General features: G+C 42.2%; 2 protein-coding genes across 2 annotated transcripts; both read right to left on the bottom strand.

The window, feature by feature from the left end:
• Positions 1 to 6,185: 6,185 nt before the first annotated feature.
• Positions 6,186 to 14,121, bottom strand: POU2AF3 (POU class 2 homeobox associating factor 3; the record flags this gene model as incomplete). The annotated part of the gene is made up of 4 exons (XM_022561606.3): positions 6,186 to 6,997; positions 8,389 to 8,618; positions 10,022 to 10,076; positions 14,014 to 14,121. Coding segments are annotated over 4 exons (768 nt in total), but the record flags the coding sequence as incomplete, so codon positions are not given.
• Positions 14,122 to 25,151: 11,030 nt separating this feature from the next.
• POU2AF2 (POU class 2 homeobox associating factor 2) lies at positions 25,152 to 27,056 on the bottom strand. Its single transcript, XM_022561605.3, has 2 exons — positions 26,758 to 27,056; positions 25,152 to 25,565 (listed from the first exon to the last, which is right to left on the bottom strand). Exons 1-2 carry the CDS (start codon positions 27,043 to 27,045, stop codon positions 25,164 to 25,166), a joined length of 690 nt encoding a protein of 229 aa, XP_022417313.3. The 5' UTR covers positions 27,046 to 27,056; the 3' UTR covers positions 25,152 to 25,163.
• Positions 27,057 to 63,741: the final 36,685 nt, after the last annotated feature.

Here is a 63,741-nt window from a genome sequence, read left to right as displayed (position 1 = left end):
CCTTCCTGCAAAACATTGGGAACACAGAGAAAACTTCAGCCTTTTCATTTTCTTATTCACAAAGCTCGTTGAGTGAGTGCTTAAAACTCTTGAAGAAGAACTTGAAAGAAGCCGCAGGGAGACTGTCCTGCAATCTGAGTCTACCTCTGCTTGCTGAGCCTGTGGCAGAGAACAAGTTGCTTGGACAAGCCTGGCCCCTCAGACCCAGCTCAAACTGGCTTCAGCTGGCGTGTGCCAAACAGGAGGGCGGAGAGCCGGGGACAGGAGCCCCAGGGTTCTCATCTGCCACACCCATCTCTGCAAGCCCTCAACCCACTGTGCTGCCCTGGGGGCCAGACTCCAGTTAAAGTTTAGATGGATGTCTTGGCTGTGTTTTTCTGTCTCAGGTAAAGGGTGGCCCGTAGAGAGATTTACTCAGGCAGGGGAGGTGCTCAGGCTGGACCCATCTCACCCGCATGGGGCCACCTTCCGTGCCCTCCCCCGGCTGTGTCATGTTTGGTGGACAGAGCAGTTCCATCAAACTGTGGAACATCTCTGTGTAGGAGCAGGCTACTACAGAAGGAGGAAACATTCCTGTGGCTTCCTCAGGCCAAAATGCACATACAATGGAGACACAGAGCCCCAGAGAGAGTAGGTGATCGCCTCCACCACCTGGCTCAATGCCTCAGTGAAGATGGGAAGACGGATCCCCAGAGAGAGCATGGCAGGAGGTCATCTGAACAAGGCTATATGTCCCAGCCACTGAAAGTCCCTTTGCAACATGAAGCAAGCAAAAGGAGCCACACAGAGAAAAGGTCGAAGGATATGAGAATGTCCACATGATGCCAGACCTTAGATCCCTCCAGGCCAGAACTCTCTGATAATAATAATCAAGGTGGGGGAGGTTTTCTGTTGGCCAGGGCCTATGCTTTTTTTTTTTTTTTTGCGGTACACGGGCCTCTCACTGTTGTGGCCTCTCCCGTTGCGGAGCACAGGCTCCGGACGCGCAGGCTCAGCGGCCACGGCTCACGGGCCCAGCCGCTCCGCGGCATGTGGGATCTTCCCGGACTGGGGCACGAACCCGTGCCCCTTGCATCGGCAGGCGGGGTCTCAACCACTGTGCCACCAGGGAAGCCCAGGGCCTATGCTTTTTATGAAACTTTAAAGAACGTCTTTCAATAACCTTATGAGGTTTGAAGGGCTACCAGAGGTTGGATTTTCTGTTTGTCCCTTAAGGGGACCTAAGCAATTAGTCACGTGTCCCTTCTACCTCTTGCTCCCCCTCTCTGTCAGCTCTTTCTCAGTAGCTCATCGTTGACCTGTAACAGCTTTAGGTGCAGTAAAGAACTTCCCTCCTGAAAGACAGTCGTGTGCTTGGACAAGTCACCTTGTCCCTCTGGACTCAGTTTCCTCACTTGTGGAATGAGGGTTGGTTGGACAAAACCACTGGTTCTCAACCCTGACTCTGCATTAGGATCTTCTGGGGAAGTTCTTAAAACATACGAATGCTTATTTCATAGACACACACACACACACATCTATGACACATAAATGCATGCATGTGAAAAGGGTGAAAACTGCATAAGATCTGCAGTCTAGTTAACAGCATTGTACCAATGTCACCTTCCTGATTTTGCTATTGTACTGTAGTTATTTAAGATGTCAGGCACCAGTGAGGGCAGCTCTGTGAAGGGTACATAGGACTTTAAGTACTAATTTTGCAACTTCCTGTAATTTTAAAATATGGAGTTAAAAAAATCCTAATCCCCAAATTCTACCCCAGAGATTGTGATTCATTAGTCTGGGGCTTGGATGGCAATGTTTTTTTAAAACCTCCTTGGTGATTGTAATTCGCAGCCAGGGTTGAGGACTCCTGAAGTAGATGATGTCTGGGTCCCTTTCCAGCCCTGAAATATTATCAGCCAAATTAATCTCAACCCCTTCCTGAAACTCTTTAAATGTTCAACTTGTAGGGGTAATTTTTTAAAGTTTATTACCCACTGTGTAAAGGCGTTCTTTTATTTGTCCTAAAGTTACCCCTTGTCTGTTAGCCTCTTTCATTTCCAAGCACTGTCATCCTCTAGCTGGATCTTGGAATTGCTGCTACTAATTGATGCCCTTTCCCTGTGATACTCTTGCCACCACTCACTGGCTGCAGGTCATTTCTTATTCACCCTGGGCCACAAGCCCCTGCATTAGATGCTGCCAACTCCGCACGGGTCTCAGCAGATAGGGGTGAATCGGGCAGGCTTCCCTTTAAAGTCTCTTCACTTTATTCTCTGGACTTCCACCCAAAGCCCTATGGGGAACCAGACTTTCCTGAGCCAGTGGGGGGTAACCAGTAAGAATTATAATGTGGGAAGGGGAGGATTCAGACATAATGCTGAATGGCACTGTGCTCACCGTCTGAAAGAAAACCACGTCAAATTTAAACCTCTCACGGGGAGCCCAATTAAGGATGTGCCCCTGTTCTTATGCTAGATCCTCTGCCCTCTGACAAACTGTCTTTTCAGAGAACACTCCCTTCTTTTCACAACCACAGTGAAATTGTTACCCTACCCACCTTTAGGAAAGTGTCACCTACCCACAAATTGATCTCTTCTGGTCATCAGAGCAATCCTAGGACTTGAGTAGCCCCCAGCAGAGCTCTTCTCAAAATCTGGCTTATCCAACAATGAATTACACGGAGGGAGGGAAGTGGGCCTCGATAGGACAGCCCCGTGTGAGCTTTGACAGATTTAGTCCTGACAGGTTAAAAGTGAATATCTCTTCTTTCCTGCTGATCACCCAGGTGGCAATGAATGAATGTCTCTCTCTCTGTCTGTCTGTCTGTCTGTCTCTCTCTCTCACGCACACACACACACACACACACACACACACATTTTCCAAGACCCAACTGCATGTTATTTATCTATATTAAGCAAGAGAAACTGTTTTCTAAATGGATGCAGATTCCTGCCCTCAATGAGTTTGAAGCTTCATTACCGTGCAGAGCTGTGTCCACTCAGATTTGTTCATCTTCCAGCTCCTACATCTTGCCCAGAGGCCTGTTGGGGCAGAAGAAATGGGCCTACTTTCCCTGCCTTTTAAAGCACGGAGCCACCTAGTCCTGAATCCCCCCTCCGTTGCCACACTAAAATCTAGTCACTCGGGGCTTTGTGATACCCCCCACCCGGGACCAAATCTTGTTTCTTAGGCAGGGCATCCCCATCCCCTTAGCTGTGAGAGGAAGGGAGGCAGTGTGAGGGTTAATTTTCCTGAGCAGCCCTGCCACCATTGTGCAGGCATCACAGAGGGTTTGAGGATTTAGAAACGATTGTAAGTCTGTGTTTATTTTAGTCTATTATAGTCAGAGTTTTCATTGGCTTTGATTTGAACTCATTGTAGCCTTCATCTTTCTGGAATGAATAATGATTTTAAAAAACAATTTCTATCAAAAAGTAGCACTGCCCCACCTCCCTCCCCGTTCCTGCCCTGGCCCCATCATTCCAGTTATCCTTATCTGTGCCTTGCTTTCTGATGTCCACCTGCAGTCTTAGGCAAGCTGCCAAATGTCACCGCTCTGGCCCATTGCTTGAGGTAATAGTTTCCAAATGTTTACTGCTTTCAACTTTGTCTCTTCTTATCTCTCTCAGGCTTCAAGGCTTGACCCCTAATGTAAATTTCCCAAGAATTTGAAAATCAGTCCACGCCCATCCTCCCCGTTTAAGATTTTTAAAATCACACCCTCTTTTAAACATTTGACTGGATTTTGAAGGCATGTAATCCGTCTTGCACACAGTAAGCACTTGATATTTTGTTCTATTGATCTCTCTAATGGTTCTGAATAACAAAATGATTCATTCATTTAAATTTCCATTTGTAATCTTATTAAATGCCTCTGAGGTATATGAGGAACTGGCTACAGATATACATGTACAGATACATATATGACTTTTAAGGCAAAAGATCAAGTTCCAAATAGATTATGCTTCCAGGTCTAATGCATGGAAAGTATATTGAGACTATTGGAAGTTCTGACTGTGGCATCAGGTAACCTGAATTGGAGAACTGTGATCCCGATTTATAGGTTGTGTGACCTCGGGCAAGTCATTTCATCTCTCGAAGCAGCAGTTTTATCATTGAGAAAAATGAGAACCATAATAGTATCTATCGGGTGTGCTTGTTTGAAGATTAAATGAGATAATGCTCACGTCACTGGCCCATAGAAAGAGCTTAGTCCATGTAAGCTATTATTATTGTGCCTCTAGGTTCTACAAGGGAACAATCCAGACATTGAATACATCAGTGTTTTTCAAGTGTTTTTCAGAATCAACTTAGGTACATTTAAAAATGCAGATGCCTGGGCCCCACCACCGGCTTACTGATCATGCTTTCTCACGCTGAGGTGTAGGCACCTGTATTTTACCCAGCTTCCCAGGCATCTGTTGATGAGAAGCCTTCTAGGTTGTCCCACTGCTGCTGCGGGGCTCCCAAGCTGTTGTGTGAGCTGCAGTGGGTAAGAGACTGGGTGGGCTGTGATAGACTTTGTAATGTGCCAGGTGATCTGTTGCCCCAAATTTCTGCAAAGGTCTTAAAGACCATTTTAAGGTTGGAGATATTCATCGTAATGCACAGTAGCGATATTAGCTCTTGTCTCACATTTTTAAATGAATCTTTTTCCATGCCAGATTTAGGGAAAACCTCAGGGGCATGTGAAGAAAGAACAAGAAACAGGGAGGTAGGAAGTGCTCTCTGTTTGTTAGAGCTGCAAGATCACCTATTCAGAAGGCAGAGGATAGAAGTGGGGAAAAAAAAAAAAAGAATGGCACCCAGGAAAGAGAGATTTTGGTGCCAACCACTGGACATCTATGGGTTCTCTGCTCTCTGTCCTTTGGGACAGCTGCTGGGGGTGGGGTGCAGGGCATGCAAGGGCTTTGGGCTGTGTGAACAGACGTTTGTTGACAATAGGCCAGCTTCAGTTTAGTTCGAAACTATTAAAAATTTAGTTTTAAAGGCAGTAATTGTTCTGTTCCCCTGGCATATCTATTCCATGAGGCAGGTTGTAACTCGTCTTGTTTGCCCAAGCTTTAGCAGAGTCCCCAGTGAGGGGACAATTTGACGGTGTCAATTTGAAAGCAAATCTGTCTCCTGATCAAAAGAAACCCACTGAGGTAGCAGTTTGTCACCTTCTTCCCCTCAGTCGCCAGAGTGGGGGACTCTAGCAGCTCTTGTGCTCGGCATCTTTGTATCCTGTGGACAGCTCGACCCGTCTGGGGAGCTCTGACTATTGGTAGTCAGCTGGGAACACAGCTTTGTGTGTACAGGGGTTTAATGGAGGATGATTCCACAGGTTCCTGAACAGTCTTTCACAAATGGCGACAAACTTTTCACCAGTGGAGAGTAGGAAGCACCACTTGGTGTTTTTCAGACCCAAGTTCAGGCACTTATTGGCTGGGTGACATTGGGCAGGTGACAACTTCTCTGAGCCTCAGATTCCTCATTTTGCTATCAATGTTGTTGCAAAGGTTAAATGAGAGAATTAAATGTGTGAGAAAACTCTTAGACAATTCTGGCACACAGGAAGGGCTCAGAAAATGGTAGCTGTGGCCAGTACCAATAGTACCAGTATTGCTGCCATTGTGCTGAACCTCAAGACGAGGAAAATGTCCCCCAGACCTCACAGCAGGGATGAAGTCCTGTGCCTTAACGCCCTCTGCAAACAGGATTTAACAGTATAGTCTAGCACAGCTGGCTTAAGTAACTCCTCTTCAGCTTGAAAGACAGTTGGCCTTGTTCAAATAGATCAATCAGAGGAAGTTCAGTTGTAAACAACATGGTCAATCCTACAAATCAATCTGTAAACACGAGTGATGCATATTTAAAGACCTAAAGCAAAAATTCAGAAATAGAAGGTAACAAAGAATTCTAACCTTTTTGGTACATCAACTGCATGGTAGCTCTCAAGAGAAAGATCAAGTATTTGCCCCGAAAGTTTACAAACAAGGATTTTGGAAATGAAATATCTACAGGTTAACAGTGCTGTAGGTAAGATGTGCTTTTTGGTCATATTAACCTTCCACTGACTACTGATAGATATGAGAAACTAATGATTCATAAATGTCTTTCTCTGATGTTGCCCCAAGATGTACACTCTCATCTAGTGGTGAGGCTGACTGTCCCTCTTCAACCGTCATAGCTGTGTCTACCCTCCGTCTCCATGGGAGCCAAGGCACCTCACAATATTAAAATAATTTTCAATCCATGAACAAGTGAAATTAAATACTGAAGAGTAATTAGTGATTTCCAGAATTAGTTGATATTACTCAAATCAACTGGGGAATGAGTATTGGAAAATAAAAAAAATAAGCCAACTTTTAATAATACAAAATTATTTATTAGTTAAAAAATTATAATTTGTTCGTTACACAGAAAGTAAAATGAATATTCCCTACAACAATTTTAACTGTAAGCGTACAAAGTAGGAGTGGCACTATGGGTCTGAATTTCATATTAATGCCTAAATTAGTGTCAGAAAATCGAAAATGGTGACATGTAAACTGCGCCTGTGATATTTTGTTAGCAGGTTGCATATTTTGAGTTGTCATCTAGAGGTGGTAAAAAAATAGACGCATGCATGCCATGTTCCAAACTAATGTAATTTCTATTGACTATAGCAGATGTCCCAGTTTGTTTCCCTCCTACAGAAATCACTGCTTGCTGCTGCTGAGGGAGTGAAGTCCACATAGTCTGTGCTGGGGTAAGCAAAACACTCTGAAGCTCTGAAGGTGTCCAAGTGTTCTGCCTCGCAGGATGCACAGCAGCAGACAGAGGCGGTGGCAGAGGAAAAGCAGTTGTACTGGGTGTGTGAGGGCAGGTGAGGGTAGGAGTAGTCTTCCGAGGGGTAGCCACAGTTTCTGGTGTCCAGAGAAGGGGGAGAGTTGTAATTCTCCAGAGTATATGAAGGTAGCTGAGCAGGAGAGTAACTGCAGTCTAAGGAACCAGAGAGAGTGGAGGAATCCGAAGGCCATCCTGGGGTCTGGAGAGATGAAAACCAAGGAACAAAAAGCTTGATAAATTAGACAGAATTAAAAGAACTCAATAGAGTAGATTTAGTAACTCAGAGTAAGAACATTAGGGGGAAAAAAAAAAGAAAAGCACAACAAAACACCCAATCCAACCCAAGTCTGCAGAAGTAATTTTATTTGCTGGCTGGCGTGATTTCATGACACCGCATTCTATACTTACCTATTTCTTTCCCAACAATAAATTGCCTTGCTTCACTGGCTTTCTTTGTTATAAGCATACTTTAGAGCGTGCTTTGTTCTTAAACCACAAAATCCCATTGTGCTTCATCACCTGCGCATCAAATCCTGCTGTGTGCCACGATATAAGCTGCAGGTGGCACCCTGGATGTTCTCCACACCCTTGACTGTGGAGAACAAGGTGAACATACACAGGTAGAACCGAGATCCTCAATGAGCCAGTGTCTGGGAGACTCCAAGACTCGAAACTACTGTTACAGGCGCTAAAGTCTTGACCCCTGCAGAGAAAGGTACTTTCTTCTTCCTCTTAAGCAGGTCCACAATTGTTACTGAGAAAGCCTAACTTGGAAGCTGGAAGAGAAGTGAATGACTGGGGCCCTGTGTGCATATCCTGTGGAGTTAATTTCTTATCCCCTTAAAATTTAGTCAGATACCTACACGGACTTTTGACAAACCAAAAGAAAAAAGTATTTACATTAAAAAACTACTTTCTAAGGTTTAAAAAAAACTATACGAGTATCTAAAAGACATCTTCAACAACTGGTATCTACCAATGGACACCTTATTTCCATTTTAAGTGGTAACACATTTTCAGACATTTGAGGTCCATGAAGAACAGACAATCCAAACGTTTTCAACTATTAGGACTTCATTTTTTTACCAACCGTCTCAGACCCAAATGAGTTCTTGTGCCTGTACCAGACCAAAACAACCAGTTAGTAGAGCCAATTCAATGCCAGAATAAAACAAAAAATCCCTTATCAGATGACCGTTTGTACTGTGTTGAAACAGCCTTAATTCTAATTTCTAGAACTCAAAAATCCAAGGGCCATTGTTTAAATCAGTAATTTCCAATGAGTAGATTTCTGAACTTTACAGTTTAAAAACATTAAATGAGTATTGCCGGGAAACCTCTTTTTATGGCTACACACCAAAAGTACTTGGGCGTAGCCGACTTGGGAAATCATAATTACGTGTGTATCCAAAGGATTTTGCCCTTCAGTGTGTGGCTATTTCTACCTCCATTGAGTTTTAAATGGTTCTTTGCTTGTTTCCTGGATGATTTTCTTGTTGATAGTGTCTTTATGATTTCTTACGAGATGATACAAACTCTCTGCCCCATAGTAAACAATAATAGGTTTTGTAAAGAACAGAGATAAATTACCAGGCTCTGGTTAAAGCAGAAAGGGGCAGGCTGGAAGCTGTCTGGGAAATAGTGTGGAGTACTTTGCATGGAACTGGGCGAAGGGTCCGGGTGTGTCTCTGTCTGAAGGTAGGAATCAAATATCTGGTCGAGGAAGCCTGGATTTTCTTCACAAGAAACACAACTGGAAAATTCTCGGGGTTGGAAATAATTGGGTGTGGAAGGAATTGGTTCAGGCTCAAAATACTGTCCTAGAAGAAAAAGGAAAAGGAGAGATTTTTGTTTAAAAATTGCACTTACAGATTTGCATCGAGTTCTGTTCTTTATTCTGAGTATTTACTACCTCTAGGGGGAAAGGGGGCTTAAGAAGTTCGAGAAAAGTAAGCAGGCAGGCAATCTGGATTTTTTAGTTGCCTTAGAGAATTCAAGTCCACTGAAATGAATCTGGTTAATAATGTGGAAACTGGCTGTAAATGTGGCCTGGGCAAAAGAAAACAATGGTGATCCCATTTCTGTCCAACTGTCACAGTCAAGCTCAAACTTCCCCTGTCCACTCTCTTAGACTATAAAGCACCAACACCCTACCCCTATCTGCAGTCCAAGTGACCCTCATCTCTCAGAAGTAACTTGTAGTGTTGTTTGAGACTTTAAGAAAACTTCTGATGCCATGGGAAATAATTCTCTTGATCTAGGGTTAATTGCTTTCCAAAAGTTTTCACACTTACTCAGTAACTTAAATTTTGAGGAGTATTACAAATGGCAATGCATATTATAAATAGAGAAACCAGGAATGTCTACAGATTAGTATTGCTCATTTTATATTACAAAAAGCAAAATGTTTCCTTAGTGAACATGTTACACATGATCATGGAATTAATGTTAAATACCAAACAAGAATAGTTCTGAAACCCCTCCCTTTTCCATTTCAGTATTAATAGGCCCCATTTCTGATTATTACCCTTAAATGCTCATAGAAGATAGGTTTAGAGTGTGTCCATCAGAGGAACGACAGAACACTGGAGTTTTTGAAGTCTCGAGGCTCCTTTAAGGTTAAGTGGCACATTCAGTGGGGAGCTCCCATAGCACTGGTTTCCTTATATATGACCTCCTTAAACTCTGAGCTGTTGAGTGGCATAGGTAGGAGTGTTTATGTAATAGAGTTATTCGTAATGGGCTGAGAAAACTTACACTTGTTTGAACTGCTTTCTGGGAAGAGAGAAAAGAAGGGGAGGGAAGCCCCTGTTGGCTAGAAACTAAGCGAAACAAGAGCAAAGGCATTATTCTAGGACCTCGGGATGTTCTGTATTCCATCTAATAGTACACTAAAAAAGATAACAGGTTTCTGAAAACAGTTCTGATCTTTTAATCAGGTTTAGTCACTTGGAGACGAGGACCTGGAACTAATGTGAAGAACAAGCTCTTGGAGCAGAGTAGGTAGCAGGGAATAGACAGTTCAGAAATGAGGACAAAATGTTGCACTTGTTTCCTTGCTGGGCTTGTATTTGGAGTCACCATGCCTTTTTTCACCTTCTGATTGGTTGGATTCCAATTAAATGGTGGTGCCTATCCTAACCCCTGAATCAAGTACTGAAAGCCTTTCGAGATGGACTTTTGGAAGAGTTTTTGAGGGAATTGTAAGGCTGGCTTTACTGACCTGCAGAAGATGGTGGGACTGGGTCTGAAAGGTGGACACTGTTGCCTCCGGACAGCTGCCAAAGCAAGAAGATGACCACAAAGCAAAGTGAAATAAAAGTTCTTTAAAGGGAAATCTAAGACATTTTGACGTGAGCTGTGTTGCCTTCTGCTTAAGGTAAGCCAGATTCTTTCTTCTGAAAAAAACTCACTGTTGTGAAATACAACCAATGTTATATCTTCTTCGGATTCAACTTTCATTTTTGCTTGGGGATTTTTTTCTAATGTCTCCCACTTAAATTATACAGGTTGTTAATTTTGATAAAAATTAATTTAAATGATTTTTATATGACATAAATGAACAGTGGAAGAAAACACAGTAAATAGCCTTTCTATTAAACTATTTAATTTAAATTAAATAAGGGTTAACATTTATTTAATCCCAACTGTCCGTAACTTAGTCAATCGTTTTCCTCAAAAACTTCATATACTATCTGGCAGCTTAATCCTGGATAGCTAAAAATAGTCACATGTTCTTCCTAGCTATGAGATATTAAAATAGAGAATATTTTCTTAAAGTTGTAGTCAGTGAACTGGAGCCTATCTACATTCTAGTTAATGGCTGGGAAATATTTCACCTCTCGGTATGTTTTTTACTATTTTCTATAAAAGTTGCTTTTTTTCACTATGATAGCTAAATGCCTGAAGTTTATGAGACTGTTCCTTTTAACTATTCAAAGTAAAGCAGCCTGTGTCTTCCAGTTAAATTGATAATTGTATTAACTGAGTTATTTAGGACTTCTTTTTTTTTTTTAGATTTCAGGTGGTGGCTTTAAAGTTTAAAGGGACCAGCCTTGCTCTGAGAATCTGTGCTGGGAAGCAGAGCTCAGCATGCCTCTCTCCTGGTTTACAGGGTATACTCACTCCTGTACACTGAGCCGCTGGGAGCCTGCACAGTCGGCCGCTGCTGAAACAGGAGGTGGTGTTAATTTTGAAAACGATCCATGCTGTAATATCATGAACCAGGAAGTTGGAATCCCTCACCAGTTCTTTATGCAAATATTTGGCTGCAGCTTAAGCTCAAGCACTTGCAAGGAGTGGGTTTTAAAAACTCGGCTTCAATGTAGAGCTCTGGTTAACCCCATTCCTCCCCTGGAATGGTCCGTTTGTAGGTCTCCCCAGGTTATCTCCCTCAGGTATGTTTACAATACCCTACTTGATATTATCTTTCTAGTCATGGGTTCACTTTCTACTTTGCTGCAAGAATACAAAGTCTCCACTCTCTTAGATTTCAAACAGCACAAAAATCCACAATCTACAATTTATAAAAATACATCAAGGTTGTTTAAAAAAATTAATGGTAAAAAAAGGGTAAATTTTGTCTTTTGGTAAGTACTAACTCCAGTTTCTCTGTATCCTAAAGGTAAAAGAGTTGTGTGTGCATGCGTGTATGTGTGTAGGGCTGTTTGTAAATCGATCTGGCCGAAGTAAGTTTTTTAATCAAACTGACAAATCTGGCATACACATGTTTCTCCTGGCATTGAGACCCTAATGTTTGTCTCAATCTATAACTTCCATTCAGGATTGCCTTCTTAAAATTTCAAATTGTGGATTCTACTCTGACTTTATAGCAAATTACGATAAATTTCTTCCTGCTTTATATATTTGATAAAGTTAACTCTTTCCTTGGCTTAACGCTTCCCAGAGGTATCCTTAAACCACTAAACAAATTGGAGATGATCTCTGTTAAACCAGAAGCAGGCATACACCATGCCCTGTTACCTGCCATCCCTGCCTACTGAGTATACCTCACAGCTTTTCTAGAATCCTAGATCCTTCTGATGGTGCCCAGTGAGAGATTTTACATTTGGCTATCATAACTAAACCAACTCTGTGTTACTCCTCCATGTCTGTGAGGATCTGGGTGGATAAAATCTTCCAGAAAGCAAAGTAGGGCTGGCTTTGCTCTGCATGTTCCTGAAAGGCACTGGCTCAGAAGTACTGCTTGATTATTTCTCAGGGAGGAATTCAGAAAATTCAGATAAGTCAGACTGCTCCAGGGAACAGATACTGGTCAGATACACAAGTGCAATGTTTTAGCCTTGCCTTCCTTCCAGCAGCTAGCTTACAGGGGAACAGTGACCAAACCAACCTGTAAGAGGCCAAGAGTAATAAAATTGCCATGTGCAAGTGGGCAATTGCAGTGCAGGTTGCAGCTGGAGCAGAATTCTACCAGGTACCAAAGCTCCTTAACAAAAGATTACATTTTGTTAGGAACGTCTTGATGATTTTTTTTTGGCACCAGCAGTATTTCGCAGTTCCCTTGTTCCTGGTTTTATTAATTTTATAATAATCTCTGAACTGAAGGGGTTGATGGTTGAGGCTATCAGACTCCTTCCTGCTCAGCACAGCTGGATCTGCAGAAAGATGAATTTTAAGAGCCAGTGGGTGGGAAGTTTCTTTAAATATTAAGAACAAGAAGATCTTAGTCCCACTTTTTGCTCTACCATTAGTGACTGTAAGGCTTTGACCTTTAGACGTAATAGAGGCATACAGATCCCCGATCTACTTACCTCCCCAGGTTGTCATAAGAATTAAAAGAAATAGTGAGTGTGCAAAAGTGCTTTAAAAGAACCACTGGAAAACCCTGTACAAATGGAAGGAAGTTTTATGGTGTTAGCTGAAATTCTACACATGGAGGTACTGACTTTACATCCAGAAAATGTAAAATTTGTGCTGTACATGCCATATCACAGCAAGCTCACACCAGAACTCTAAAACTCTGAGCAAAGGGTGTGAATTAACATTACTGAATAGCTGGCTTTCAATCCCTGGTTGTACATTTATTTTAGCTGCTTTTTGGAAATAATAATAATGATAGTTAACATGTATTGAGCACTTTCTAAGTGGAAACCACTCTTCTAAGTGCTTATGTGCAATAACTCATTTAATCCTCACAAAATCCCATTATCTCCAGTTTAAAGATGAGGAAACTGAGACTGAGTAACTTGCTCGAGGCTTCATGCCATGGAGGAGCTGAGGTCTGAACCCAGTCCATTGGTTCTAAAACCTGTGTTGATCACCCCTATGGCATCTGCCTCTTCCCGAAAAGGCCCAGTTTCATGAAGTCGGGCATTGCACACAAACAGCACTGGACACAAAAACTGTTGTGCGACAGATGCCAATAAGCTGGAGACAGGACCAGTCTTACCACTGGCAATATGGGCTCTGTCCTTCATATCCGACATTCACACCCAAACCAACCCAAAGGCAACTGTGTGATCAAGGGCTCTCAGCAATGAATTGCCCTCTCTTGGAGGATAACCCCACCTAGTTTATTTGGTTCTGCTGCTGCCCTGAGCACTCTTGGTAGTACTTTCTGCTTTAGGATGTACATAAAATGGCAGGGTACCCTTATGACTGCCCAGATCAATCGCATGATAACTTGGAACTGCTCAAGGCTTCATTACATCTTAAGGAGGTTCTATATTTCAAGCTGTCTCCTCTGAGGCTACACGGCCCCTTTCGGCTGGGAAATTTCAGTGCCTGGTGATTTACAGATCAATGACCTCAGAGGCTGGGTTCCAGAAGAATGAGGTGGCGGGGAATGCTCCACGGAGATTCTCTCCTTGAAGGGCTCCCTAAAAGGAAGTTTCTGGGAGAGATTTTCTTTGCGTATGTGAGGGCACATACACTGTCTTCCTACAAAATAACAACCTACTTACCTACTGGCTGCTTCTCCCCTGTATTGGACCAACATGCTCTTATACTCAACTATGATCAGTGAGGGATGGGCTTCCCCAAATCTTGAGCTCCACAACATGCCCCAGCTGTTCTCTGTTGTTTTCTGTGGTGAACTGGGATGAAGGTGGGCACAGACGTTATAAGAACAGCTATGGAAGGCCAGGCCTGGGGATGGTGACTGGGGCCTAGGGTGGCCTCCTACACCTTCCCAGACACAGGGCTGAATGAAGCTGAACACGAGTTGGGAAGAAGTGAAGGGTTTATGCTTACGGTTCCCCCCGAGGCTGCCTGGTGTGCCCTTCTCTGCTGCAGCAGCTCCTTCACTGTGATCTTCACCCGGACACCTTGATACACCTTAGGTTTTTCTGGGGAAAGGCAACCGAGTCAGTGGTCAAGTGTGAGGTTTGCGTGTCAGGCTGGGGTGTGGGGGGGATTCTTTATAAACTATGGCACCTGAGGCCAGATCTCTAGGTCTGGAGAATGCAAAGAGAACGCTAAAAGACAGATGGGAAAGAAACTCAAATTTCTCAAACTCGAAAGGATGAAGAGATACCGTGGGCAGGTTTCAGGGCCCCAGTGGAAACAGAACCTATGGAAATCTGTGGGGCTACCTGCCCCAGGCTGAGCCCTATCCCTAGGCCAATAGCACAGGTTTTTCTGCTCAGGAATGTGGAGACCAGTCTAGGGGAGCTCACCCCTTGGCTAAGTTAGGGGAACCTAGGGTTCTGGTCTGGGAGAGGATGGAGACCTCTCCCAGACCAGAACCTGAGGAGGGGCTGGGCGTCGCCGCAGCTGACATAGCCCACCCCACTCCCACGCCAGTGGAAGTTCTGAGTCCCTTCCTTCTCCGCCAGGGCAGACGTGGCTTCTGGGGAGCCTCTGACCTCTACGTGCCCTTGGCCTGGAAGCCAGCCCTGGGGCAAGCAGCCGGCAGGTGGGTTTGGCCAGCCTTGTCCTTGGGTCGGTGAGGGACTCGCCAGACTGACCCCAATAAAGGGACCAGGCCCGAGAACTCCCTCCCTCTCGTCTTTTTCTTCTGCCTTCTCTCCCTCACCCCCTTTCTCGCCTTTCCTGCTCTCCATCTTTTCCTCCTCCCTCCTTAGTCTCCGCTCCCGCTCGCTCCTCTTCCCGTCTCTCCCCACCCCCTCCCTGTCTGGGGCAGGCATTTCTTCTCGGCGCCCGAAGACTCCGAGTCGAGTCCGCGAAGCGCGAGCTGGGGAAGGCGTGCGGTGCGGCTGAGGACCGCGCACTCGGCCGGGAGGCCGCCCTCCGGAAGGGGCCGCCCCTGGGGCTGGCGGGGCCGGGCCTGGGTGCCCGGCTCGCGGGAGAGGCCGAGCGCGCCCTAGGGGTCGTTGGGGAGGGCGTCCTGCGCGCCGGGAGCGGGGGCAGCTGCGGCCCCGGGCGGGCCCCGCGGAGCCGCGGTGAGTAGGTCGGGCCAGGCGGGCATTTGCGGGCGGGGGTGGCCGCGGGATCCCAGGAGCGACTCCGGCCCTGACGTCGACCCTGGAGTGAGCGCGGGAGAGCCGCGCGGGGAGGGGCGGGCCGCGCGATCAGCCGGGGCGCCCGGCGACAGGGCCGGGCCGCCAGCGCCTCGCCTGGTCACTGCGGAGACCGCAGCAGGACAGCTGGGAGCCCCCCGGGCCGGGTCCTGGGAGCTAGGGTTCTCCCCAGGAAAGGAGGTCGCGGTGTTCGTCGCCCAGACCCAAGGAATCCCGCGTCTGGCCCGCAGGGCCTGGGCGCCGCGCCCTGTCCGCGGTCCAGTGTCTCCCTGCGACTTCCTCGCCGCGTCCGCGTCCCCGCGGACAGCGGGTGCTGCCCGGGGTCCGCACAGGGACCGCCACGGCTCAGCTCTGCGCGGGCCGGCTCAACCGGCTTGAGTCCCAGGCTCACCGTGAGCCTCTAGCTCCCGCCGCCGCTGCTGGGCGCACAAAGTCCGCGCCGGGAAGTCCAAGGGTCACAACTATGACCAAGTGAAAGGACCGGTGGTGGACCGGGGTACGCGGACGCCACAGCGGACAACTGGACCTGTGGGCCTCTGCCCTCGGGACCAGGCGTGGAGTGGGAGCGGCCACAGCGTGGCCCGTGCCCTCTCCGGATCCCGGGCTCCTACTTGGATGCCCTGACTTTGTGCCTCTCTGTTCCATGCAGGAAAAGCCGTGGAAATACACCCGGATCAAAACGCCCCTTACCCTCGTGACCCTACCCCAGGACAAGAAGCCGAGTTACCCGACATCGTGGTCAGCAGAAGCTGGGTTGGTGGCTGGATGCTGCAGCTGCAGGGACTCAGCGCCTAGGAGGGCTCCTGTGCAGGGGGAGAGGCAGAGATGCAACATTTTTAAAGTTTCACAAAGCATCCAGCTGCACCCAGGTTCCTGGAGCAGGAGACAAACAGAATTAATGTTTTATACCTTCGGGTATAGGTTTGAGTTTTTTCCCCCTCATGCCAAGTATTTAAAACCTCTAGAAACCCATGATTTGACAATCAATGATTGCGCGATACTTTCAATTTGAATATTCAAAGGCTTAACAAAATGGACTATCTTCTGCAGAAATCCTGCACGCAGGCACCCCACAGAGAGTCCACAGAAACAGGGGCTGAGACCCCTTTGGGGCCTGGCCCTTGCTTTTATTGTATTTTGAGCATTTTGCCCACCTTCCCACAGACAGAGCAGGAGTCCTCAAAGATGCTCTGTATTTCTGCCTCAAAGGCAGCTCTGGGAGTCTTGAGTGACTTAGGGTGCCCTTCATGACCACCTGAGCCAGGCTGGCCGGGCTGACTGATTTCCATCTCTTCAGTCTCTGTTTTAAGAGAAAATCTCAGGTTTTGGGGAGTGAACATGGCAGCCAGTAGGTCTGGCCTGGCAAGGAGTCACTCTGGGCCCAGATTGCAGGCTGGAGGCCTGCAGAGGCCTCAGCTCTGCGCCTCATCTCCTTCTGGCCCCGCCTGGCCACGTGCTGGCTTCCCTCCCCTTTCTTCCGCTCTTTGTCTGTGCCCCAGACACTGGGGTTTCAGTACAGAATGCCTGCCTGTTAAGACCCTTTGCTCCTCCCCACAGAGCTGGGGATGCCTGTGGGGCTTCACCTTCTGGAGAGTTTCTGAGGCTGGTGTTTTTTTCACTATGAAGTTCCCTTTTTTCTCCTCTTTATCCCTCTAGAGCCATTCCTGCCTTTTTGCTGCAGGAGCGTGTGTTGAGAGAAATGATAAGCTTGGCTTCTGCTCATTCTAGCTGAAAGGATATGGATTTGTGTCAGGCCTTCACACTTTGGGTGAGAGGTGGGAGGGATATGAAGTCAACTGCTTCATTGGTCCAGGCCTAAGCCCCTCACAAATGACCAGGGATTGTGCTGGGTTAAGTTCTCCAACCACTTGCTGTACCTCTTCTGTGTGATTTGGAAGCTGAGAAGACAGGAGTGGTCCAGAGAGGGAGTGGGTGCCAGGCCAAATCCTCTCCTGGCCCCCAAGAGAGGGCAGGGTGGGGCTACCTTTCCAGATAAGCCAAGACATTTCCATGTTGCCAGGACAGGCAATGGTTATAGGCCTCTGTTCTTTGTTCTCTGAATTCTCTGAAATGCAAGAGGTGGAGTTGAGCCCCTCGGGCCACCAGAAAAATACCCGAATGCCCTGGAATGTGTTGGATGCAGGAAGGAGCACACAGAAATGGAAGAAAGGGGCTCTAAGAGTGACAAGACACCAGGGTCTGTGATGGATCAGAGTTGCTTGGCAACTGAAGTTGTGTCTCTGGGGGAGGGAATTAGGGCTGGGAACACTTGAGATGGCACCTGGCAGTAGGTGTGGTGTGTGTTTGTCCCCAGCCCAGCTGGAATCTGTCAGCTTCTGGAGCCTCTTTCTCCAAAGGCACTGAGCCTGTGTCCTGAGTTTCCCTGATGTACTCAGGACCAGACTCATGAGGAGGCGAAGGACACTGGGAGTTCAGAGAGCCCCTATTTCTTTCTCCCTGTCCTGCTATGTGTGGGCACGGCCCCCTTCTGAAGGAACAGTGAGCAAAGCAGCGTAGAATTAGGGACAGTCTCTTGTCCTCATAGCTTCTTCCATAACTTCTTTTCTCTTTTGTCCTCCTTTTTGTTTTATACTTATTTTTTGGTTTGCTTTAAAAAAATCTTCCTCTATGGCCTTTGTGTTTATTTTTTTCTGTTTCTTTCTTTTTGTCTCTCTTCTTGTCATTGCTTTCTATTTCTTACCTACATTGCTGTTTTTCTCCCTGGCACTCTGTGTGTGTCTGTTTTCCCATGTTCTGGGGTGCTGTCTCATTTTTTCAGGCTTAGTCTCCTTCCTAACCTCTCCTTTCATGTGGAAGTGGACAGGGATGACAGGAGGCCATTGAGCGCCCTTGGCAACATCATCGAAATTGGTGCTGATGATTGGCTGACCTTTGGAGAAGGCAGGCAGGGCTGAGTGAGAGGTGAGTTCCTTGGAAGTCACGGGCTCTGTAGAGACAGCAAAGACCTCTTTGTCCCTTCCTCCAGAAGCCTCTGCCCAAAGAAGGACAGCAGTTCTGGGGGATTCTGCGTTGGCCCCTGCTGCTGAGATGGATGTTCCAGTGCTGTTGCTAGCCAGCAACTTCAGAAAACTGGGTTTCCTTAGGCCTGAGCCCTGATTTGAGAAAGAAGCCCCCCAGTTTTTAGCTCAACAATAAGGAGTTTCGTTGCCACTGTTTCTATGGTTGCAGAACCCCAGCACAGGTGTTTAAGAGCCACACGCCACACCTGCGGGGGTGAGGGAGGGTTCTTCTTAAATTGGGTCCTGTGAACCCTCCTTGTGGGGCTGTGTGTGTCACAAGGCCTGGAACAACCGGCTCAGCACTGAGGCCCCATGGAGTTGGATGTTCCTCATAGACTTTTTAGAGTTTGTCCTTTATTGAGTGTTTATTGCATGTCAGGTACTGTATGGTATAGCCTCCCCATGTCACAGATGAGGAAACAGGCTCAGAGGGATGAGCGGCATGACCAAGATTACTGAGCACACACATCGCAGGATTGGGAGTCAAACTTTGATAAATCAGATGCTAAACCCTTACTCTTAATTAACATTGTTGTCTTCCTGATCTTTTATAGCAGAGGCTTTCAAACTTTTCGGACTTCAAACCACACTAGGAAATTCATTTTACATGTTCACATACTATATCTATAACAATATTTATATATTTACAAAACAAACTTTTCATGGCACAATGTACACCTATGCATAAGAGATATCCTGAAAATTTCTATTCCATCTTTTCCATCTCATTCTATTCATGAAAACATCTATGTTGATTCGGAGTCGCTAATATAATTTAATGACCCACCAGTGCGTTGTGACTGACATTGGAAAATATTGCCTGTGAGACATGCAAACCCACTTGTCAGAGCTGTGCTCGTGGACAGCGTGTCCTGTCTGCTCTACTGTCGGGGTGTGTGGGGAGGCTGGGGCAGTGCAGATACTGACTGGAGAGTGGTCTGTAAACACTGGGGTCACCGGAACCCCGAGAAGAGGCTGACTGGAGGGGAGGGGAATCTGCTAATTAGGCTTATGACAGTTTGTGCGTCTCAGACCGGAAACTCTTCTTTCTTGCTGGGGTCATGGTCACCTTCAAGGTGTCTGCCCTGAGGTCCTGATCATCTCTTTCGGGTTTTTAATAAAAGACTGAAAAAAATGTTGTGGGTTTTAACAGGCTCACTTGCTTCAAAATATAACATAGGATCCAGATGTTTGGATGTTGGAAGGGATCTTTGAAGGACTGAGACAGACCTGGAGTGTTTTTCCAACATCCCTGCCGGTCGTTGTCCGGCCCAGGCTCCCTCCGCCACTTGGCTGAGCTGCCAGCCCATAGAGGAAGTGGGAGCTCACCGTGTGTCAGACCGCCTGTTCCACTATTGGACTGCTTTAAATATAATTGGCTGAGACAAAATCCAATGCGGTGTATTAGCTGAGCACCATCTATGTACCAGGCCTGGTGCCAAGCACCAGAAATACAGACTGATAGTCATGCTTTCTGTCATCAACTGCTTGGTGAGTAACATGGAATACCTGTTTTCCCATGTCCACACCACTGCTCCTTCATTACAGGTCTGTTTGGCTCATTCATTTGTTCATTCATTCATTCAACAAGCATATACTGATGATCTGCTCTGACCAGGCCGAGGACTAAGCCTGAAGAAGGTATCATGTCCCCTTCCACCCCCACTGCAAACCTTCTCTTTTTAAGGTTCACCATCTGTAATTTCTCTAGTTCTTCATATGTTATAGTATTTCAAATCTCTGAGCCACGGATCTCAGAAACGCTTTAGTTGGTCCTTGGCCTTCTTAAAGTCCTGTAGCACCAGAATAATGGGAATAGAATACATTTTTTAAAAAGTTTTAAACCGAATATTTTAACTGAAATTTTTTGGCAGGCTTTTGTATGCAAATGACAGTGCAGAACATTATATTTAGGAGACATTATTAAATTAGACACACATGACACATGAATATGAAAGACTTTCAGTAGAAGAAAAAGAGGGAGTTTATTCCCTCCGAATTTGACTGTGGCTCTAAATTCTCTTCATGAATGCAAAGTTCTTTTGTCATTCTGACTGTTGGGACACTGTTACCAAACCTTGTGGGAAATATCAAGTTCCAAAAACATGGAGGAAACAAATACTTACTGGGTCCAATGTGAATGTTTGGTCCATATGAAAATGACCAGGAAGACTATTAGATGAAGGTTATTTAATGATTTGTGGTAAGTCAGTCTCTTCCCATAAGATATATCCAAAGTTTTTACATTAAGAGACTTCCATGGGGAATGAGCATTTGATAGTTTATCATTTAAATTAGGAAGATACCATCAGATTCTGCTTGAAAAGTTCATCTTTTACTTAAGACATTTTTTTTAACATCTTTATTGGAGTATAATTGCTTTACAATGGTGTGTTAGTTTCTGCTTTATAACAAAGTGAATCAGTTATACATATACATATGTCCCCGTGTCTCTTCCCTCTTGCATCTCCCTCCCTCCCACCCTCCCAAGACATTTTCATTATGCAACATTTGAGACATACAAAAACATAAAGATTACTGTGATAAAAGCCTGTGAATATATTATCAACATTAAGAAATAAGTGATATTTCATTTATGATTGAATTAATTTATTAAGCCTTAAACTTTTAGATTATCCACTCAAGATATTTGGTTAAGAGAGAAGGTTAGCAGGGATGGCTATCAATTTTCCCAATTTGAAAAGCTAATTCTTAGGTACTACTTGTTTTGTCCACATTTTCTTCCTTTTGGAACTTGTAAATTTTCTTTTTCACTCTCTTTTCCTTTTGGCTTGTAATATACTGACAATGACATTACATATTGCAAACCCACACGTTTATCAGAGATTATGATTAGAGGACACTTTTATAGCAAAGATCAAATATAACATGGTGTCATCATTTACAAATAATTATAGAAGATTTTCTTATTATTTATTTAACCTGATCTTTAGGGATTCTAATTCCTGATCTATTTATCATATGTGTTTTTATCACACCAGAGATAATACCAAACACTGAATAACTTTTATTTATAAGAATTATTAGCAATATTTATAGTCTACATAGATACTAAATGAATATATAAACATTTTTTTATGCTACTTCAAAGGTTCAGTAATTTTCCTTCTTAAAGACATTTAAAAATATGAAATCAGTCGTCTTAAATATATTACCACTACAACTCAATAGCCAGTACTGTCATGATTTGCAAAGAGTATGACTAAGTTAAATCCTAAGCATGGTGAGGACTTTCTTATACATCAGAATTGTCACCCATAGTGTTGAGGTCTAAGTTGTTACTCATCTTTGTGGTATAATTTTCCCTCAACTTAACAGAGATTTACTGAGCACCTACAACCTGCTGGACACTAAGCCAGGTGCTGAGGACACAGAACTGTCCTTCCCTTGATGAGTTTAGTTAGAGAATCCTCTTTAGCCAGAGTGTACGATTTTGCACTTAACCTCTCGAGAGTCAGTAGTTATCAAATATGGTGTGTAAGATGAACAGTGTAATATTGTTTTGAACAGTGAGGATACCTTAGACAGAACCTAATGATCGAACATAAAGAAAGAGTATAATTTTGATGTGTGGTTGGTAGAATGACTGTAACGTAATGTGACTTAAACCTTGGACATCAATTGTTGTTTCAGTTCTTTAAATATACCTGATGTTTTGTTTCTTGTGAATGTATTATTTAGATTTACATATTAAAAATGGATCACAGAGGTACTAGTAATTCCTTTATATACGTTTACATTTACATGTATATAGATATATGTGTATGTGTGCAAATATATATTTTACTATTGGGGTTAGTAATTCTTTTCCCTTTGTGGAATTTTCTGTACAGTACTCTAGTGCTGAAGTCTTCCCCTTGCCATCATATTGTATTATTAACTGAGCTGTAGCAAGTCATAACGCTGATTTAAAAGCAGTTATTAAGTAAATGAGGTAAAGCTGTGGTTTTCTTCTCTCTTTCTTTGGGGTTTGTATAACATTGTAAGAGAAGTACAAACAGTTTCAACTACATACTATAGTATCTGTTTTTAGCGATGTATGGGGGGATTGCCTATATTTTAGCTTTTACAGGGGAAAATTTTGCTCTCCACTTTTTTTGGACATTATCCTCTAGGGAGATTTCTTAGCTTGAATTTGACATCACCATCTCTGCTTACTTTAAATCTTAAGGGACCTAAAAGAAATGGTGTTTTGAACCTGAACACTTAAATTTTCTCTGGCTTCCCCAGGAAAGCTGTGAGTCTGGGAAGAGCAGGTTTGAGAAGGAGAGGGAGAGGAGAACATGTATAATCTTTATGTTGGCATTCTGCATTATTACATAAAGGTGCAGTTAGTCCCTGGCATGTGGTAGGAAATAGAGAGTACTTGAATGGGAAATGAGACAGGGAAATATAATTCATTTTCCTAGCATAAGTTTATATCTTGGTTTCACTTTTTACAAAGTATTGTAAATTCCCAGAACAATAAAAGAGAACCAAATTAAAATATATGCAATATAGCAACACTGTCAAGCTAAATAGAATTCTTAAAAGTCATTTACCATTTGGAAATTATTAGCACCATTCCCCACTCCACTTGATCCTTTAGACTAGAGAACTGAAACGGATACTAGACAGAGTATGGGCCTGTGTGTGTCTCCTTTTTTATAAATTAAATTTGCCAAACACTATGAAAGGGCTTGGATGCTCTAAGAAGAATGTAGACACCACTGGCCACTGAGCTCTACTTATCCGAGAGCCAGTGAATCCTCAGGTTGTGAGAAGATGAACATAATAGGTGAATAGACAACAGCAAACTAAGAGAAATAAGCATGCCTAACATTTAGTGTTATAATTAAACCAAAATTATAGGAACACATATTTATGACTTACACATAAACTTATGATTATTGTGTTATGTGCTACTTAGTAACAAATGGTAAGCAGTAGATGACTGTAATTATTATAAAATTTATACAACCAATCTAGAAAAGTGACTTTGAGATCCTTCCTTGTGAAGACCCTGCGTCTACAGGGAGGGCCAGATCTCTTCCTTCTGATGTGGGGCCTGCCGTCCAGGTATGAGTGAGGCTGGATGACAGATGGCTCTACCGAAGATGCTGGCAACCAGGACTAAGGTCTCCAGTCTCAGCAGACTTGAGAAGGGCAGCTCTCTCCCATGGTAGAAGCTGTCCCCTTCCATTGAAGAGCAAATATTGAACAAAGTAAAGATCTGGTTGTGAAAAGGAGTGGTGGGAGGGAAGGAGTAGGCAGGGGACCTGGGACAGTGCAGCCCAACAGCTAAGGACCCCAAATGCTCCTTTGTTTGTTTCTCCAGGGATGCTGTCCCAGGAGGGGGATGAAGGTTGTGAGGTAAAAGAAGGCTCCTATTCAAGTATTTCTTTGAGAACTCCACAAATTATGTGTGTGTTTGCTCAACCAGAATATATACCTTGAAGGCCTAGACAAGGAGGAATATCAATTATTCACTTCTAAATGTGAATTAATATCCGTATTTGACTTTCTAGACTCCAACCTAGAGCATGGAACCCTGTCACAGAGGATGCGAGGGAGACTGTATTGAGGGGCTTTGGACCCCCAGGAGATGGAGGGAAAAAGCACTGCATCAGGAGAGACCCGATGGGTCAGAAAAATGTGGTGAAGGGAATAAAGAAAGGAAGGTGGTAGGAAGACAAGAGGAAGATTGTGGGTGTGACCTGTGAGCCTTGACTCACACTTTGCAAAGTTAAAGTGTGTGCAAGGTGTTTATGATGGGCTTGGCCTGCAGACAGGCACACTGCTTGGTGGGGATTACTATGGGAATTTAATTGCCAAAGAGTCCATACCAGTCAGACTTACATGAGACAGATTGATGCTTCAAATGTCAGTTTCTTCATTTATACATAGTAAGAGCTATATATTTCTGACCAGTGAGCCATCAACAAGGTCTTTCTTCAAAGGTCATGTTGTCAAAGGACCTGACAACATGTCCTTCTCCAAAGACCCTTTGCTTCTTGGTGTTCTGTAGTCTTGTTTCTTGCCGACAGCCCAGGACTGCTCTCTGTGTTTTCCTTACAATGCATGCATTCTTATTTGATCATAGAATGTCCATTTTGCTAATGCATTCTGATAACTGTCGGTTTATTCCATCAGAGAGACAATGTCTAGCTTAATTAAGGCTACCATTGATCAAAGAAAGTCTTTGGTCTTTGTTGTTTTTTGGATTAGCCTGATTTTTGGACATCCTGGGCTTTAGTGCAGAGTCAAAACCATGTTATTTATGAAGCCATAGTGTCCTGACCTCATTTTAATGACAATAAAGCATTTATATGTGGTGTCACATTTGTTACTTGCAAGTTATTGTTATTTGCAAGTCACCGTAAGGGGATAAATGCGTATAATGCTTCACACTTTATAAAGTCACATGATATAAAATGAGTTTTGTTTTATGCACCCTAATCTATATTATATCCTATGCATTCTCTTTTATTGAAGAACACACATAGTTCATAATTAAGAAAAACTGGACAGGGAAATCAGTATGTTTTATGATCTGCATGAAGTTTTTAATGTAATTTAAGAAAAAAAACTATCAGTGCTAAAAATGATACTTCAAAGATAACAAAAGATTCAGAACATAATGGGTTACTAAATTCCCCCAGAGACCCCACTGTCAGGCTGTCTAACTAGAATCTGGTCCCTGACACACTGAATTCACATTGTGGTGTGTTTCAGTGGGGTTATAGTGGGAGGATCACAAATAAATGCCATCATCATCCATTAACAAAGGGTGGCACGATGGCTTATCCTGAAAATCCAGTTCTGAAAGAGCCGCCACACCACAACAGTCTGTGAATACAGACACTGACTTAAAGAAAAGCACAGAAGTCCTCTGGCATCCTCAGTAAATTCGGCGGCACTCATATGCCCCCCATGCCAGGCTCCCATCTTCTTTGGTCCACGGAGAAGGGTCCTGGAGGACAGAGGTGTCTGCCCCCTCGTCCGGGGAGAAGGGCCCCACCTTGGGTGGTGGGTCATTGGACATTGTCATGAAAGAGGTGAAGGGGTAGGGGGATGGGGTTGGGTACCCCTGCATGTGGTACAGATCCTCCAGTGTGTGCAGAGAGTAGGACTGAACCCCCGCTAGGGGGGCCGCCCAACCGGAGCTCCTGTGCTGGGCAGTGCTCCCCGACTCTAGCTGGGAGAGGCAGCCTGTGCTGGACGCCAAGCTCTGCAGGGCATCGGCCGGCACGGGGTCTGGTTGGCTGAGGCCTTCGGGCACCATCTGCTCCCACGAGTCCCTCTGAGGAGGATGGAAAGGTCACTGGGGTTAGTCATTAGGTGATCGTCTGACGTGGGCAGATTTCCTTCCCAACACAAGGTGCTGCTGGCCCATGTCTTCCAGAGCAGACTAGGTGTCCTCCCTCTGCTGTCCAAAGCCTCCCTACCAGGCAGCTCTCCCCTCTGGTGTTTGACATCGGCAGTGGGAGTTTTAGTTCCTTTCTTACTCTAGAATTAGATTGTGTGTGTGTGTGTGTGTGTGTGTGTGTGTGTGTGTAGAGAGAGAGAGAGTCCTTTCCCCAGAAAACATTAAATGTGAAGATAATAAAATGAACATTTTGACAGCGTTTCATCATTTACTCCTGGAAGAAGTAGACCCTAAGCTACACAGTGGGCTTCTGAGAGGGCTAGGAAGGCTACCTGCCCTCAGTTAGCAAGGAGGTAGAGCCTCATAGGCTTGGAGCTGGAAAGATTTGGCTTCAATTCACGACTGGGCCACTTACTACCTTCCTGATTCTGAGTATTTCACTTTGCGCATCTGTAAGATAGGGCTTTAATAACTATACCCTGAGTTGTTGCAAGTATTAAATGAACAAGTGCACATAAAAGTTCCTGGCTGTAGTAGATACTCAATAATGTTAATTCCTACTCTCCCACAGCCTGTTTTGTCTAAAATCCCATCTCCAGAGATTCATGCCTTTGTGGTTGAGGGCTTTACAGTATAAGAAATTTACTAGTATTCATCTTTATGAACTCATCTCTGGAAGGACTACGAGAGAACAAGGTTCTAGAGGGTAGAAATATCGTGGGAGAGGGGAGGCAGGGAGGGGGAGGGCGAGAGGAGTCCTGATGCGCCTGCCCTGGCTGACAGCCTCGCTGTCTGCGAGGTAACTTCAGTGCTCTTTCCTTATGCACGGGAGGAATAATGGGGAAACATCTGGCACAATCGGTAGAGTATTAACAAAATGGATATATATCCTGTTTTATCAGTCGTCCCCGCCCAAATCCCTAGATAGAGCTTCCTACCGCGGGGCTGGCACGGATCTTTGAGGAGGGCTCCCTGGACGTGGATCCTGGCATCTCCCGGGGCGGCGCAGAGCAGCCTCCCGGGGGTCTCCGGGGCGAGCAGACCTGGTTGCTAAGCACATAGGCTGGCCAGGGCCGCGGGAACCCCGATGTTAGTGACCCCCTAAACTAAGCCTCTGCATACTCACCAGCACGAAGTGTGCAGGCTCGCTGGGGAAGGGCAGCGGCAGGAGCTGTGGCAGGGGTGAGGCGCTGATTAGGGAGCCGCTGTTGGGGGTCAGGGCCGTGGGGCGGTGGTCCCCGTAGAGCTCCGGGAAGTAGGAGTCCAGGTGGGCCGGGTGGCCCTGCCCTGCCGAGGACTCGCAGGCAATGTCCTTCGCCACAGTTCGGGTGCAAGCATCGTTTGTGAACTGTTTACTGTTGTGGAAGTCCGAGTCGGTTAAGAGGGATCTCCTGACACCATAGTAACCTGACATCACCGGTGAGCCTGTTGCCAAGGGGAAAACAAACGGGCAAAAGTTGTTTCCTTGGAGGAAGTCAAGGCATCTCTGTTGCAGCCAGGTCTCTCCACGTGTGAAATGGTATTTCCAACGCAGGCCTGATGCCAAGGCCAACATTTAAATAGATAAATGTCTTGAAAGGCATTAACTATAGCGGCATTACCTCTTTTAACTGGTCCAGCCCAAATAATTCATACATTTAAAGTTCGCTCTGCCTTTGGGGATAAGTTCACTTTAGATGGAGCAATAACTGTTCAGTGTCTCTCACTTCTTGTGCACCTTCAATGTGCCAGGTGCTGTGCTAGGCGCTGTGCTTATTCTATCTCTTTGGGCTTAAGGAGATAGAATAAGAAGCCCTTGGCATTTACATTTCATCTAATGAAGTACCTTTTTCACAGTTTCTGAGTTCTGTCCCCATAGATACAGGACCGTTTGCAAGAGGCTGCTTCTGGGGCATGTTATGTGAGACTCAGCATCTCTAGATAAGGTGAGACAATAACCCTGCCCCAAATCAGAGGCAGGTCGTACTCTTCTTCTAATTTCTTTGTACACTGGCCGTGACTTGCACCTATTAGGCACCAGAAACGGCTGCTTGCTTTGCTTCTGTGAAGCAAAGTTAGAGGACCACAAAAAATGTTTTCTGGCTTTGATGAGTCTGGTGTTATTTGCTGCCCTCTTGTGGCCACGTTGAGTCTCTCACTCAGCTCACCTGGGCACTGCAAGCGAGAGAAGGGAATGCGTGGCACAGAAAGCTCCCCTTGGTGGAAACCTGGAGAGGCTGAAACTGAGAAGAACCTCATTTAAGGTAAGGCCAGTGAAATAGTCCCAGAGGAGAAGAGATGTGTTAGCTAAAGACTTTCTGATCTCGTAGCTCAGTTGTAGCAGGAAACCCTTCATCACTTTGAACATGGTCAGGAGCACAGACTCAAGGGCTGTAAAACTGATTTTTATTTTTCCAGCTGGTGGTGGGTGTGATCCAATTAGCTAAGACCTACTCCCTCACGTCACAAAGAGGCTGAGCTGGGAGGATGATGCGGGTGCTTGTCTTTGTCACCTTTCCCAAACACAGTGGACTGCTTCTCAGCTTTGTCCCTGCCCACCCTGCTCACTCTTCCACAGGGAGAGAAGACAGACTCATCAAGACCTTCCTTCTTATTACACTGACTCAGTCATACATGACTCTCCAGACACAGCACTTTGGCCCCTGCCACCTGATGTGGCACTTCGTATTATGCTCGATACTCTCTCTCCTGAGTTACAGCCCTCTTTCCAATCCATCTGCAAGCTCCATGGGGGCAGAGCTTATGTCCTACACATTTTCTGTAAACCCAGTCGTATAATACTGTGTTCAAAAATTACACGTGAATTTATTCATTCATTCAGAGGAAATCAAAATTCCCTGTAGAAACTTAAAGCACAATTCCACTCACTCCACTTTCATCTTAAATTCTACAGCCCCAAACTTCTAATCTCATGAATTTGAAAGCTGCAGTTAGAGGTTTCATCGTAAGCATAATTCTCCAGAAAAAACATCTGTGCAAGTGAAAATTAATATCAATAAATAAGGTTTCGTTTCATGCCAGGAATTTATATCCACTGTAGTGGTTAAGGCTGAGAACAGAATGAAAAATAAGTAAACAAGGCTTCCAGGATCTCATGTCTGTATTTCCAATTTCCAAATAAAAAAATACAGAGAAAAAAACCCTTTGCTTTTTATTATTATTATTATTATTTTTTTTGCGGTACTCGGGCCTCTCACTGTTGTGGCCTCTCCCGTTGCGGAGCACAGGCTCCAGACGCGCAGGCTCAGCGGCCATGGCTCACAGGCCCAGCCGCTCCGCGGCGTGTGGGATCTTCCCGGACCGGGGCACGAACCTGTGTCCCCTGCATCGGCAGGCGGACTCTCAACCACTGCGCCACCAGGGAAGCCCCCCTTTGCTTTTTAAGCATGTATTTTTCTCCCTAAAAAGAGGAAGAATAATTCTAGATGATAACAGAGGCTGCAGAAATTTTCTTCTGTAGAATGCAGCAGATACAACCAGATTCCAGTGACAATAAATATGATTGGGAAACACAGCATAGAGACTTTCAGATATGTGGGATCGTCTCCTGCTCTTACCCCTTTCCCTTTTCCAGCTCTGAAGGTTACCAAAATTACTGAGAAACCATATGCCCTTCTGAGTTTGGGATCTGGAAGGAACGTGTGTGTGTGTGTGTGTGTGTGTGTGTGTGTGTGTATGTGTCTACGTGTGTATACACACACATATGAGAGTGCCCCAAATTATTATTAAGAATTCTCCTATTCCATCCCAACAGGAGTACTTAATGAGACATATGTATTAAAATGAATGTAAGGTGCTTAACTAAGTGCCTGGCATATAGAAAGCACCAATAAATAATTGTTATTCCACCTGCCCTCAGGTCTCTCTCTTTCTGTTCTGAAGCATGTGCATAATCTATCAGACCACAGTGCCAGAATCTTAAACATTTTAAAACTGTATCAAGGGCTTAATTGATATTGCTTTTGCCCAATAAGCTTATGCTGGACGGAATGCGTTCCAAATTCAGGAATGACTGAATGAGGTCTCCTTTCCCTGATTTTACATTTTAAAAATAAGTGTTTTAAAGCTGCAAAATTTTGCAAGTGCTGTAATGCAGCTATGAAAGAATGGAAGCCTAAATGCCTGATTTTGCTCAAAGAGAAGGAATTGCCCCTTGAACTGCAATACTCACCTGGCATCGGGCCAAACGGAGGCTGAGTAGAGCTGACACTGCCCTGGAAGACAGAGGGGGCACAAGTGTTTTCTTCTTTAGTTGCAAGTTTGAACTTAAAAAAAGTTTAGGAATACGTTCTACAAGCTTTATTTTCTGCTACTAAGAAACATTTTAGGAGAGGTTAGCTTAGAGGAGGGTCAAAAGAGAGTTAAGAACACAATACCAGAAAACAAACAAGGGACAGAGAGAAACCAAAGTTTTAGATTCTGATAAACTTGCCAAAAAGCACAGTTTAGATGAAATAATTTATCTTTTTTTTTTTTACTGTTTGTGTTAATATCCTTCATCAAATATATATCAAAGATTTATATAAATACATACATACATGCACACACAAATATGTTTGTATTTGTTTTTAACATTGAATGGCCACTTTTTAAGCTGTCTGCCTCCATGTAGAATGGAAGCTTCACTAAGGGTAGAGACCTTGACTGTGACTTGTTCTCAGTGTCCGGAACAGAGTGTGATCCATCATAGACACAATAAAAATATGTGGAATAAAAATAGGCGTCAAAGATCCCGCAGGTTAGTGAGCATAGGAGGCTGAGGGATGTTGTCGGGTGAATTACGTCCCCTGAAAAGATATATTGAAGTCCTAATTACCAGAACCTGTGAATGTGAACTTATTTGGAAATAGAAGGTTTGAAGATGAAACTAGTTAAATTAAAATGAGTTCGTCCTGGAGGATTGTGGGCCCTAAATCCAAAATGATTGTTGTCCTTATAAGAAGAGGAGAGAGACACGCAGAGACACACACACAGAGGGGAGAAGGCAGTCTGAAGAAAGAGGCAGAAATCTGAGAGCTACAACTTCAAGCTAAGGAACACTAAGGTTTGCCAGCAACCACCAGAAGCTAGGAAGAGGCAAAGAAGGATGCTCTCCTAAAGCCTTCTGAGGGAGCCTGGCCCGCCGACAACTTGATTTTGGACTTCTAGTCTCCAGGTTTGTGAGACGGTAAATTTTTATTGTTTTAAGGCATCCCATTTGTGGTAATTTGTTACTGTAGCCCTAGGACACTAATACAGGGAGTGACTGATAATGAAACAGATAATTCGGTGTAGTGTGAGAAGTGGCATTTTAGAAGTAGGGTGGGCTGAGGTGGACACCTAAGCCAGTATTAGGGATGGGATGGGGGACATATCCTGGAGGAGTTGATGCTTAAGCTGAGGGCTGAAGGAAGAGTATCCAGGTGTGTAGAGTCTTAAGATATACAAATGCAAGCTCTGGCTCCAAGATGCCCAGGAACAATGTTGCTGTTGTAAAAGGTGAGTCCTCAACATCTAGTTCTTCCGATTTGAACACTTAGTCTTGACCCTAATAATCCTACAAACTCTCAAGAGTCGGAAGAGATTTTGCAGAGAGTCTCATTCAACTACCACTCAAGGCTGAAATACTCTCCATGTTATCAGCCCTGGGTGCATTTAGCCTATAGTGGTGGAGAACTCGGCACCCTCTGCGAAAGCCTATTTCTTCTTTGGGGACCTCCAGCTGTGATAAAGTAGGCTGAAAAGAGTCATGTTCTTAATTCTAATCTTGGTCCATACAGAACAAGGTAAACCCTTCTTCCATACATAGCTCTTCAGGTATCTGAAGATAACCCATCATTTCTCAACTGTCTTAATCAGCCTGGGCTGCTAGAACAAATACCATAGACATGGTGGCTTAAACAACAAACATCTCTCCCAGTTCTGGAGGTTGGAAGTTTGAGATCAGGGTGCAAGTAGGGTCGGGTTCTCTGGGGGCCCTCATCCTGGCTTGCAGTTGGTTGTCTTCTCACTGTGTCTTCATGTGGCACAAAGAGAGATCATCTTTTCCACGTGTCTCTTCTTATAAGGGCACCAATCCCATTCATGAGGGCTTTGCCCTCATGACTGAACTACCTCCCCAAAGGCCCCATCTCCAAATACCATCGCGCTGGGGATCAGGGTTTTTTTTTTTTTTTTTAGATTCCATATATATGTCTTAGCATACAGTATTTGTTTTTCCCTTTCTGACTTACTTCACTCTGTATGACAGCCTCTAGGTCCATCCATCTCACTGCAAATAACTCAATTTTGTTCCTTTTTATGGTTGAGTAATATTCCATTGTACATATGCGCCACATCTTCTTTATCCATTCATCTGTCGATGGACACTTAGGTTGCTTCCAGTGATGAGGGCTTTAACACATGAATTATGGGGGTGGGGTACAAGCATTCCATCCATAGCCCCAAACTGGAATTGTATCTTCTTCAGGCAAAATGTCCTCCAACCGTTCAGAAGTAGCACAGTATTTGAGAGTGAAGACTCTGGAACCAGAGTGTGTGTTTGAATCCCAGCTCTGCCTCTTGTTAGCTCTGTGATCTTGGGCACATGAAGATTAAATGTGATTTTATGTGTCAAGCACTTAGAATAGTTCCTGGCTTAGAGTAGGGAGGATGTAAGTATTAGCTATTATCACTCAGATGCATTTTTATGTCTCTTCAAATCTATGGTATATTCCTCTAAACATGTTTTCCTATTTAATAAGTTAACACTTTCTTTTTTTGTTAAATTTAATTTATTGACATGTAGTTGATTTACAATGTTGTGTAAGTTTGTACTGTACAGCAAAGTGATTCATTTATGCATATATGTTTTTTTCATATCCTTTTCCATTATGGTTTATCACAGGATATTGAATATAGTTCCCTGTGCTATACAGTAGGACCTTGTTGTTTATCCATTCTATATATAATAGTTTGCCTCTGCTAATCTCAAACTCCCTAATAAGTTAACAATGGCAAATGGCAGAAGGAAACTCGTGGGCATGCAGGGTCAGAGATGGGTGTAGGTCAGGGTACTGTGATTCTTATATGGGAAGGAAAGGAGTTACTGATTAACTGTAGAAGCACTTGTGTTTGGGCACATTTTCCCATGTTGCCAGGGCCCATGTTATCCAGTGTTTCCCTCTGATTTCCAGCTCTGTCCATCTGGGTCTTTCCTCCGAGGCCTGTGCCAGGGCCCATTCCCTGTGGCTTCTGCCTCAGCCTCCTTCACTGGGTAAGCAGGGTGTGGCAGGGTGGTAGCTGTCCTGGGTGCTGCCTGGGGAGATGTCCTGTTGCTCTCCTGCATCTTTTCCTCCCTGCCTGCTCCCTTAAACTGCTCTGGCCAAGGCTGGGGCCAGGAAGAAGGCTTCTGTGAGATGCAGGGCATATGCCCAACCTGATGGACAGAAGTATCGGCACCTGTCAGCCATGCGCTGGTTGGCTCATCAGCAGCTGTGGCTCTGCCCTGGCCTCTGCCTGAGGCCTGACAGAGCTCAGTCTGTGCCAACACAGCCCCTGCAGCATCTACCACCACCAATGCCACCAACAGTCTTCTTATACCCCTTCTTCTTCTTCTGCCCAGTTTTAATTATTACTGTGGAATTGCCAGCACTGTACCTCCCACCCCAGCCCAATTTTAATACCTGAAGACCCTACAAAGCTTTCATAATTACTAGCCTAGTTGATTTTATTTATTATTTGATGAAAAGAAGGCTCTTGTGTTTGTTTCTTCTGCATACTTTTGCCCTTTACCTGCTGTGGAAAGTAAACACTCTATTTCCATTCTTTATGGTTAGTCATAAAATTTTACCTGCGTATTTAACAAAGACGACAAGCAGTATCTTTTTAAAATAATTTATTTATTTTATTTTATTTATTTTTGGCTGCATTGGGTCTTCCTTGCTGTGTGCAGGCTTCCTCTAGTTGTGGAGAGCAGGGGCTACTCTTCACTGCAGTGCACAAGCTTCTCGTTGCGGTGGCTTCTTTTGTTGGGGAGCACGGGCTCTAGGCGCGCAGGCTTCAGTAGTTGCAGCACGTGGGCTCAGTAGTTGTGGCTTGCGGGCTCTGGAGTGCAGGCTCAGTAGTTGTGGCACGCGGGCTTAGTTGCTCACAGTATGTGGGATCTTCCCAGATCAAACCCATGTCCCACTCATTGGCAGGTGGATTCTTAACCACTGCACCACCAGGGAAGTCCCTACAAACAGTATCTTAAACCTCCCACTGACAGACAAGATCCTTAGGACATTAACTCTTATTGCCCCTCTCCTAATTTACACAAGTATGTATTTTCTTGTATTTTAGCTTGTTTCTTTTTATTAAACCTCCACAAATTAGACTTCATAATTATTTTCATCATTTTATCAAGTAAATCTGTATTAGATTTACTTACATGTTCATCATTTTCTTTGCTTACCTGTCCTCCAAAATTTTTTTCTAGATTCAAGTTTCCTTCTTCTGAAATAACCCTTTAGAAAATTCCTTCCCTGTAGGTGGTGTTAGTGGTAAACTGTTTCAGTTTTTTATTTATCTGAAAATATAATTTCTTTTGCCCTGTACTTAGAAGATACTATTTTGGGGTTCATAATTGTAACTTTACAGTTATTCTTTTGTCAGCACTTTAAAGATAGCACTCCATTGTCTTGTGGCTTCCATGATTGCTGTTGAGAAGTTTGCTATTAACCTTAAACTTATTCTTTGTAACAATCTTTCTTTCTTTTCTGACTACCTTTTTAATATACTCCCTTTGTCTTTATGGTTTTTCAAGTCCATCTCATTTTACCTTGGGGTAGATTTTTAAAATGTATTCTGCTTGTATAGGGTGTGCTTCATGTGGCTGGGGGTACATGTCTTTCAGAAAAGTTTCAACTATCCTCTACTTAAATATTGCCTTGCCTGTATTATCTGTATTCTCTCCTTCTGGGTCTTCGATGTATGTTAAATCTTTTACTTTTATCCCCTATATATTCTTAACTTTTTGTTACTTCCTCTATATCCATGATTCTATGTTCTATATTTTGGGATAGATGGGTATAGATTTCTTCAGCTCTACATCCAGTTCACTAATTCCTTCTTCAACTGTAGCTAATTTACTGTTTAACACAAACATTGAAATTTTTTGGTATCAATGATTAGATATTTTTTCATTTCTAAAATTTCCATTGATTTTTAAAAAATTTTGCTTGGTTTTTTGTTGAGTGTTATTATGTATTATGTTATTATTTATTTTGTATTTGGTAGTTCTAATATCTGAAAGTCCTGAGAATTTAACTTTATTGTTTATGCTGACTGTCATTCTTAGTGACTTGTTTCCTTATGCATTTGGTGATCTTTGATTGAAACTCATATCTGTGAAAATCTGGGTTCCTAAATTGAGGTTGTGCTTCTCCAGAAGAGTTATGCTTATATTTCTTTGGAGGCAGCTCCCTTCCAGGTTCCCTGTCCCAGGTTCATCTCCCCAGTCTTGGCAAAAATAGCTCAAGAACCAGTCTTCATGTATCAGGCTAATTTGAACACCCTTCCTTAGGGGAATCTGCCTTTTTGGTGTGATCAACTTCTCTTCATTCTGTGTCCTTATTTCTGCTCAAACATTTTCCCCACCTTCCATGCTAACCTTCAACCCAACCCCCCCTGCCCCAAACCCCCTAGCTTTGGTGATTTCCCTTACTTCCAGCCAGCCCAACAAATTAGCAAAATTTGTTTTACGCAGGATTCTATTTTGTTTTGGGTACAAATCTCCCCACCTCCAGACTGTTGACTATCTGAAACAGAGTCAAATCCCTAAGTATTAAAACTAGAAGTAGATACTGTCCTGTTTTAACCACAGCAGCTTTTATTTTTAACTTTTTATTTTTCTATGACTGCCAACATTTTCCAGCAGAGATTTAGATTATAAATAAAATTCATAAGCACGCACTTGTAGTAATTTCATAAGCACACCATTAGGCACATGACCAAATGTGTTATATCTACTAACATTTAATTATCACAACCACCCCAGAAGATAAGTAATGCTATTTTCATCTTGATGAGTAAATTGAAACAGAGAAAATAACTCGGGTTCCCCTGTAGGTAGGGTTGTTGTTAGTGGTGGTGGGTGGGATCAAACAAGGAACTTTCTGATTCCAGAGCCTATTTCTTAACTACCACAGCGTACTGCCTTCCAAGAGCTTTCATAACTTGAAAATAAAAGTCAGAAAACTTCATAGTTTAAAATATTAGTATAAAGGAGACTTAGGGACATTCAGAGAGATCATATAATTATATAAAAGCTCACAAAGAACTAGTGAGATTTGTATTTCCCTGTGTGTAAATACTATCCTGGGGGGGCTTCCATGGTGGCGCCGTGGTTAAGAATGCCTGCCAATGCCGGGGATACGGGTTCGATCCCTGGTCCGGGAAGATCCCACATGCCGCGGAACAACTAAGTCCATGCGCCACAACTACTGAGCCTGTGCTCTAGAGCCCGTGAGGCACAACTACTGAAGATCACGCGCCTAGAGCCTGTGCTCCGCAACAAGAGAAGCCACTGCAATGAGAAGCCCGTGCACCGCAATGAAGAGTAGCCCCCGCTCACCGCAACTAGAGAAAGCTCACGCACAGCAGCAAAGACCCAACACAGCCAAAAATAAATAAATTGAAAAAAAACTACCCTGCATATATATATGCGTGTGTGTTTGTGTGTGTGTATATATATAATATATATATACACACACACACACACACTCTTTAGTCCTTCAGTGGATATTCTATTTTTTGGGGGGGAAGTCAGCTTTATTAAGGTATAATTTACATATAATAAAATTCACAAATTTTAAGCATAAAATTTGATGAATTTTGACCACTTTAACAAACTCTTATGACCCACCACCATGATATAAAATATTTCCATTTAATTATTTATAGCTGTAATTAGTGCTGTGCTCTCTATGGTGGCCTGGGAAATATTTAGATGGATAAGTAATATAAAAACCAATGATAACACATAACTTCAGTTTGTCTCACAGAACATAGACGAGATCTAAAGGGCTTATGTTGAGACTGGGAAGGATTTCACTGGATAGATTTTAGAGCTGGCGTCCCAGATTTATAGGTTGAGAAAGAACAGCTTAAAACATGAGCTTTCGGCATGCACACTAGTTATCATTGCGCATGTGAAGGGAAAACACATTCCTTTTCACCTTGTTAAAGATATTATATTTGGGACTTCCCTGGTGGTGCAGTGGTTGGGAGTCCGCCTGCCAATGCAGGGGACAAGGGTTCGAGCCCTGGTCTGGGAGGATCCCACATTCCACGGAGCGACTGAGCTCATGTGCCACGACTACTGACGCCCGCGCGCCTGGAGCCCGTGCTCCACAACAAAGAGAAGCCACTGCAACGAGAGGCCTCCGCACCGCAGCAAAGAGTAGCCCCGACTCGCCACAAATAGAGGAAGCCCATGCACAACAACGAAGACCCAACTCAGACAAAAATAAATAAATAAATTTATTAAAAAGAAACAAAGATATTATATTCACGCAGTTGCATCTCACCATACTATTTCTCCAGAAGTAATATTGAAATTAATATCGAAAAGCCCATAAATTTTGACCAAGCGAGATGGTATATATAATTTTTATTTTGCATACTGCAAACAACAGGATCCTGCAATGCCAAGTAGCCAAATTTAGGGGTTTACATTTGAATGAAATTTGCCAGTCTGCAACTTCCTGTAGCTAACACAGCAGCCTCACAGCTGCCCCAAAATCCCCTCCACGAAAATGAGTTAATTTGAACCAACAGGTCACCATGGTAGTAAAGTGATAAGATTAGGAGTTCAGTACATTTATTGTCATTTTTATGACCCTATAATATTTTTAGATGCCAACCTAGTTGAAGGACTATTTTGAAATGTACTAAGGAAAAGAGCTCCAAGTAGCATAAGCTTTTTCACACTGCTGTATATTTTAAAAATTCTGATTACATAGTTTGAAAGTGTCTCTTTAAAATTAAATATATTGCTATTAATGCTTAAATAAAAATCATAGCCACTTGTGAATAGCTGTGATCCTTCTTCAAGGAATTCACAGTATATTTAGTTTTTCATTGTCATCATATCTATGGCTGGGAGGGAGGTGGAACTGGTGAAATACTGAACATTTTAAAACCATCTTTTAATATCTGTTTTGAGACCCACCATAAGTCATATGATTTTCCTCCAACTTTGAAATGAATGCAAAGTTAATGCCAGATATGATGCTGTTAGCTTTTAAATGGACACCTGTGTTAGGATGGAATACTTCTTCCTCCAGAAGAAAATGGGCATAGAGAATTAGATGCCTTAGTTAATGTGACAGTATGTAGTAGAACTGGGGCATTCTGATTGGTGTGAAATTTTATACAGTGACTAAACTATACCATACCTGTTCTAATAAATCTTAATAGTTTTGCAAAGTTTGAAAGAGGTTTTGATTTACGGACCCATTATCTGAGTTACTGATACATAGTAATTTAATCATAAATAAGAAAAAACACTTCATAATGAAGAGGAACTAGAGTTTTAAGCATCTACCATGTGCCAGATGCTTTATATGATGTTATCTTATTATAAAGTAGATATTATCGTCTCCAGTTTACAAAAGAGGAAACCAAGCATCAGAGCAGTTAAGTAATGTGTCCCAAATTATCTATTTAATAAATTACAGAACTAGGATTTAAACCCAAACTCTCTGACTCTCAAATTTATTCTCCTTTAACCAGTAGGTTCTGTGCACTAGCCCTTCCACCAAACCAAAGATATTTACCGGGCACCTCTGATAAGCTAGGCACAATGCTGAATATTTCAGGTGTTAGAAAAAATGCAACAAGGGCTTAGATTAGTATCTACTTAGGGACACAAGCCATTTGTGGTGGATTAAATATGGCCAGAATTACTTTGCAGCTCTTCCCATTGACAAATTAGCCTATCTCTATACCCCTTGAATCTGGGATGGTTTTGTGACTAATAGAATGTGGCAGAAGTGATGTTGTGTGAGTTTCAGAGTCTAAACTTCAAGAGGATTTGCTGCTTTCACCTTTGCTTGCTTGAAATTCTGCCTTACAATTTCCTCTTAAAAAGTCATTCTAGGACTTCCCTTGTGGCACAGTGGTTAAGAGTCCGCCTGCCAATGCAGGGGACTCAGGTTCGATCCCTGGTCAGGGAAGATCCCACATGCTGTGGAGCAACTAAGCCCATGTGCCACAACTACTGAGCTTGCGCTCTAGAGCCCGCAAGACACAACTACTGAAGCCCACGTGCTCTAGGGTCCATGTCCCGCAACTACTGAGCCCGTGTGCTGCAACTACTGAAACCCGTGTACCTAGAGCCCGTGCTCCACAACAAGAGAAGCCACTGCAATAAGCCCGCACACTGCAAGGAAGAGTAACCCCCGCTCGCTGCAACCAGAGAAAGCCTGAGCGCAGCAACGAAGACCCAAAACAGCCAAAAAATAAATTTAAAAACAATTAAAAAAAAACCCAATGTATTAAGAAAAAAAACAAGTCAGTCTAGCTTCCTGGAGGATGAGTGAGTGTGTGGAAGCAAATCCAGGCACTCTGCTGACAGCTAGCACCAACTGCCAGACATGGAAGGAGCCATCCTGGACTTTCTGAAAAGGCTGGACCTCCAGTTGAATGCAACTGCATGAGTGCACAGAAGTACACAGCCAACCCACAGTATTGTGAGAAATAATAAATCATTATTATAAATGACTAAGGTTCAGTGGGCTCTTATGCAGCAGTAAGTAACTGATAGAGACATACCCAGGAAAAAGTAGCTCATGGTACAGAACAGTACGTACCTAGTGTCCAGGTGCATGGTCTATGCTCTACATACTCTGGAAGTGAGAAAAGGGGCAAATCAATGTGCTAAGGATTTGAATTTGGCACTGAAAGATGAGAGGATGCAGAGGAGAAAGGAAGCTCCCAAGGAATTTTGTGAACCAAGCACAGATATGGAAAAACATGGCTCTTCTTCAAGGAATAACAAGCAAGTTGGTCTGCCCAGAGCAGAAGTTTCACTTAATTGATTAAATAAAAATATGTTGTGGGGACTTCCCTGGCGGTCCAGTGGTTAAGACTTCGCCTTCCAATGCAGGGGGTGCAAGTTCGATCCCTGGTTGGGGAGCTGAGATCCCACATGCATCGGGGCAAAAAACCAAAACATAAAACAGAAGCAGTATTGTAACAAATTCAATTCAAATTAAAAATGGTTCACATCAAAAAATCTTAAAAAAACATATTGTATGCCTACTATGTATCAGGATTGTGGTAATTCCCAGAAATACAAAGAGGAATAAGGCATGGATTCTAAGGCAGCTCACAGTTTCAAAAGGAAGAGAGTTGCAGAAATATATATGTAATTGGTGCAGTAATAAAAACAAGGGTTGGGAGAACTAGCATTTTATGAATATCTACTTCATGCCAGACTCTGTATCAGGCACTTTACATATGTGTTTCATCACTTTTAGTAACAACTAACATTTGTGTGCTTTATATGCTCTGCAGTATGCTAAAGATTCACACGCATTATGTCATTAGAGCCTTGTCATTAACCAATGAAATGGACTGTAGTAGGTTATTATCTCTAGATTACAGATTGGAAACTAATAGACAGTATAAGGACTTGTCAAGGTCACAAAGCTAGTGAGTGGCATAGGCTGGATTCTACTAGATCTACTCTAACCATGATTTAGTGCAGGTAGGGGGAGGAGGTTGGGGTTAGGATGAGGGTAGGGGTGGAGGCGAGTTGCTATCTTGAGGGATGACTGAACGTATCGTATTGTAGGTGATAGATGAATCCCTTTTTGAAGGATGAAAAGAAATCAGTAAGCAGATAGGATAAGGGGCATTGCTGTTGGGGAGGAAAGCAAAGGCTCAAATGTGTGGACAGCATGTCAGAGAGAAGGAAATGTGTGCAGGAAGTGTGCAGACAGGGAAACTGGGGAGAAGCTGGAGGAGGGGGCAGGAGCCAGGTTATAGAAAGCTTTTTTGAGCCAGGCTGAGGAGCTTGGACTTTGTCCAGTAGCAGGCAGTGGTCCTTTAGGTGGCTTTTAGCAGTGTAGATGTGCTGAAAGTGGCATTCTAGGAAATTTAATCTGGGGCTGAAAATGATAGGTCAGAAATTGTTGGTGGGGTGAATATATGGGCCATTGCAGCTGAACAGATCCAGTGATACAGGTCTGAGGAGCTCTCAGTAGGGCGGGGTTTCAGGATGCCAGCAGGGGACATTTATATCCACCTCTATTTGGCTTTCTGTTAGAGCCTGGCGAGAGCTGATACTCTCCCTGTGGGTGCTAAGGGCTGCTGGCCACCTGTCCCAGTTGTACCAATTCCCAGGGTTCTTTCTCTCTTTTCTTCTTTATCCCCATCCTCCCCACTGATACCCGTGTGTAAAGAGGGGCCTGGCATGTCTCCCTCATACTGCCCTGTTTACAGAGGAAAAAACTCTACATCCTTAAGTGATTTAATAGGGCATTGTGTAGGTCCAATCCTAAAGCCTATAAGAATTTGTGAGGAAGGAATATTGAAACATATATCCTTAAAAACATTTACCTTGCATCTTTAAAGCCTAGATTATAGGGGATTTATCTCACAAAGAAAGAGTTGTATTTGTGCACCTTGTTTGCAATATCACCACTTCAGGTGACAGCAGGGACTATGTAATTGACATAGACGGAGACATGAAAGGCTGAAGTGCTTTGCTTAGTGCCTTCAAATGTATAGAAGTAAAATGAAGACTAAAAGAGGTCTGTTTAAATTCTCTCTTGGGGGACAGGAATTCACCATGAGAACATTATTTTATGCATTTTTGTAATAGTACATGTAAATATCTAAGATTTTATGTTCATTAACTTGGTGCAACAGCTTAATTTCTTTCTAATAAAATGTCATAGAGAAATTCTGGAAGACAGCACATAAAACTCAGCATGATGACCCTGGGAAGTAGAACGAGGGGATTGGTAGACAGGGAAGGTCAGTAGACTTCTATTTTTTATTTTATATTATTTTATTATGTTTGAAATTTTATCATGTGTTACTTTTGTAATTGAAACAACCAGTTAATAAAAATTTAAAAATAGAATTTAAGTCATTTCTTTATTGTAAATCTCAAATAAAAAAAAAACAACTGTGGTTCCAAGTGTCTTGCATTTCTGGTATATGAACTATTTTATGCCCTTTGGAACGTAACACTGTTTACAGAATTCCAGATTTCTGACAGTTTCTTGAAATTTTACTGGTAAAACTCTCCTGCTTGGCACAAAATTATGCCCAGGCTGCCTTTTGTGGGAAAGTGATTTCTGTTGCTTGAGTTACAAAATGAAACACTTTTTTAAAATTTAACCCCTGGGTCTTGGTGTGCCTTTGGAATGCTATTTGTATTTATGTAGCTAAGTTAGAACAACAGGAGCTACTGGGATGCACATTAATAAATGGTCCTGTACACTTTGGCCAGAGCAGAATCTGCAGAACTTCAACTCTGCCAGATGGACCCGCCATGGCTGTTTCACTGCAAAATCTGATTATTTTTGCAAGCTGTGTGAAAGGATTCACCATCAGGAAATGTTTTAGATTTCATGATATAAAGAAAAAACCCCTACAGAATCAATAAGACAGTTGAAAAAATAAGGTGTTTGCAGAAGGTTTGCCTTTATTATTATTATTATTTTTTTTAAATTTCTGCAATTGTGAAGGAGCAGGTGGTTGGGTGGGGAACATGGACAGCTCTGGAAATGCGGTTCAGTTCTCCAAACAGGCAGGACCGTGGGCTAATTAAAGTCAGACAATGGGCCATTTTGAAAGCTTTAGATAAAACATTCATTCAAATGAATGCCAGGGATATAATATGTACTTATGTATTAAAACATTGGCATTTGGAGTTTACAAGGCATTGCCAGCTCAGAAAATGCTTTTTTTCTTTTTAAATTCTTTCTGGGCTCAGGAAGGGGGTTAGTTGGCAACGTTAGCAAGCAATATGCAAGGCACTGCGTTATGAGAGTGAGTGAAAGGTTTGGGGGGACACTCCCAGGGCAGACACTGATTCCATTTATCAATAACTGTGCAAACATTACAGATGAATGGATCCTTCTGCTGGCAATTCAGAAAAAAGTAGCAAGGGCAAGCGAGATGTACTCATTAAGGAAAAATTATAGTCTTCCTAAGAATTTGATAAACACAAAGAGCATGCGTACTTCTAAAATATAAAAAAATATATATATAAGAAAACTAAAACATTAACAAAGCAGAAAGATACACTTTGGGCCATCTGATGACCATTTGCTGTGCCCAGGCAAGCACGAAATTCTTACTAAAGCCAGAACACATTGTAGGAAGGGCTCTTTTATGAAAGTGGAAGAGATGAAAAATAACTTTTATGGTAAACTTTTAGAAATAATAGAAGAGCATGAGGATTTCTTGTAATAGCAGTAGTACAGATAATTTGCACTCCTGTGCCTTCAGAGCTTGCGGATGCCTCTGACGATGGAGTCGACAGAAAATACAGGTGCTCTGCTTTTACACTTGGCAAGTACAGTGAGGGTTGCAGCGGCTGTGATTTCTTCTTTGAACTTATATATGGCCAACTGCCTAAATTTAAAGCATGGATAAGCAGTGTGTGGGCTTATTTACGTTCTGCCTCTTTCTTTCTTTGAGGCTTTAAATTGTTATTTAGCACCACCATTAGAATATCAAAGAGAAGTAGCACAGTATAAAATTGTCCAAGTTTTAGGAGGCTTTGGGGGTTATATCTTGATTAAAATTAGATTTTGATGTTAGTAAAGGCTTCCATCTGTCTTTAGCATGGAATTCTAAAAACTGCCCAGGAAATGAGACTATTGGTGGTCCTTCTTTCTCCATCTTTTTCCGTTTGTTCATAAGAGGGTAAGAGCAGAAGGAAATTGCCCTCCCCTTTCCTTAGTGGTTATTATATTTATTCAGAGTATGCATATGATTCTTTAGTGTGTGTAACTGTGAGAGAGTGCTGGACACCACGTAGGCTGCAAGAGTACCTAAGAGGTGTATCAGCAGAGTCAACTGAGCTGGTAAGCTCTGCATTTCCCTGGGCTCGGGGATCTTTTCCAGCCTTCAGAAGGGAGCTGAGATGGTCTCCTCCTCCTCGAGTGGGAGAAGTGACATATTACATCCTGTCCCAGGAGCAAGCCATGTGATACCAGCCTCTCAGGTCAACTCGGCAACTTTCAGAAAAGAAATCACACCTCAGCAACAGGCAGAGCAGGGCTATAAGATTCATGCAAGAAGAAGAGGTCAGAGTATAATGGGTTGGCAGAGGCAGGCCCTAGAGAGCTCAAGCAGAGCAGCAGAGAGGTTTCTGCGAGGTCGGTGTGGTGTGCTTGGACTCTGGCTCCGGAAATGGTTTCCTCTTTTACAGGGAGTGCTAGATGCCATCCAAAGCTCAGGAGAACAGGGGTTCCCGAGTGGTGGGGAATGGCAGAGAGAAACTACACTCTGGAAGCAGGTTCTGGGACAGAGCTAGAGATAGGTTCTAGAAGGAAATTGAGAATTTCTGTGTCCAGTTTCTTCTAAGATGTCCGGGTATCAGAGGAGAGGAAGGTCCTGGCTCTGGTTTGGGCTTGGTGTGGCATCATCTGAGCAGTCTACGGAATTGCTGCAGAGACGGACAGGGATGAGGACATATGGTTGAGAGGGAACGAAAGCATGATGGGGCCAACAGAATGTATGGAGTGTGAAGGGTGAGCTCAGCACTGAGCAGAGAACCCGAAGCAAAGTGGTTATTCCTAAGATAGCCTTCCCTTGGGCCAGAAATGTAAACTTAAGAAGGCAATACTACTTTGGGTAAAATAAAGACCTGGGTCCAAATCTAAGCTCCACTGATTCCTTCATGATTCTTAGTTTTGTCATCTGAAAAATAGATATGAGTGTCACCCTCTTAGGGCTATTGTGCTCCTTGTTGATAAGTGAAATTTACTTTCAAATGGATAAATGAAAATATTTGTAAAGTTTCTATTTCAGAGCCTAGCAGTAAATGATAGCTATTATCATTAAGAATTCTTATTTACCCCAGAGAAAATTGAGGTGATGGAAGGGAACTCAGGCTCAGAAGTCACCGCAACTGTCCTACCCATGTCAATCTTTGACCAGATATCAGTGTAGAAAATTTGCACTCCACATAATTGTTCTTGTGCTTTATGTGATTTTTCTGTTGCCTATTTACCTTGTAAACTCAATTTGCAAACTCTTGTCAAATGAGAGGAAATATGATTTATCTTTTTCAGAATAAATAAGGGATACAGCTCAGCTTTGGGTAGACCCCTCAGGTCAGGGGTAGAGTCAAACATGTTTTGGGGTCGGGAAAATCTAGCAAAGCAGAAAGATAAGCAGCTGTACCCAGTGGGAATAAGGGAGACACATCAGAAACACAGTGAGTACTGGTCCCCTCCCACCCATACCATTCATAGAATTATATGATCCTTTGTAATTGAGGAAATGTAGGATTAAAAAAGTAACTTGTTAGGTCAGTAAATTGAGAGCAAATCCTGATCAAAATGTTAAGATTTTTATTTCCTTCTTCCTGCCGTTTGAAGTTGGTGTTTTCATAAAACAGTCATCCATGATAGGTAAGTATAATACTTGGTTTGTTATCCAAGACTGGTTACATATTTGGAGATTTAGAACTGCAGGATGGGAGCAGTTGAATCTATCTTAAGGAAATGCGCCAAGTTGGAGCTTCAACTCTAGCCATCTCAACCCGCAGAATGGAGGAGGGTGGTATTGCTGAGTCAGAATAAAAACAAAGTTGCTAACTGTCGCTTCCACTATTTTGTTGTTTCATTGGCTCATAGTGAATCAATTTTTCGAACCTACAAAAGTTACCCAGTGGCCTTTCTCCGGGTCGATTTATTTATACTCTATTAGAATTTGTAGTAATGGATTCAAAGTATCTAATTCCCAAGGCTGCTGTTTGGAGCTCACCACCAACTGTGGGTGTCTGCCTTTGCACAGCACACTTGCACGATAAGTAACATTTATCAAATGCTACCACACTCCAGGTACTAGCAAAACCATATAAGCTGCCATTTGCTGAGCACTTACAATGTGCCATGTACCAGCCATATCAGGGGCTTTTTATACCTTATCTAATTTAATTTTCATGACACATCTGTGGTGGGTATCACTCTCTCCATTTACATAGGATGAAACAGAAGTCCAGAGAACTTCGATCACCTTGACACAATAGAGTCAGATCCTCACTCTGTCAGACTCCAAAACACAAGCTCTTAACCGTTCTACCCCACTGCTGTTTCTCCTGGGCTGGAGGCTCCAAAAGGAAAAAAATGGGAATAGCAAGAAATTAGCCAGTTGGGGGAGAGATTTAATAAAACAAGCAATTATCGTGCAGCGTAATAAGTATTTTAGCAGATAAATATGCCGGAGGCTCTGGGCATGGAGGGGAGTGTCTGGGAGACCTCAGCAGGCAAGACTAAAACTAACTTTTGAGAGGTCATGTCCCAGGCCAGGCCTCCTGACTTCCTCTTCACTTCTCCACCCTATGCACCAAGTGGGTCTACCCACTGCACATCACAGACAGAGTCTCTCCTCTCCCTCTGGACCGTCACCCAGGCCTCGTGTTCTGTTTGGACTCTACCCCTCCTCACTGCTCATCTGAGTTATCATCTTCCTTCCAAACTTAGCTCAAGGCTTACCCTCCTCCAAGAAGTCTTCTTCCATCTACCCTGTCCACGCCCGCTCTCCCCCTTTTCAACCTGCATCTTGTTCACTGATGGTCACTATTATGAGTTTGGCACTTGGAAACCAAAGCCATTTTTAAATTTTTAATCACTTATTTCATGTATAATTCTTTTTTTTTTTTTACGTCTTTACTGGAGTATAATTGCTTTACAATGGTGTGTTAGTTTCTGCTTTATAACAAAGTAAATCAGTTATACGTATACATATGTTCCCATATCTCTTCACTCTTGCGTATCCCTCCCTCCCACCCTCCCTATCCCACCCCTCTAGGTGGTCACAAGTCACTGAGCTGATCTCCCTGTGCTATGCAGCTGCTTCCCACTAGCTATCTATTTTACATTTGGTAGTGTATATATGTCCATGCCACTCTATCGCTTTGTCACAGTGTACCCTTCCCCCTCCCCATATCCTCAAGTCCATTCTCTAGTAGGTCTGTGTCTTTATTCCTCTCTTACCCCTATGTTCTTCATGACATTTTCTTTTCTTAAATTCCATATATATGTGTTAGCATACGGTATTTGTCTTTCTCTTTCTGACTTACTTCACTCTGTATGACAGACTCTAGGTCCATCCACCTCATTACAAATAGCTCAATTTCATTTCTTTTTATGGCTGAGTAATATTCCATTGTATATACGTGCCACATCTTCTTTATCCATTCATCTGATGATGGACACTTAGGTTGTTTCCATCTCCAGGCTATTGTAAATAGAGCTGCAATGAACATTTTGGTACATGACTCTTTTTGAATTATGGTTTTCTCAAGGTATATGCCCAGTAGTGGGATTGCTGGGTCGTATGGTAGTTCTATTTTTAGTTTTTTAAGAAACCTCCATACTGTTCTCCATAGTGGCTGTATCAATTTACATTCCCACCAACAGTGCAAGAGTGTTCCCTTTTCTCCACACCCTCTCTAGCATTTATTGTTTCTAGATTTTTTGATGATGGCCATTCTGACTGGTGTGAGATGATATCCCATTGTAGTTTTGATTTGCATTTCTCTAATGATTAATGATGTTGAGCATTCTTTCATGTGTTTGTTGGCAGTCTGTATATCTTCTTTGGAGAAATGTCTATTTAGGTCTTCTGCCTATTTTTGGATTGGATTGTTTGTTTTTTTGTTATTGAGCTGCATGAGCTGCTTATAAATTTTGGAGATTAATCCTTTGTCAGTTGCTTCATTTGCAAATATTTTCTCCCATTCTGAGGGTTGTCTTTTGGTCTTGTTTATGGTTTCCTTTGCTGTGCAAAAGCTTTGAAGTTTCATTAGGTCCCATTTGTTAATTTTTGTTTTTATTTCCATTTCTCTAGGAGGTGGGTCAAAATGGATCTTGCTGTGATTTATGTCATAGAGTGTTCTGCCTATGTTTTCCTCTAAGAGTTTGATAGTTTCTGGCCTTACATTTAGGTCTTTAATCCTCATGTATAATTCTTTCTCCCACAGCTGGACTGTACATTTCTTCAGCTCAGTGAATTTCTTACATCACTTGAATTCTAATGTTCCTTCACTGCAGTATTTAATAGCACTAGTATTGATTGAACACATACCATGTGCAAAGCTCTTGACATATCAAACCTAACCTTGCAAGGGACGTATTATTATCTTCCTCTGACACCAAGATTAAAGTACCTTTACAGTTATCATACAGTTGACAAATGGCAGAGCTGGGTAGTACATTCAGGTCATCTTGATCCAGAGCCCATACTCTTCATCATGCTACGCTGCCTGTGCCTTAGATGAGAAAATTCTGGGAACCTAAGTGCTGAAGATTCCCAGATGACAGAGTGATCTGAAACTTCAGCTCAAGGATGCTGCAGCTTGAATATGAGCTAGCTCTCAGAGATTCAGATCCACTTCAAATCATAAACAGTGAGATGTGAACATTTGAAATATGAATAATAAAGAAGATAAGGGGTTGGGAGAAACTTTTTAAAGTTTGAGTATTAAAATTGAATACTGAAATCAGAGGAATCAAACTCTACTTTTATCAACAAGGATGCTGAGGCCCAGAGAGGAGAAAGGAATTGCCAGAGACCACTGACAACCAGAAGGGGGGGGGTTCAAACAGACTGGGGAGGCAGCAATTTCCCTTTTGGTGCAGAAGAGAAGTCTCAGATGTGTTTTCCGAAGTTTCAGGGAAATCAAAGAAACTTTGAGATGCTGTAATATACAGTTTCCAATTGTCTACTTTCATTTTTTAATACTTCACGAGAACTCCAAATGCAAATCACAGATATGGACATCATGTTTACCCTCGGTGATAACTGAAATGCACATGTGATTGGTGCCACAAAACAGCAGCTGGATATGGAACAAAACAAATCTCTAACTAGCAGTCCTGATGGAAAGACAGACAGTTGTTACAGATGGAGCTGGACAATGTGCATCTGTTCTACAGTTAGAGTTCACTGACCTCTCAAGGAAGATCAAACACTTTCATATAATTTATGCCATAAATGCACTATATGGCTTCCATTCACCTTCAGTTCTTCCAGTTTTTTTCCATCAGTATGTACTATTGTCACGCTTCTTTCTGTGCTTGCAATGTTTTACTTCCAAAAATAATTGGGAAAGATTAACCAAGACACCTAGCTGACAGTATGACTTTAAGGTTAGTATAAAAAGAATCATGCCAAGTGGAAATAGTTAGATTTTGGTCTGTGTATGTATATTATGTACAATTCAAGATTGATATGATGCAAATATATTTCCCACTTGGGATATCGCTCCTCAACATTTCCCTCAGTTCGGATCTTCTAAGAACAACCAGAAATCGTCACTTGTTTTTCCTCATATTTATGTAGGATATTAACTTAAAATCACTTTCATATCTATTTCCTTATTGTTCCTCACTCTAGCATTTTGATGAATGAGCAGAGCAGAATAGCTATGAGGGTGTCCATAAACCAGTAAAATGGATTAAATATAAGACCCTGATTGCTAAGCCTATTCTTAATTCCCCCTATATTGCACTGAACTCCCCCATTCCACTACTCAATTTTAACTCCAAATTTGGGTTACTGAGCTCCATTTCCTACTTAGCAAGTTTAGAATTTTTTCCCTCATGCAGCTGTTTTATAGTCAATGATTTTAAATGAATCTTTATGATAGCTTGGGAAAAATTTGATTAGAAAGTTCAATAGCCTGCAAATTGTTCATTGAATTTCAAAACAAAATGAAAAATTGTGGCCATTAGGCTTACTGCCTCTTCTTCTTTTTAATTTTAGTACAGATAACTGAGAGCTCACCGAATTTTGTGATATTATTTAAAATTTTCAATGATCGGTTTTTATGGAATGTCATTGAAATAGTGTAATTGAAAACAATGCAACATAAACTTACATCAAAAGTCTAAATACATATCTTTTGGTACCAGATGTTGGTGAGTGGCTCATATTTTTAATGATCTGGTCGATAGTATAGTAAAGAATAACCCAGAAAAATTTGAAAAAGAAAGAGGAAACGATTATTTAAAAAGATATCCATGATAATAGCTGTGGAACCACAGGATTATGGTTAAAATGCACACAGTGGTTTTAAGTTCAGTATTTGGTGAAAGTTTCTTTTTTTTTTTTTGCGGTATGTGGGCCTCTCACTGTTGTGGCCTCTCCCGTTGCAGAGCACAGGCTCTGGATGCGCAGGCCCAGCGGCCATGGCTCATGGGCCCAGCCGCTCTGTGGCATGTGGGATCTTCCCGGACCGGGGTACGAACCCATGTCCCCTACATCGGCAGGTGGACTCTCAGCCACTGTGCCACCAGGGAAGCCCTGAAAGTTTCTTTTGATGCAAGGGATTTTTTTCCCCTTTGATTCCTACTGCAAAAATGTGAAAAACACTTCATGGTATAGAAAACAGATGTTCATGAGAGAAATTGTGGTAAAGATGAGCCAACATAACCCATGTAAACTTATTCAAGTGCTGTCATAAAGAACAGAGCAGCAATTTGGGCATCAGATAGACACTTCCTAGAGAGTACTTATCTGGGGGATGTAGTTTTCATAATATCTGTGTACTAGTTTCCTAGGACTGCTGGAAAAAACTACCACCACCTGGGTGGCTTAAAAAGACCAAAATTTATTCTTTCTCTCTCTAGGGACCTCGAGGGGAGAGTCCACTCTGCCTCTTCCAGCTTTGGTGGCTGCCTACCTGCCTGCCTTCCTTGGTATGTGATATCTGCCTCCCTGGTCACGTGGCCTCTTCCTCTTTTGCGTGTCTCTCAAAACTCCCTCTTATAAATGTGGCACATATATACAATGGTATATTACTCAGCCATAAAAAAGAATTTAAATTGAGTTATTTGTAGTGAGGTGGATGGGCCTAGAGTCTGTCATACAGAGTTAAGTGAGTCAGAAAGAGAAAAACAAATACTGTATGCTAACACATACATACACTACCAAATGTATAATAGATAGCCAGTGGGAAGCAGTCGCATAGCACAGGGAGATCAGCTCTGTGCTTTGTGACCACCTAGAGGGGTGGGATAGGGAGGGTGGGAGGGAGATGCAAGAGGGAGGGGATATGGGGATATATGTATACATATAGCTGATTCACTCTGTTATAAAGCAGAAACTAACATACCATTGTAAAGCAATTATACTCCAATAAGGATGTTAAAAAAACCCCACAAAAACAAAAAAACCCACAATTCTTCCACATTAAAAAAAACAAGAGTACATGGGATTGCATTTAGGGATCACCTCTTCCAGGGTAAGTGGAAGATCCACCCAAGATCCTTAACTTAATCACATATTTTGCCATTTAAGTCAACATTCACATGTTTCAGGGATTTGATGTAGGATCTTTGGGGGTCCAGTTTTTGGCTTAGGATAATATCTATGGTAAAACAGTGTGGTAGGGCCTCCAATCTCCTCAAGTTATCCTTTGACTGGTTATTACCCATGTTATCAGTAGCAAATTTTGAACACATCTAAGGATGGCTTTCCTACCTAAACTTACCTAAGATATCAGACTCATTGTCACCTAGTGAACTGGTATGAAAAAGGGTAAGGAGTGTCAGTATTCCTCATGCCATTCGAGCCCTGTAAGTGCTGCCAGTAATGTGATTCTACATGATACCTGCTCATTGAGTTGTGTTTGACACAGGGACAGAAAAAGTCCTTGAGAGTCAGTGATTAATTAATATGATGTCTTTCTTGGGATTTTCTAGAATAGTGGTTGAGCTGAAAGAAGTAGACAGTAAAATCAATTCATGGAGATACCTAAAGTCCAAATAGCCATGTAATGGGACTATATGCATTTAATTACCCAAATTTAAAAGGTCTTTGAAATGAGGACGAGAGTAAGATACCAGCAGTGAGACACTGAGTAATATGTGAGAACGGGAAGTTAGGGCTGAGTTCATACTGCCCGTGTACCTGATGCCTGAGAAGAACAACCATAGTTAGAGCTGGTTTGCACCTTTCCAGTCCTTTCTATATGATGATATTTTCTTATGCCTTCATTTCCTTTGTTTGCATGTGCTGTGTTCTGAATGTTTGTGTCCTCCCCAAAATTGATGTTGAAATCCTAAGGCCCCGTGTGATTGTATTAGGAGGTGGGGCCTTTGGGAGGCAATTGGGTCATGAGGGTGGAACCCTCGTGAATGGGATTAATGCCTTTATAAAAGGGCCCTAGAGAGCTCTCTATGCCCTCCCATCATGTGAGGATACAATGAGAATTCTGCAACCCAGAAAAGGGCCTTCACGAGAACCTTACCGTGTTGGCAACCTGAACTTGGTCACAAAGCCTCCAGAACTGTGAGAAATAAATGTATGCTGTTTATAAACTCCCCTGTCTGGGGTGTTTTGTGATGACAGCCCAAACAGATGAAGACAGTATGAATCAGAAATGATTCTACTCCAGTCCACATTGATCTTTCTCTTTAGAAGGCATATAGAATTGGCAGTCAGAAGACCTGCCACTTGATAACTGCAACTTGCAAACAATCCCTTCCCTTCTTTTGTTCTCAACTTTTTCATCTGTAAGATGGAGAACGATGTCAACATCAATCTCATAGGAGTAGTGTGTCTATTGAATGAGATAACACACAGGAAGTGCACTTTAAACTGTGCTTATGCAAATAGTATTCCAATCTTCATAACACATGGCTATGCTGCCTGGTCCTTTGTCTTCAGCATTCAGTGTAGTGCTTGGTTATGTGGTCTTTTATTTTTTAAATGTATAAGTGTTTTCCTTTCCGCCATTGTTGTTTAATGGCACAGACCATGTATCACATGTTTCCTGTACCCACTTTTGTATAACATTTGCAGTGTCACTGGGCCAGTAGCAATAGCTCAGCAACTTCTAATCTGGGTAGAGATAAGAACCTTGGTTATGTGTGGGGTTTTGACAGTTGCACTTTGCTGTGTGGTAAATTTCTTATATTATGATGTGCAAAGAAATCACCCAAGGAGCTCGTTAAGAATGACCATTCCCTGGCCCCAGACCAATAACTCTATGTTAATAGACATGGAAGAGGGACCAGGAATTTGCATTTTAAAAATAAATTAAATAATATGACTTATTGTTAATTATGTTTATAGTGTTATATCTTTTAAAAAGTAAAAGCATCAAAAAATAGAGAAAACACACTCTTCGATAGTCGCAGAGCTTAAGTAAGAAATCATGTTAGGTAATTTTTTAATAAAAAATATATTTCCATCCACTATTTGGATAGGTGCCTCTTTGTCTTGTTATGTAATTCCATCTGGCACAGTGCCCTATTACTGTATGTGTGTATGGATGACGCTGCCGAGGAGGGAATTATAGCCTCACACGGGGCAGATAGACTATCTGTTCCTTGACTATGAAGTTATCCTCATTGTGTCTCTTATCTTCCCAATTGACAGTATGCCTGGAACTTTTGCAAGTTTCACAATTCTAGCCATAGTAGTGGCCAAGCAATCCATGTTACATCCATGCCGCTATGGTTCACTCAAGAGACTAGATTTGTATGGATGTTTTTAACTCACATTCCAGATGATTCTGAAGAAGCATGAGGAGAAACATGGCACTAGGAACAGACAAGGAGCCAATTATTCAGATTTCTCTTTATCAACTAAGCTCCATTTGAACTAGAAGAGAGGAGGTGGTTTAAAAGAAAGGAAAGCCAAAAAATGTGCAAATAAAGGATGTTCTTGGATGGGAGGAAATTGAATCTGGAGTTGGTTCATTTGAAACAAGTCCCAGAAGTTTGACTTTGGAGCAGTGTTGAATATGGTGCTGACGTTCTGGGCAGAACACACTGGAAGAAGCAGTTCCCACTGTGTACCAGCCCCTGTGCTCAGTGCTGTATGTGGTTGCCTCCTTTATTCCTGGTCATCTGCTCTCGTGTCCTGCCCCCAGCAATGCAGGTGAGTAATTATATACACAACTCGATAACCAACTGCTATTTCCATTCAAGAATCATTATTGGAGATTTGGGTGTAACTACTTAAACATTTTAGGTATAGAGCAGAGCTATTTATAAAGACAAGGATGTCAGATAGAGATTTTAGACTTAAGACAACTCCTACTAAGATGTTTAAATCTGATTTTGCATGTTATATAGAAGACGTTTAGAAGTTGTCTCTATCAGATTTAGAATAACATGTATATGAAGGTCAGCATTATTCCCACCAACTGAGCCTTTGGTAGTTCATGGCTGGCAGAAATGAAAAAGTCAGGACTCATCATCACTTCATATCCACTAGCTGAAGTAGCCAGCCAATAAGTTCACAGAGCTCTTGGAATCCTTGCTTATAGATTAATTATATAGTGTGTGCCAGTTAAAGGGGGGTTTTGCTGTGGAGAATACCAGACTCAAGAGGTGAGAGATCGGTGAGAAGATAAAGGGAGAGGGGAGATAATTAACCTTAATAGGACTTAAACACCCAAAGACTTCAGAATGTATTCAACTGAGACTTACATTAAATCTTGAGTTACTTGTATGCTTGGATCGTTTTTCTGCCAGTAGATCTTTGACTGTGTGCTTCACTCTCACGCCTTGATACACTCGTTTGCTGTAGTCTCCTGGGACTTAAGCAAATGGAATAGTAACAATCAAATGTGGATACTATAAGTAGGTTAACCTGTCCAGGGTTAATATTGTGATGCTATTTTCTCATTAGAATGATAGACTTGAATTTGAAGTGGCTTCAACACAGGTCATTTAGTCCTATCTCCTGATCCTTGACAGAAACTGATCCAAGCTAAGTGAAAGAAACACTATTCCATCTTTTACGTATTAGCCACTGACTTGGGAAAATCACAATTTCTCAGCCCTGTTTCCTTCATCTGTAAAATGGGTATAATAATCTCTCTGAAACTGACTGCAGAGTTACATAAGATATGCATATGAAAATGTTGTGAAAAGTACCAAATTAAATACAAAATTCCTGTACAAAATGAAGGAGAGAAAAAAACTAGATTCCAAGACAATTTATTATTCAATTCAAATAAAGCCACATGCAAGCTGATTTCAGCAAAACAAAGTTATTTGACTGATCATTTGGGTCTTATTTTGACAGGATTTGGCCTATATATCTTTTAATTAAAGAGGCTTAAGTATCTCTTTCAAATCAGCCTCAAATTTAAAGCTAAATGATCTTAATGTTTGTTCCAAAGGAATCTAAGTGCTGCTCTTAGAATTGTGTGTGATGCCTCATTTTTTGGGAAAAGCCTGAGGCTACATTTATTCATGGATAATTTATTATTCTTTATGTGTCAGGCATTGTGTCAGAGCTGGTAATACAAAAGAACATGCCATCTAGTGGGAGGAGAGAAATACTTAAAAATAATTATAATGCAAATATGCAAAGTACAACAAAAAGTATGCCTGAATAGAATACTCAGAAAAACACATAACGTGTCAATTTCTCTTGAGGGTGGGGAAGGAGTTAGGGAAGGCAATGTGATAGCGGAGGTAAGCGGTGTGTATGATGGTAAATGAGTAAGAACATTCCAGGTATAGAGGGCAGCATGGGCAAAGTCCTGGAGGTAAGAACAGAAGGAGGGAGAAACTGAGCCTGGGGAAAGGAAATGATCAGGGCGCAGTCATGAAGTTTCTTGTAGGCGAAGGAGTTTGGATTTCATCCTGTGTGCAGTGAACCTTTGGAGGCTTCCAAGCATGGTAGTAGTGTGGTTAGATTTGCATTTTAGACAGACACTTCTAGCAGCTGTATGAGGGTGGATTTAGATTTAAGAATCACAAAGCCACAGTCAGGAGGATTCTAGGATAATTCAGGCAAGAGATAGTGGGGTCTGAGTTGTGGTTGATAGGAGGGCAAGGAGAGGACAGATCTGGAAATTATTTAGACGTAGGAGGGAAAGGAGAGGGAAGATTCAAGGCTGATTCTCAGGCTTCCACCATGGGATTGGTCTGGGTATATAAGTTTCAGAGACATCATAATGTTGATAGTAAGGAAATCAGGAAAGAGAATGAACTCTCTTGGAATGTTTGAAAGGTAGAGTCATAACAATGGCATTCAGGGAAAACGTATGCATCTGGCATATTGGGATAAATAGACCAGGCTACCCTCAACGGCTGAGATCAATATCCTGGGAACTCCTACAATACTGATTCCTGACACACTGGTTGGGAAGCTCTGGACTAGATGGTTAAAGATGGAAGCCTGGGGAACATCCACATTTGAAGGGTTGTCTGAGGAGAAGGAGAGAACCCTAATGAAGAAGAAATGGTTGGAGAAGAACCAGAATAAAACAGGAGAATGAGGTAGAATTCAAGGGAAGGGATTTCAAGAAAGAAGGAAAAAGAGTGAGATACCGCAGAATTGTTCAGGAAGATAAGGACAGCAAAACATCCATTGCTTTCAATTCAGTTGTTGGTGTTGTCTTAGCAAGAGTAATTTTGGAAGCATTACCTAGAAGCCAGGTGATAACGTCAAGGGCAGAGGTGGAGAAAGGGAGGGAGACTATTTCTTCTTGAAGTTTGAATGAGGAAGGGAAGCAAGAGATTGAATGATCATTGGAGACAATTACAGGGACGAGGAGAGCTTTGCTTATGTTTTTACATCTATTTAATGAATTCGTGGATAGGAGATATTTGAGGATATTTGAACAGGAAGAGGGAGGGACTGAAGATTTAAGGAAGAGGGAGAAAATGATGAAAGGAGATCTTGAAGAGCTAGAGAGAAATTGGGGTCAAGGACACAAGTTGGCTCTCAAACTTTTGAGCCCAGAATAAAGAAGGGCAGGGGAGGGGTGGTGGCCCGGTCGTATGGTCAGTGACTAAGACATCTCTAGTGCTCGTTCCAGCAGCCTGGAGTAGGAGAGTGACACAGGCACTAAAGGTCAGAACAAGGCAGGAGTCAAGGCCAGACAGAAAAGTCCAAGTGAGAATACACACCAGTGATCCTCAGAGTGTGAATCTTGGGCCAGGAACAATAGCATCGGCTAGGAATGTGTTAAAAATGCAGATTTTCAGGTGCTGCTCCAGATGTACTGAATCAGAAACTTTAGGGGTGGGCCCAGCAATTGTGCTTTAACAAGCCCTTTAGGTGATTCTGATGTTCTCTGAAGTTTGAGAACCAAAGATATACATAAGAGTAGGGACTTTATAAGGCTCCTGTGGAAGTGGGGGACAACCCTAACCTAGGCATTCCTAGCTGGCTGATTGATGGTGGGTGTGGACTTAGGTCTGAGAGGAGATTGGGGTGGACGTTGAAGAGGTCCAGTTGCCCAGTCCCAAAGGTTGATCCTTTGTGTGTTTGCAGACAGTCTTGGTTTCACTTTTCCGAAGGGCTTTTTAGTTGGTGGTTTCAATCTGAATTATCCATTTATGCTTTATGTGTATGCCAAAAAGCCTAGAGGAAATATACCTATTCTAAATAAATTTAACAAATAAGCACATGGTGACTAATGGATAAAGTTCATGAGATGGCAAATAAGCAGATCAAAACTTCTGAAGTTTTGCCATAAAACAATCAGTCTTATGTACCAGTTGGCACCGACTCTAGTGCAAAATGTGGGGCTATATGCCACAGGGGATGCAAAATAAGTTTAGAACATATAACAGATGTCCTTAAAGACATCTTCTTTTAGTGAGAGAAATAAGACATGCACATGTGAAGGATTAAGGGAGGGGGAAGAGTATACTTTGTTGATGAAAATTTTGTGGGAAGGGATGGGATTTAGTCTGGATTCAGATAGATGTGGATAGGTTAGCAGGAGGGAGAAAGGCCTTGTAGACATTAGGCATGACATGAGCAAAAGCAGAGGTCGGAAAGAGCAAGGCGTGTCTAGGAAGGGAAAGGAAGGAGGGTAATTGGAGTTAATGGATTTAAATGCCATCAATATATAGATGAAGTTCAGATGGATATCCCTAGACCAGACCTGTCCTGGACTTTAGACGTGGATGTCCATCTTCACTTTGATGTCTAGTAGACATTTCAAACTCCACATTTCCAAATCTGAACTCTGTCCTTCCCTCTATATTTGCTTTTCTGAAACCTTCCTATTAGTCGTTGGCAACTCCATCCTTCTGTTTGCCCAGTCCCAAAGCTATAAAGTCATTCTTAGTTCCTCTCTTTTCTCTCATACTTCACAACCCATCCTTTAGGAGTTCCTGATGGTGCCACCTATAAAATAGAGCCAGAATCTGCTGACTTTTCTCCACCTCCACTGCTGATATCCAGGTAAAATCGACTGCCATCTCTCATGTAGATACTGCAGTAGCCTTCCAACTGATCTCTTTGCTTCCACTCTTCCCCCATCCCCAGTGTATCTCAACACAGCAGCCAAAGTGATTCTTTCAAAAAGAAAGTCCAATTGCCTCACTCCTCTTCTCAAAACTATACAATGGCTCCCCATTTAACTCAGGGTAAAAGCCAAGGTCCTTACAATGGTCCTATATAACCTTGTTCCACGACCGACACCTCTGATCTCATCTCATAACACTCTGTTGTACTCCAGCCAGTTTCTGAAATGCATCAACCACACCACTTCTACCTTAGGACTTTGCATTGGCTGTCCACTCTATCTGGAATATTCTTCCTCCAGTTATCCACATGACTAAATGCCCTTGTCTCCTTCAAAATTTGGCTTAAAAGTCATTTTCTCAATGAGAACATATTTAAAGTTACACCTTCCCATAAAACATCTCTATTCCCCTTTACCCTATTTTACTTTTTATTTCTGCATAGTACTTGTCTGTTATAATGTCCTATATAATTTCCTTATTTATTAAGTTTATTGTTTATTGTCTGTTTCTTCCTTGCTAGAATGTAAGTTCCATGAGGGTAGGAATCTTTGCTTGTTTTTACTCACTGAAACATCTTAAGTGCCAATGCCTAGAACAGTGTCTGGCACTTAGTAGGCCTTCAGTAAATATTTGCTGAAAGTATCCTTTTTTTTTTAGTTGAGAATAATGGAAATGTTGAAGGTGTTGAAAACCAGGTGGTAAAAATTTATACTTTATGTTGTAGGTGATGGAAACCACTAATCTTTTTGACCAGGGCTATATTATGACTTTATCGTATTTAGGAAGATTTGGAATTTTTTTTGGAAGATTAATCTGAGGGCCCATCTTAGGATGGGTTGAGGATGAGGAAGAAGAGAGGATGGAAAATGATAAAATGGTGAGAAGCTAACCAGAAACATTGGAAATGACAAGGGAAGGGCAGATTTAAGGAATCTTAATGGTCTCTTTCAAAAGAACACAAGCACACACACATGCACACACACAATAAAAAAGACTACCATGATTAAGAAGAGAAATCAAGGAGGCAGGGAAGAGGGTTGGTTTTGATGTGGAAAGAAGAGTTCAGTTTTGAATATGCTGACTTTGAGGTTGTGGTGGCTTAATGAAGTGAAATCATCCTATAGATAGACGAGAACTTTGACCAGCATTAGAACTGTACATCTAAGAAACATCTATAAAACTATGATAACTAGAGCTATGGAAATAAAGTTCTCCAAGGAAGACTTTGTAGCAGAAAGGAGTAGAAGCCCTGGGAAAAGGCTATAGTTCTGATGCCCAGGGAAAGTAAGGGGCCAGGGAAGGTCAGGGCAGAAGTGGGGAGGAGGGGGCAGAGATGTAGGTATGTGACACAGCAGAGTGGTAGCAACAAGGAAATGAAGGAAAGACGGAGTGTAGAGAAAGAGGAATAATCATGGAGGGGGAAAGGCCTTGTAGACATTAGGCATGGAGAAAGAGGTGATGTCAAGTATCTGGCACCTAGTAGGTGCTCAGTAAATACTTGTGGGGTAAAGAAAGTGCCTTAGAGAATTTGAGGAAAATGAAGACATAGAAATATCATAGGGTTTGGAAAACTGGAGATCTTTAGAATGTGGGAGAGAGCAGTTTCATAAGAGGTGGGGAAGAAACCCTTTCTCTGGGGCTTCAGCATGGGTGGTAAGAAAACAGGGACAATGGAGATAAACCAGGCTCTGGAGTAGATACAAAACAGCAAATGCATTTTACACAGCATATAAGGTGGATTAAAATACATTTTAACTAAGAGATGGAACCTAGTAAAAACTCTTTAAACTATTACCTGGATTATTCTTCCTATTTTTGGGAATTCTGAAAGTTCCTTAACCTACCCTATCCTCCTTTTTTAAAGAGGAGTGATATTTAGAGTTTAAAAATGTTGCTAGGATTCCTACTTCCAAATGTATTTACCCTTGTGCACTGTGTCTATTTAAAGAATCCACACCTGCATAAATGAGGAGATGCTTAAGAGGTTTTATTCAAATACCCTAGATACAAACTTGCATTCAGATCAGTTGCTGAGAAAACAAAGACATGTGTTTCTGGAGAGAAAGCGCAAGCAAATTTATTAATAAGAATCATTTATCCTTTCGAATTTGGGGAAAAAATTCATGCTGTCGTATCGTGACTGTGTACACGCAGCAAATTGTCTCAGTCATGCCCTCTCCACATTCCTGTTCACTTTGAAGAAGGATTTGGTCCACAGTAGATTTAATGATGCTGTTGCTTTAATGTTGTTTCTGAAAATTACATCTTTTCTCCATCAAATCAAACTCATACATTCTGAAATTGGCTATTTAAAATTTAGGCGATTCCTCAACTGTTTTTAGTTATGAAATATCAAATATATTTATGACATTTGAAGCACCTTATTTTACTACTTTTGATGACAGTTTCTGTAATACATTTTCTTGCTTTTAAGGTCTTTAGAGTGTCTGAGCAGGTGCTTGTTCCATAAGGTAAGGGAATAAAGAGACAGTTCGAAACAACAAAAAAAGAGTAAAACAAAAACAATCCCATAACTTTAGAAAACAATTCATATTTTGAGTTACATCATTAGACAATGGTAAAATTAAGATAATAGATGATGTCTCTCTGAATTGTGGTCCCTCATGGTATGAAATACAGGCACACTCTCACTGAAGAAAGAGCAGAATAAACATCCTGGATTATTGGTGAACAGCATCTACGTTTGTTCCATTTCTCTGCCCGTCAGGGAAGTGCCAAGAATGAGGTCCTGGACAGGCCAGTGGCAATACAGTGCTTTGGCCCACCGTCTGGCTCAGGTGACAGCCTTGAGACTGTAGGTACCCCTCTCCTTACCCCACCAACCCAGCTCAGCCTGTCTTGCTGAGGCTGAGAACCCTCTCCCCAAGAGGAGGCAGATCCCTACGTAGGAATATAGTGCTTGATCTATGCCCACTAGATGCTCAGCATTTGTGGTTCCACTTTTGATCTGGGGAGATGATATTACTAGTTTTATTATGCAAAGCCTCTAGGAGAATACAAGGAAAGACAAGGAAATACAAGGAAATACAAGGAAAGTTCAGCAATTAATCTTGAAATGTTCAATATATTAATTAGTGTATACTACTTAGGAAATTTTACACTGGAAATAAAGATTGAAACTTTTAAAGAAGTGAGGCTAAATTAGTTAACATGTGAGGATTTTCTAGCAGTTTGGTTTGCCCATACCATAGGCATCCACAAGCCCCTCCCAAGAGCCACCCCCCTCTTCCACTTTTTAAGCCTCAGAGCTGGATCCAAACACTTAGCACTTCTGTCATAACCAGTTCCATACTGCAGAAGATAGATGCTCTTATGGCTCTTTTTATCTTTGAGGAGCTGTGGTGTTTTAAAAAATATTAATTTTTCTTTCAAGCTACTTTACAAAGTGTTTAAAGAATATTTCTTCTATCATCACTTATTAACATTTAAATGCTAACTTTTTAATCTAAAATTTGTTCCTGAAAGGGGTTTACTCTATGTTGACACTAACATTTGTATCCTCAGAGTGAACACACTGAGAAAGATCTATATATAGTTTGAATTCATGAAATAACAGCCCTTCCTTACCATGTGTATGTGGAAAGCCCTTCATCCTTAATCTTAAAAGCAAGATGCATGAATAAAAGATATTTCAAGTTCTATATAAATGTGGATTCTTCTCCTGCACTTTCTTTATAATTGAGGGCTTACTAGAAGTTGTTACTTTTAACATAAAATTTGGCTACACTGGAAAAGAATGCTTTAATATCCAAGTTCTCATTTTATAAAAATAATGTTCAATAGAATTGATCTTTCAGAAACCATACCTCCATGAACTTGAAACAGCAAAATAAACCCAACAATTAATAATTAAATGCAACAGAATTATGAAAATGTTACCAAGAGTTCAAAGTTGTTGGTCTCTGGTCTGTGTTTTTATACTTTTACGGTATATGTTCTAGCTGGACTTAGGGATATTTCTTCTTGTCCTTTGCTTTATGTTATGCATTTGTGACGTTAAAAATAAACATTAGGATTATTAAAGTTTTAAAAAAGTTTTAAATCATTGATATTGACTCACCACGTTCCATTCTGGATGGTTCTGGTGAATTTCCTTCTTAATGGCAATGTAGGATTTCTGGTGAATGGTGTATTTTGCTTGATAAGGGAGCCTGGTCTCCTGGAAAGGTCAGCCTGATGCTGATGGGAACGGCTTCTGTACATGGTAGTGATGCTTCTGAAATGACTTGCTTTAGATTTGATTAAATGCAAATACTTTTGTGTCAGTTTCTCTACAATTTGCATCCTCAATGTAGATTATATATGAAGGTACTTTTTTCCTCCCCAAGAGGATTTTTAGTCAGCAACAATGAGTTTCCATTGGGAACAAACTCTCCTGAACGTTTATTATGGAAACAAGGAATCCATTATTTGCTTTATGAATAGCAGTGGCATTTTCTATCCTTTTAATATAGAGTTAGGTTTTAAAAAATAGTACGTATGAAAAAGCCATATTTCCCAGTAGGAAATATAGGTACTATGCTGTTAATACTGTAATTATGAGTACACGATTTTTAAAAGCTAGGCTATCTTTCAGATAAAGATAGAATTCAGAAAGGTTTTTTATTTAGGGATAAAAATCAAAATGAATGTCACTTTAATACAATAGGATATCCTTTTTATTATATATAAACATCAATATATGATCTATAGCAGAGGTTCCTAAACCTGGCAGTACATCAAAATCACCAGTGGAGCTTGTTAAAAATAACTTTGCCCAGCCCCCAGCCAATTCTAATTCAGAATCTTTTGAAGTAGAGGCCCAGATAGCTATATTTTAAAACAAACTTTCTGATTTTTTTTAAAAAAGTGTCTTTTTTGATGCACTATCAGTGTGAACTCCTTTAGACCAAATTTGAGGTACTTTCTGATATTTCCATCATTTATCTTAACCCACTACTGCTGCTTAACCTAATTTTGGTTTTGTCTCCCAGTCTTTTTTTTTTTTTTTAAACATCTTTATTGGAGTATAATTGCTTTACAATGGTGTGCTCCCAGTCTTTTAAATTATTTATTTATTTTTGGTTGTGTTGGGTCTTCGATGCTGTGTGTGAGCTTTCTCTAGTTGCTTCAAGTAGGGGTTACTCTTCGTTGCGGTGCACGGGCTTCTTATTGCGGTGGCTTCTCTTGTTGCGGAGCACGGGCTCTAGGCGCATGGGTTTCAGTAGTTGTGGCACACGGGCTTTGTTGCTCCACGGCACGTGGGATCTTCCTGGACCAGGGATCGAACCCCAGTCCCCCACATTGGCAGGCAGATTCTTTTTTTTTATATACAATTTTTAAAGGTTATACTCCATTTACGTATATTACAAAATATTGACTTTATGCCCCATTTTTTTTTTTCTGTTAGTAAGATTTTTTTTTAAACATCTTTATTGGAGTATAGTTGCTTCACAATGGCGTGTTAGTTTCTGCTTCATAACAAAGTGAATCAGCTATACATATACATATATCCTCATATCCCTTCCCTCTTGTGTCTCCCTCCCTCCTACCCTCCCTATCCCATCCCTCTAGGTGGTCACAAAGCACCGAGCTGATCTCCCTGTGCTATGCGGCTGCTTCCCACTAGCTATGGGTTTTACATTTGGTAGTGTATATATGTATATGCCACT

Source organism: Delphinapterus leucas, chromosome 7 (assembly GCF_059928025.1).
Source record: "Delphinapterus leucas isolate spDelLeu-1000000601 "Yukka" chromosome 7, BTC_Dleu_Yukka2, whole genome shotgun sequence".
In the NCBI taxonomy this organism is placed as follows: Eukaryota; Metazoa; Chordata; class Mammalia; order Artiodactyla; family Monodontidae; genus Delphinapterus; species Delphinapterus leucas.
The sequence above is the reverse complement of the archived record's forward strand: the minus strand, read 5'-3'. Positions and strand labels throughout refer to the sequence as shown.

Bases quoted from the DNA above. Each gene is read 5' to 3' on its own strand.
- POU2AF2 (XM_022561605.3), bottom strand. From the start codon at position 27,045: ATGTCAGGTTACTATGGTGTCAGGAGATCCCTCTTAACCGACTCGGAC. The intron at 25,566-26,757 runs GTGAGTATGCAG...CATCCTCCTCAG, and splicing joins AGCCTGCACACTTCGTGCTG to AGGGACTCGTGGGAGCAGAT.